Source organism: Aphis gossypii, chromosome 1 (genome assembly GCF_020184175.1).
Source record: "Aphis gossypii isolate Hap1 chromosome 1, ASM2018417v2, whole genome shotgun sequence".
NCBI classification, from domain to species: domain Eukaryota; kingdom Metazoa; phylum Arthropoda; class Insecta; order Hemiptera; family Aphididae; genus Aphis; species Aphis gossypii.
The window spans coordinates 33057721-33129809 of NC_065530.1; the positions used below are offsets into that span (position 1 = coordinate 33057721).

General features: G+C 30.2%; 8 protein-coding genes across 9 annotated transcripts; 2 read left to right on the top strand and 6 right to left on the bottom strand.

Moving 5' to 3' along the window:
• Window positions 1-5200: 5200 nt before the first annotated feature.
• LOC126549686 (uncharacterized) lies at window positions 5201-6856 on the bottom strand. The gene is made up of 6 exons (XM_050199714.1): window positions 6761-6856; window positions 6393-6703; window positions 6027-6336; window positions 5862-5966; window positions 5308-5782; window positions 5201-5245 (listed from the first exon to the last, which is right to left on the bottom strand). The coding sequence occupies exons 1-6, from the start codon at window positions 6840-6842 to the stop codon at window positions 5215-5217; spliced, it is 1314 nt and encodes a 437-aa protein (XP_050055671.1). The 5' UTR covers window positions 6843-6856; the 3' UTR covers window positions 5201-5214.
• Window positions 6857-6907: 51 nt separating this feature from the next.
• LOC126549449 (uncharacterized) lies at window positions 6908-10123 on the bottom strand. The gene is made up of 3 exons (XM_050198597.1): window positions 10108-10123; window positions 9309-9431; window positions 6908-8958 (listed from the first exon to the last, which is right to left on the bottom strand). Exons 1-3 carry the CDS (start codon window positions 10121-10123, stop codon window positions 6908-6910), a joined length of 2190 nt encoding a protein of 729 aa, XP_050054554.1.
• An 11664-nt stretch (window positions 10124-21787) lies between these two features.
• Window positions 21788-22927, top strand: LOC126549450 (uncharacterized). Its single transcript, XM_050198605.1, has 4 exons — window positions 21788-21899; window positions 21956-22198; window positions 22254-22415; window positions 22638-22927. Exons 1-4 carry the CDS (start codon window positions 21788-21790, stop codon window positions 22925-22927), a joined length of 807 nt encoding a protein of 268 aa, XP_050054562.1.
• A 2134-nt stretch (window positions 22928-25061) lies between these two features.
• On the bottom strand, window positions 25062-26506 carry LOC126549451 (uncharacterized). The gene has a single exon (XM_050198606.1). The coding sequence runs from the start codon at window positions 26166-26168 to the stop codon at window positions 25062-25064; it is 1107 nt and encodes a 368-aa protein (XP_050054563.1). The 5' UTR covers window positions 26169-26506.
• Window positions 26507-28221: 1715 nt separating this feature from the next.
• Window positions 28222-29927, bottom strand: LOC126549681 (uncharacterized). The gene has a single exon (XM_050199704.1). The coding sequence runs from the start codon at window positions 29827-29829 to the stop codon at window positions 28222-28224; it is 1608 nt and encodes a 535-aa protein (XP_050055661.1). The 5' UTR covers window positions 29830-29927.
• A 537-nt stretch (window positions 29928-30464) lies between these two features.
• LOC126549452 (uncharacterized) lies at window positions 30465-31411 on the bottom strand. The gene is made up of 4 exons (XM_050198607.1): window positions 31354-31411; window positions 31170-31284; window positions 30872-31083; window positions 30465-30621 (listed from the first exon to the last, which is right to left on the bottom strand). The coding sequence occupies exons 2-4, from the start codon at window positions 31185-31187 to the stop codon at window positions 30465-30467; spliced, it is 387 nt and encodes a 128-aa protein (XP_050054564.1). The 5' UTR covers window positions 31188-31284; window positions 31354-31411.
• A 10589-nt stretch (window positions 31412-42000) lies between these two features.
• On the bottom strand, window positions 42001-43216 carry LOC126549696 (uncharacterized). 2 transcript variants are annotated; one of them, XM_050199761.1, is made up of 3 exons: window positions 42378-43216; window positions 42175-42317; window positions 42001-42095 (listed from the first exon to the last, which is right to left on the bottom strand). In XM_050199761.1, exons 1-3 carry the CDS (start codon window positions 43063-43065, stop codon window positions 42069-42071), a joined length of 858 nt encoding a protein of 285 aa, XP_050055718.1. In that variant the 5' UTR covers window positions 43066-43216; the 3' UTR covers window positions 42001-42068. The 2 variants fall into 2 exon arrangements, with proteins under 2 accessions (XP_050055718.1, XP_050055714.1); XM_050199757.1 differs by having other exon boundaries at window positions 42175-43216.
• A 28168-nt stretch (window positions 43217-71384) lies between these two features.
• Window positions 71385-72008, top strand: LOC126550655 (uncharacterized). The gene has a single exon (XM_050202605.1). It carries the CDS (start codon window positions 71385-71387, stop codon window positions 72006-72008), a length of 624 nt encoding a protein of 207 aa, XP_050058562.1.
• Window positions 72009-72089: the final 81 nt, after the last annotated feature.

Here is a 72089-nt window from a genome sequence, read left to right on the forward strand (position 1 = left end):
ATTAAGTTGCACTCTATTTTTATACAGTTTATTTTCATTATGTTGACTGTATTTTCAGATTCGTGTGTAGTATCAGTAGTATATACAACATTTCTAAATCCTAATAATGTTGCTATACTGTTTTCGATTGAAAAGTCAATCTCATGGCTACAGGATATCATACACTTTAACGTGTTACCATCTGATTTTAATTCGAAAAAAGTTATATAGTCGGGCTTCAACTTGTTTATAACAAACTCTAAATCTTCCAACTCATACGTTCCAGTAGGTAAAATTACGTTTTCAACTTGTCCAATCATATTCCGAAAACCTATGGTATTGCAACCAGGTTTTATGTTTGGAATTGAATTATTTGTTAGCAAGCTCAAAAGACATATTTGTGCTGTATTTTCTACCTCTATGGGCGGAAAAAAATCGCATGACAGTTCACTCGAGTTTCCGTTTAACGTTATCGTGTACATGATAAAAATTGTATACACAAGTGTCCACAGTTTGATGTATTAAATCTCTGCTCTGTGTTATAATTGTAATTAATATCGCATCCTTGAAAATATTTCTGTACTTCTAGCGGAGGTGCTAAATTTCCAAAGCTGTCGTAATATTTTACTTTTTTTCCCATTTTTTTATACACTACCCAATGCGTACCTGTACCGTTTTCAGTGTCCAAGTTAACAATCGCCGATTCAAATCGTTTAGGACGAACGGGCAACTTATCTCTAGTAAACACGCCGATGAAATGTGGTATTTTCAACAAACGTGCGATTTTTATAAGTTCGAAATCGTACAACGCTCTCTTGGGTAACGTAGATATTAGTTTTTTTTCGTCTTTACTCTCCCACCACCATTTTTATATGGTGTGATATACAGACCATCGCCTATTTTGTACGAGTTGCCTTTATATGGCGTCAGGTATAAACCATTTCCCAAATGTGATGGAACGTTCCTCTTAAATTCATTAGCCACCTTAACAACGTTGGCAACTCCACCAGTCAGAGCGCCTAGAGCTGATAAGCCGGCGAAAATCGGAATAAGTGGTAATGCACCACCTTTTTTCGGAATGTTTACTATTCTCGGAACTTTTGTCTTTGTAGATTTAAATGTTTTTCGTGCGACGGCTACACACATTTTTGTTAATTTCATTAAATTTTTTTCACCGAAATTTTTCTTTAAAACGTTTTTAGTCGCTTTAACCGCTGCTTTAAACCCACAATCACAACCACCACCAACTTAACGTTTTTCCATTCATGGCGGAAGTCACACCCCAAGCTACAGCTTTTTCTTTTAAACCAGAATCTTTCGATTTGAACCTTTCCCAGGCTCGCTGTTCTAATATATGATCAGCCTCGTTACGATCGGCGATAGAGTTACTACGTTCGTATGCGATATCGTGGTCTCTACACGCCGCGTCTAACGGGTTTATACCTTTATCACCACGAACTAAACGTTTTTTCAATTTTGTACCAGGTCCACAGTATTGATAACCTACAAAAAAAATTTATTATTATTATTATGATAATATCGGATTAATAAACTTACCAGACACGTGAAGTTCGACCGGTAATTTGTTTATAAGCGTGTTAATAAGCCCGCCACCTTTATTCTTGTTGCTTCTTCGAGCGAGTGACATTGTGTACTGATGACATTCTCATCATAACATAGATATTTATATCAAAATAAAATTCACTAAACAAGAAACCGAGCTTACAGTTGAGAACGTAGATCCACCTACTTCGTTTCAAATCTATAGACACGGTCCGCTTCTACCTAATACGATATGTGCGTTTATTGTAGGTCCGTCTGGCTGTGGAAAAACGAATTTAATGTTTGCATTATTAACTAATATAAATGGAATAAGATTTCACAACGTTTGCATATATTCGAAAACTCTGGATCAACCGAAATATAAAATGTTGAGTAATATCAGATATCGAAGGAGTACAATTATTTACGTTCTACGAAAACGAACAAGTTATTGAACCTGAAAAAGCCCTACCAAAGTCTGTGTATATTCTAGACGATATTTTGAAAGAGGGGCAAGGAGTATGTAGATCAATCTTTGCAAAGGGAAGGCATAACCTTATAGATATGTGCTATATAGCTCAGAGTTATTCAAGAGTACCAAAACAACTTTTACGTGATAACGCTAACCTTATCGTTTTATTTAAACAAGATGAAACTAATTTAAAACATGTTTACATGGAGCATTGCTCTGGTGATATGTCGTATACAGAATTTAAAGATTTCTGTACATCGCGTTGGCGTAAGGGGATGGTTTATCGTAATAAACAAAGAGTGTGAACGCGATAATGGGCGTTATCGTCACGGCTTCGACACGTTTGTTATTATATAAACTTACGTTTTTTAAAAAACATCTCATTCACGATCATGGACGCCAGTGGTGAAGTACTCGAAGAATTGATAAAAGCAAAAGAAAATATTAAACGAAAATATACTGCATTGAAACAAGGAAAAGCCGATATTCAATCGATAGTAACAGAAACATTTAAACCGATTATCGATCCGTTAAACGAAATACAAAAATCTACTTTGGATAAAACTATAGACAACACTGAAGATTTACATTTTTATCAAATAGATGAATTGTTAGATTCATACAGCATAGACAAGACGTATGGTCTTAAATTACAGTCTAATAAAACGGTACGTTTAGGTAAAAAAGAAATCAAACTTGTCGGAAATACGATAATTGTTGATGATACTACATACCCGTTAACACAGGGTCTCTGTAGTTTAATATTTTCAAAAGCCCCGAAACTATATACCGAAAACGATTTAAAAACATGTAAATCTATATTAATTCAAACATCAGCTCATTTAAGGTCAAACAGCAAACAAATTAAAAAAGGCGGTAATAAATACAGAGATATAATCACAACATTATTTCCATCTGGTAGTGGACTATCTGTACAATTACAGAAACATACACTTCAATATTGGAACGATCCGAATGAATTGGTTTCCCGTTTAAAACTACTATTAGCATCAAAAGCTGCTGGCAATACTGGTGTTTCCAACGAAATACTATCAATTTTCGAAGAATTACCGGAAGCTGGTTACATAAAACGTATACCAAATGTCTAAGCGAGATATCGCATTTGAACTACACAAACCTGCTAGAAAAAATTACATAAGACGTATAGTTAATGTATACGGAAAAAATGATCTATGGCAAGCTGATCTGGTTGAAATGATACCATATTCGAAAAAAAATAAAGGTTACAAATATATTCTATGCGTCATAGACTGTTTTACGAAATTTGCATGGGCGATAGCATTAAAATCAAAAACTGCTAAAGAAGTTTCAAATGCAATGTCGAAAATACTACTCAAACGTTCACCAAAACTACTACAGCTTGATAACGGAAAATAATTTTATAATACAACATTCGATAAATTGATGAAAAAGTATAACATACACAAATATTCAACGTATAGCACCATGAAAGCATGTATTGTAGAACGCTTCCAACCGTACATTAAAAGAAAAAATGTTTAGAGAGTTTACTGCACGAGGTTCATACAATTGGATTTCTATTTTACCTTCATTGATTAATGAGTATAATAATACAAAACATTGAACAATAAGGATGACTCCGACGCAAGCTGATTTAGATCCAACATCAGTTTAAATTATTAATAGAAAAAATAGTTTAAAAATTGGTGATTACGTTCGTATAAGTACATATAAAAGTGTATTTACAAAAGGTTATTTACCAAGTTGGTCTGCAGAAATATTAAAAATTATCAAAATTAATCAAACCATGCCTATTACATATCAATTACAAGATTATACAGGAAAACCAATTGCTGGCTGTTTTTACTCTGAGGAAATATGTAAAACAAATTACCCAAACGAATATTTAATCGAAAAAATTATTCGTAGGAAGGGGACACAGATATTTGTAAAATGGCTGGGGTTTGACAATACACATAATAGTTGGAGAAATATAAGTGATACTAGAAAATAACTTTAGTTGAGTTTCTACCATGAACGTGTTCGGTAGTTCTCAGTCTGGTGAAATAAAAAAAAATAATTCAAATCTTGAACATTCGATTAAATCATATTCGGATAAATTAAATAAAATTGAACATTTAATTGAAGAAAATCATACATCTATTCAATTACAAAAAGAACAAACAGAAAAGTTGGAATTAACGTGTTTAGATATAACAGAGCATATGATAAAAGCTGAAGTTACATTACAAACTATTCTAGAAGCTGTAAACGATTTGAAAAAAACATTACCTGCTATACATAGTCAACTCAATACTATTGAAACTTATTTTAAAGACAAGTCATAATGTCTACAGGCATCATTGACATTCAATGCATTCTTGGAGCGGATAACAAATATATGATTAAAGAGATGTCTATTGTAGACACAGAAACATGGGCTACTCAACACTGGATTTTTAAAAATTCAAAATCTAATCAAGATAATAAACGTCGAAAACCTAACAAGTGGCTACAAAATTTTCATCAGCTATCTATAGATTATGGTGATATTGAGTATGAAGAACTTGGCAGAATATTGAATTCGTTAAAGTTTGACTGTATTTACACCAAAGGCGAACAGAAAAAACAACTACTTATAGAGTATATACCACACGTTGCAGTTATCAACATTGAAGACTTGGGTTGTCCTCGACTGGATCAAATATGTGATGAAGAAGAAAATTACCTTGTTGTATCTTTCATAAGGACTTAAATCCTAAATATTGTACATTTTATAAAGTGTTTGCTTTAAGAAAATGGTTTGTAAATAATCATAAAAATTGTAATCATGTTTTTTTATTCAAATAAACAACATTTTTTATTTCAAAATTGAGTTTTATTTCTATACTATACTAACTATCAAAGAAAATGGTTTAAAGTAAAATATACAAGTACAAAAATATGACATAGGAAAAAATTTTATTATGTATACAAAATAATTTATAGAAAAAATATTCACAAAAATTAAACAAGTATAAAAATTATACAGAAATAATTTTTCAATTCAAAATTGAGTTTTAATTCTATACCATACTAACAATCAAAGAAAATGGTTTAAAGTAAAATATACAAGTACAAAAATATGACATAGGAAAAATCTTTATTAGTATACAGAAATAATTTATAGAAAAAATATTTACAAAAATATAAAACATGTATAAAAAATATACATACAGAATAATCTTACAAATATATAACTAACTATCTAGTTCTGCTTCGAGTTCCTCCCTATAAAATTCAAAATTATTAATTAAAAAATAATTAATATATATATATATATATATACTCACTCTATAGAATAGTGTCCATGAGCTAGGGTGTGTACTTTGTCTTCAAGTATAACCCTTTTATCATCAAAACTGTTATAAGTTAATTTATCGGATTTGATGGTCTTTAATTTGTGCTTGAATGAACGGATAGAGACGTTTGACGTTGTTACTTCCAAACTGGTATCACCAAACAAACACCGTTTATGATCTTGAAATGTCATATGGTTTCTAACAACATGTCCACGGATTCCTTTTGCTTTGATTTTCTCCTTATCTTCTAAAATGTAAGCGTAGGATTTTGCACGGAGAGCACAAAACTCTCTCATAATACGTCCATCGGTGTCATCAGAAAATAGCCCAGGAATCTTCTTTCTCTCAGCAATGTAACACGGGTGGTCACGGGGTAGATTTGCAGTGTCCATTCGATTCAACAAGTTGGGATTGTTCAACAGATCATTGTAAAAATCATCAGTTTGAATATAGTATACCAATGAATCTAAAATATAAATAAATTAATAAAAGTATACCAACGAATCTAAAATATAAATTAATAAAGTACTAATAATAATAATTACCTGTATCTGTATACATGAGCTCAATTTTATCATCATAATGTTTCTGCATTACGTTATAGTGATAGTCATACATTAAATACTTGGAAATTTCCAGCACTGCAAAACCTGATAAAAAATTTAAAATATTAATATAACAATAAAAAATTTAAAATAAATGTAAATTACCTATATAAATAGGTTTACAAAAATCAATGATTTTGTTTTCTAATGCAACTGCATTTAGAGTTTCATTGTATGTGGTACAGTGTTTGAATGTTGACTGATTTATCAGTTTTTGTAAACGACGATCACTAGACACCAGTTCCATTTTTATTCTTTTCCGCATAGACTCCATGGTTTTCCCAAAAACCGCATTATTTAAAAGTTTGAAAAAGTCTTTCTCAAAGTCATTTGCTGCTTTTTTTCGCATCTCTGTGTTTAGTGCTATGTATGGAGCCAGCCATGGTGATTGATTAAACTGAACTACTCTATGAACCTATAATAAAAAATAATTATATTATAAATGTAAAATAAAAACATTTATACATTTACTTTTTCAACTATGAGTCCATTGGCTATAGCTTGCTGAAGGTTTCGGTAATGAATAATATAGTTTTTTTTCGACTGAAGTGTTGCCATGAGTTTTTTAACTTTTGAACCAGTTGGGATACCGTTTTGAGGAAGGAAAGGTAAGTTGTTGTGTTTATCATGGAGTTCTTTCGGATAAGTAATGTCAACTTCATATATCCGTCCGATGGGTGATGTATCGTTCAAATCATTCAGCCCTTCTAGTTTAGGTTCAACCCACTTAAAACCACCATAGGGCATGTGTTGTGACATTGCCCAACCGTACAGATTATTACCTAAAAAAATAAATTAATATTAAAAAATAATTAAAATATATGTATATGTATACTTACAATCTTGATAAATTAACCATGATTTGGACTTTGTTGGATCATAATCTAGGGTCTTTTCATTATTAGCTTTAGCATACCTCATACTTGCTTGTGTCAAACCGCTTCGAATTCCTATAATAAATTTATATATATTATACATGTAAATTTTTATATATAATTATTATAATTACCCTTTTCAATCATCAGCAGCATATCATACTCAATGAGTAACTCTAATTTGACTCTGGTATATTTTAACATACAATCAAAGGAGAATCCTGGTGCTGTATAGTAAAAAGATGGGTCCAAACAGTATGTGGTTAAACATAGGTCTCTGAAGTTCTCAAATACGTTAGCCAACAATAAAACATCAATTTTCAGATATAGATCACTGTATTCACCCAAAGTCTTGCATCCAAAGTGACTCCAAACAGTTTTTGCATGTTCATAATCTTCTTCTTGTATATGTGATTCTGTTAGTGTACTGTAGAAATCTGCTTTCTCTGGTAAATGGGTTTGCTCCAGCTTGTTCCAACCATCCGTATACTCATAAGGGTAAACACCTTTACGAGTAACGAGTGGCAAGTCTGCGGCATTAAAATGTTTAGCTGTTTCTCTAAACTTTTCGAACCCTGGTGTTAATAAATTTTCCGAGAGTGTTGATAAACTTGAAGCCATAAATCTTAATGTGTCGATGAACCGTATTGAAAAGTTGTTGGAAACGTGTTTTAAAAATGAGATGAATTTTTCTTCACTGTTTGGTATAACAGAAATTTTTTTCACATCGAGACCGAGTTCAGTTACAATAAAATGTGCATCATAATTCGATAAATTGTGGAAAAAACATGGTACAAAATTTGGTGTTTGAAGCTTGAGGTTGCAGGTATTACACAATGTTTGTCGAAATTTACCCGATAAGTGACAGTGATCAGCAACTTTATGGTTCCCCACAGAGAAACCGTTTTTACATAAATTACATGTCTTACATAAATCATGTGCTTGTTGTTGTTCTGCAGTAAAGGTTATGGGTATGTTGGTTTGTAGTAATTTTTCAATGTTTTCAGCTATTTCAACGATACTCTTCACAAAATGTTCACCCACATTCTGATTATCTTCATCGCCACGAAAAATTATAGGTGAAGTTGGAATATTAAATTGTTCAAGCAGTTCTGCGGGAACGTCGTTATTTGCTTTAACCATAAAACCATAACTCATAGCCTCGTGTTTTTGAATAGCTTTTGTATTGTTCCCACATTTTTCATCGGATTTTCTTAGTAGTGCTTCAAAATCAGCATATATAACTATCGGATGTCGTTGAGTTTTTTTCCATGAGTCGAATTCTAACATCGATCCAGGAGCAGGCATTCGAGGTAAAATTGGTTTATGTGTTCCGCATATTAACTTGTGTTCTTCAAATCGTATGCGCTCATTTAATTCGTATTTATTAATATTTAGAGATTCGAACGATGTAAAGCAACGTTTACAAAATACAGCGCTTGCTTTATGTCGGGTTTTCTGTGATCGTACAAGTCGAGAAAAATTAGAGATGTAGGTAAAATGAGAATTTTCATCATCGGTTATTAGTAACAAGTCGAAATGATCTGTTTTTTCTTCATCTACCACCTTCAATGGAAACACTTCATATTTTGGAAATTTTTGCGGTGGTTGGAAATGTTTTTCGAGTCCGTAAACATTGACAGTTACATTAGGATTATTTTTATCGAAAATGTTAACCTGATGTAATTTTGTCGGGAACGTGATACCGGAAAAATTATATTTTTCTTCGTGAGTTGTATAATTTTCTATACGTTGTTTATTTGAACCTGTTACGTGTTTTGCTAATATAGCCCACTTGAAGCACTGTTGGTCTGAGTTTTGCGGGTTGATTACAGCTTTTTTCTTTTCGATGAAGTCCGGTAACGGAATATAAGATGAAGCGCTCATAGGCGTATATTGATAAACACCTAATAATAATCCGTCAATACACTGTAGCGTATAACCACTTCCCTTGCTAGAATATTCGTCTTGCTCAGCCATTAATTTTATAATACCTTCTTCAACAATTTCCCGTACACCAGTTTCGGAAAAAATTGGTCTAGCTGAGGTCTTAAATGAACGGTTCTCTGTTGAATTATCAACATTCGGATTATTGTATGTAGCTTCCAGCTTTAAATTAAACTTGATTGGATGTTTAGGCGCTTGTGATTTAAGTAACTCGACTAATTCTGATTTAATCGAATTAAAAAATTCAATATAGTTTTGAATGTTTTCGATATTTTTTGCGTAATGCCATACGACTTTTCTATTTTCAGAAGACGACATTTCGATAAAGCCGGGAGACTGTACAAGAAGTAAACATGCTTTTTTAGCTTTGATAGCAGACGTAGTGTTTGCGGAAGAAGCACGTTTCCCGTTATCGGTTGTAGTGTAAGAATCTTTAAAAAATAAAAACCCTAATTAATATCTAAAAATGTGTTGTCGAAAATGTCGCGAGTGATAAAATATATTTAACTAACTTGTATTAGCGTCTAGCATTTCATATGCATCAATGCATCCATTGCAATCATACAAATATCGTCGTCAGATAACATGTTTGAACCACCAGCTGGTATATCTGGAACAGTTATTTGCGGTGCTATCTGTATATCTTCACGTGCGGCGGGTTGACGATGTGCAGGCACATTAATGATACCTTGAAAAAATTATTATAAATTAATATCATGAATGATGAAAAATAATATTATATAAATACATACCATGAAGATTTTTTTTGGTGTCTATTAAGATCTGACTTGTATTTAAATTTTAAATGTCGTAGGGCAAATAGTGCATGGGAATCGAATTCCGAGATGAGTTTTTTTATGAGTCGAGAAATTACGCTTCGCATTAAAAACCGATGGACACTTATCGCATTTAAACATGTTTAAATAAAGTGTTTAAACACTTGGAAAAATTGTTAATACTGTTGTGTGAAAACGCGGAGATAATACGTACCAAATGGTTGTCTAGAACAGACTGAACGTACATCGACGGGTAACGGAGCAAGTGTCTTAGCATTTGCGATGATGAAGATAAATTAAGCCAGGGTTAGGTAAAATATTATTTGGGAATTAGGTATATCACTATAGATTTTTAACTATTTTGGGTATCATTGTATTGAACAGAGCATCGATAAAATTCCTGAAACTGACTTGCACGTGTCGAGAATAGACGAGAATAGGTTGGGACAGGGCATTTTCGATAACAATAGAATACTAATACATCAAATAGTCTCGTAAAACCCAACGACGTATTATTTAATTTGTAACACATTTTATATATGATTTATATTACTCAGTTAAATATAAAAAAACTATAAAGGTACTTACGTGTCATGAGATCCATATTTAAAAGAAAAAAAATGTAAAAAAAATGTATGTAGAAATGTGATGTTGCTTGTTGATCGATAAAAATACAACTAATTTCGAAAACTCTGGTTTTCGAAATCTTTGGATACTGTGCGTTATCGGCTATTATCGAGCATTTGGCCGGACAACTATAATAATAAAATGTGATGTTCACGGAATTGGGATGCGTTCATAATAATTACAACATAATGTATAGGATAAAAATAATAATATATTAATGCCTCTAACAATGACGCTTACGCGGACGTCTCCGCGGGAGCAGCGCCACACAGAATAATAACAACAGTAAATAATAATAATAATATTGATACCAGTATCATGTAAACAACAAAATGATAAATACCGATCGGCACATACGCCACGGTCGTGACGGTCAGTATCGGCGGCGTTGGTGGCGGCAGCTGATACGGCAAAGCTGATAATCACGGACGCGGCGGCACGCGAACACGGCGGGAGATCGGATTACGTAAAGCGCGACTTTACGTAATCATGATATCGAACGGCGGTATTGTGCACTAAAACACGACGCGTTGAATTCGCCGGTCGCGGTGCGGAACACGGCACGTCGGTAAATAACAGATGGCAAAATGCCAACACGAATAACAGGACGCCGTACGATCTGCAAGTGTCACTTTTTGATATGGTCGCGGAAAAAAGGGCGACAAAATTAACGGCCGAACATCGGACGAGACGCACGGGCCGAACGATGGCGAGCGTAGGACTGGCTAATTATGGACGGCGACGACTTTGCCAAGGTCAATGACCGGGCGATGCGCTGTCTCGCGGACCGGTTGTCGCACGGCGTAACAGTAGCGGCTGGAAGGGGCAAGTTCGAACAGATACATTGGACCTAAAAATTGAATTTAGGGTTTATTTTCCCATACATTGATCTGTCTATAGATTTAAAGGAAAGACATTTTAGAAAGAAGGGATTTCTTTTAGTGAGCTGTGTATTCAGACACGAACGTTTTAATTTAAATGTGGGAGAATAGAAGCGTGACAATACGCGGTGACGATCTATGGTGGTCATCGAGGGATGAGGTATTGCAGGTAGATGAAATATACATTTTGTTTTGCTTATACAAATATATTTAGTATAACTACAATATTCTAAATACATCTTATAGAATTATTTCTAAACTCAAATCTAATTTCTGTACAATACTACTATTATTTACATCTATATTAAAATCCGAATTCGTTCTATAATAAAACCTAAAGTATCACTCGGAAACTCGTACCATATTAAAATCATAGTTGCATTTACCATCTATTGTACTTTTAGTCGCCGTCTATATTCTATCGGCTCGATTTCTTCCAGTCTCTTAAGCCAATACAAAAGTTGCTTAAATATATAATATTGAGTATGGAATACTATTGTTTGTAATGCAAACAAGACTCTACATACTTGTTATACTATAATTTTTCAAATGGTAATATGTGATAACAACAGGGATAGATAGCGTTATCTATTGAATATGTGTGTACGGTAAAATAGTTCTGCGCATGATAACTGTTGAATATACATTAATATGTGTGTACGGTAATATAGTATGTGTATGGTAATATAGTACAATAATATGATAACCACGGTGATGGATGTGGGGGCGGCGGGGTTACACGGATACGTATCCGGCGGTGGTGGTGCTGACGAGGCGGTGGCGGGGACGGCGGTGGTAGCGGGGACAGTGGTTGTGGCGTGGACGGGTGCGGTGGTGGGGCGGAGGCGGCGGCGGCGGCGGCGGGTCAGCTACGGCGGCGGGTCAGATGGTCAGCCTGGTCAGACGGGTCAGCGGGTTAGGTTCCAGAACTCTCATTTTACACCTACTCATTATAATAATCTACATATTTCTGTCTTATGAAATAATAATCATAATTTAGGTTTGATTTAGAGTGGTGTGATCTCATTATAATAATCTACATATTTCTGTCTTATGAAATAATAATCATAATTTAGGTTTGATTTAGAGTGGTGTGATTTCATTACAATAATCTACATATTTCTGTCTTATGAAATAAATAATAATAATCATAATTTTGATTTGATTTAAAGCGGTGTGATCTCATTATAATAATTTACATATTTATAAAAATATTTCGCTATCGCAGGCGCTACCCTCTACTATTACTATTATTATTATCGGTCTCAAATAATAAAAAATATAGTCGCACATAATTTACCATCCCTATCAAATAATATAATTTTACCCTTTCCGTTTCAGTGTGCTTCAACTGAAATGTATAAAATAGAACACTCAATACAAAATAGCAAGTCACTTTTAGAGACAGTACGTAAATCCACTCAATAACTACAAGTTATATCTGAATAAAAAAAATAAAAAAATGTCATTTGTTAGCTCATTAAATAGTAGTAACGAAGAATCGATGAACGAAAGTGATGTAAGTACAAAATAATATGTTTTTTATATAATTTATATTTATTAGTTATATTTTGAAGATGACTAAATACAATATTTTTTATTTTGTATAATACTGAACTATGTTGGTTCGGTATTATACTTAAAGATATAAATAAATAGGTGTAGCGTATATATTTTTACTAGATTTTTAGTTACCAAATTTTATTTAATTTCAGAACGATTATAACAATGAGAGTATGAATGATGAGGTTAAATCAGTTAAATCAGTGAAAAAACAAAACATACGTAATAAAAATAAAAAACAAGAAAAATCAAATAAGAACAAAACAATGGCTAAAAAAGTAAGTAAAACAAAACATTTACAATAAAGTAAAAAAACATTTTTATTTATTTATTATTTTTTTTTTTGTTTTGTTTTAGAATATTTCATATTTGGATAATATTGAAAGTTTGCTAAAAAATGAAAAAATTGAAACTGATATCATAAATACTATTTTACGGTAAAAAAGATGATAATTTGATAAATGTTAAATCTCCAACTGACGAAAAAAGTTCCGAGTACTGGACCATCAGCCACTATAAGATCAAAAATATTAAGAATGTTGATAGCAAGAACAGGTAATATAATAATAATATTATTTATATACGGAGAGACCAGGACTATTTTCAGATAAACGCTTTTATAACGAATGTAAACTAGTGAATGGTATTAAATCATTATCCCTACAAAGACGATACACATTGCTGACAACTTATATCCTCTTTATTATTTAATCACCAATATTAAAAAAATGTATTAACATTATTCACTCTGTCCAGCTATCCACTTTACCTAGATCCTAATATAATATACTTGTAATACATTTTTTAATAATCATATTACAGTAAGATTAAAAAATAAATTTATAAGTTTTTTTTTTTTTTTATAGGTGGAAACAAGCTGAATGTAGCCTTAAAGTAACGATAACCGATCAAACAAAAGATCAAGAACTTAAGAATAATTTAGCAGAGGTTGTACAAAAAATATTCACACGCTTTAATATGTCTGATCTAAAAAGGAAGATAAGAAGATCTAAATTATCAAAGACATAATAATGTATTTATTAATGACAGTAGAAAACAATTTGAATATATAATAGCTGGTATTATGTAAAATAAAAAAAATTTCAGTTTAAATATACTTGTGTTATTTTTTTTTTATACCATCACTCACATCTATAATATAAAAATGAATCGCTAAAGTGTTGTAAGCGCATAACTCAACAACGCTTGGACCGATTTCGTTCATTCTTTTTTTGTTTGGGTCGTAATTGCCAGGAGAAGGTTCTTACGGACGAAAAATTTGAGAAAGTTATCGGGTTAGAGAAATATGACGAGGTGGTGATGAAATTACAGAAGCGCCATCTATCCAGCAAATAGTCAACTAAATTATTTTTGGTAGTCAATGGCAACCATTTAAATAAAATAAATCATTTATTTAAAATGTTTTTAAAAATGCATGCAAATAGACATACAAACTTAAATCGTTGTCATAGTAAAAAAGAAATTAAAAATCTTTATACATAAAAATGGAGACAAAAATATATAAAAATTCATCAATTGAGAACAGCTGAATCGATTTCGCTAATTATTTTTTAGGAGTATTTGTTATTGTCTGGAGAAGGTTTTTACGAAAGAAAATTTTTAAAAGTCAACCGAATAAGTAGAAAAAGTGCAAAATCTATTCATTGATGTCTGGGATTTGAACTCGATACCATTGTCTTTATTTACTATATGGTAGACGTAGACATCTAAACATCAGCTCGATGTACAATCAATATAATCTATGGTTTCTATAGTTATTTTAGTTTGGAAATTTGAAATTTGTTGAGTGAATTTTTTTTTAGTTCACAATAATCTATCTATCTTCTATCTTCTATATATATAAAAATAGAGACAAAAATGTATAACATTTCATCAATTGAGAACGGCTGGATCGATTTCGCTCATTCTTATTTTGTTTTGGGTCGTAATTGCCAGGAGAAGGTTCTTACGGACGAAAAATTTGAGAAAGTTATCGGGTTAGAGAAATATGACGAGGTGGTGATGAAATTACAGAAGCGCCATCTATCCAGCAAATAGTCAACTAAATTATTTTTGGTAGTCAATGGCAACCATTTAAATAAAATAAATCATTTATTTAAAATGTTTTTAAAAATGCATGCAAATAGACATACAAACTTAAATCGTTGTCATAGTAAAAAAAGAAATTAAAAATCTTTATACATAAAAATGGAGACAAAAATATATAAAAATTCATCAATTGAGAACAGCTGAATCGATTTCGCTAATTATTTTTTAGGAGTATTTGTTATTGTCTGGAGAAGGTTTTTACGAAAGAAAATTTTTAAAAAGTCAACCGAATAAGTAGAAAAAGTGCAAAATCTATTCATTGATGTCTGGGATTTGAACTCGATACCATTGTCTTTATTTACTATATGGTAGACGTAGACATCTAAACATCAGCTCGATGTACAATCAATATAATCTATGGTTTCTATAGTTATTTTAGTTTGGAAATTTGAAATTGTTGAGTGAATTTTTTTTTAGTTCACAATAATCTATCTATCTTCTATCTTCTATATATATAAAAATAGAGACAAAAATGTATAACATTTCATCAATTGAGAACGGCTGGATCGATTTCGCTCATTCTTATTTGTTTGGGTCGTAATTTCCAGGAGAAGGTTCTTATGTAAGAAAAAGTTAAGAAAATTGCACGGAAAATTAAAAAAAAATACAATGAAAAATAAAAAATACCGATGACTACTATTACTATTATTATTATTATTATTATTATTATATATTATTTTATTTTCGGTAATCATGGTAACAATTTTTTTGTTATTATTATTTATTTTCCCCATTTTTGTAACATTTTTCACTGATGATTCGCTCCTATTGGTCGCAAGAGAAGGTGCTTATGTAGTTATGTAGTACAATTTTAGTAAAATCCACCAGAAAACTTCGGAATTTGGATGTAAAAAAACAACAACTGTCACTGCAGTCCAGCAAGAAAATAAACTATATTGAGGTCACTATTGATTATGATTGAATATAATAATTATAGACCTGTTCTTATATTTTGTTAAAACCAAAACAACAAAAATAAGAATTAGCAAAATAAGTCAATGTCTACAGTAAATTTCAAATTCACAGCAATAAACTAACATAACAAGTTATACCAAGTTTTATTGTTTTACCAACAGGCAACAATATAAAAATTACGAGATGGCACATTATTGTATTTTACCCACCGTAGTAAAATAAAAAAATGATATAACTTTGCAACTTAAGTGTTAGAAATTATAAGCTTACGTACACATCTCGCGGGGTCCGCAATCCACCAAGTGTGGATTGCCTACATGATAATATACTGCTCGCATAATCATAAGAGGGTCTCACGGCAACGGCAAGCAGAATGACTATAATATTATGACTTGAGTAACTCACTGACTAATAAATGTAGAGCCTGAACAATGATAGATCGATGCTTACAATTTACACGGTACATTCGTAAAATCGTACCACAAATTTAGTGTGCAATAAGAAAGCATTTTACAAAATTCGCATATTAAAGTGGTGGTTTCACAAGATTTTTGAGAATCAAAACGGTCAATGAAAATACAAAAGTTTTGAACACCGTTAAACCGAATATTAAATAACAAATTAATCAAAATTCGAATCATATTATATAGAATTGACATTTTTAACGGGCAACGAAGTGCACGGAGCCAGCTAGTTGTATATAAATTAAATATTATATTATATTATATAATATTTTATTTATGTATGTAAAATAAAAACTAATCGTAAATTTATTTTAAAAAGTAGTAATGAAAAAAAAAAATAAATAAAAATAATAATAATATAAATAATTGGTTAACAACTGATTGAAAAAAAAAAATTAGACTACTAAGTCTCGTAATATCATATTTGATAGTGAGTTATAATGATACTGTAATAATTCATACATAAAAGAAATATCGTTAGACTCCATATTTCTATAACTTAAGTCATAATTCTGAATATATTGGTTTGTAAATTCATTCCGACGACAAGAAAAAGGTAACCCATTTACATCTGCCATAATTAGTGAATATGCCGTGTCAAGTCTTTTGATAACTTGACAATTTTTTTTTGTTTTTCAATAATATATAAATGAATACAGTGTTGCAATTGTTTCAAACGGTGTTAATTGATATGTGATAAAGTAATATAATTTTCATTAGAATGTAATATAATTGAAGACTGTTTCACATTAACAGAATAACTTAAATTGTCAGTTATTCTTACACGTTTACATCGAGTTTGCAGATTATTGATAATTGCATTGTAATTATTTTCACACATTAATGTAAGCCATTGTTCAAGATCAAGGTTTAAAATTTTTTTTAGTTATTTTACATTCTAATACTATAACGATTGAAATCTTTTTGTTAACAAGCAATCCAACTGTTACACATTTTTTACCATACGGTCGAATTTCGAATACTGACTTTGAAACAACTGGCGAAATCATATTGTAGCTAGCGGTCTTTAAATTCTTATAGATATTTTTTATTCTAATGAATTACGTTTGTTGAAGTAGTGCTATGATTGTTAGAGTGTTTATCATATTTTTTTTTCCGGCTTTACGATCCATTGAGGATCTTTACCGCCAAAACTATCTCCTCCCATTTCTCTCTATCATGCGCTATAATTTGCCAATTCGTCCTAACTTCTTGTCCTACCGCATTCCATATTTCATTTACGCTGTCTATCCATCTCCTTCAGGGTCTTCCCCTTGGTCTTTTTCCCTGTTGGCATCCAAGTCATTATTTCTTTTATCAGGCATCCTTCCGCACGCCATGCATGTCCAGCCCATTGCATTCTTATACTTTTAACGTATTGTACAATATTTTCTCTTCTGTATAGGTTCACGAGTTGTGCATTCGATCTTAATTCCCATTGTTGTGTTTCGGTATTAAATACTGGACCATGTATTCTTCTTAAGATTAAGATTAAGTATTTATCAAATACTGATGATATTGCTAAATATAACAACATTTTATACTAAAATTATTAAAAAAAAAAATGTAAAAAGTAAATACGCGACCTAATTGAGAAGTGTGGAGGGGGTGAGAAGAATTATTAATTATTAATGATTATATACTTACATTAATTTGCATCAAACCTGAAATTAAACCTTATATTATGTAAACAGAACTCACGACTTATACATTAGGTCACGTATTTACAAGATAAAGGATTGAATAATAACACATTTAAGTTGTTTAATAGAATTCGATAATTTATTCGATACCTATTATATAACATTTTTTTTATTCATAAATCTTAATATACTAACAAGTAGTATCATATGATTCAATTTCACATTTACATTTAGCTTTTCCGCATTTGGTTTTTACATATTCAACAAAGTGATTTCCTTTTGATAATAATACATATACACATTCCGGATTATGTGTCGAGTGTTCAATCCATGGTATATCGTCTTTTTTCCAATCGTGTGTTATGGGCTATGAGATATCTGTAAGATATCTACGAGATTACAAGGCTAAGTTAGTATGACCATGCCTCGTGTCAAGGGTAATGCGGTTGCTACTATGACCATGACACGTGTCGGGATAGTAAGCGCACCAATAATTACAGTGCACTAATGATGCATTTACTCGTGTCTGAATTTGCAACAACTACAAGGACACCTGTGCGACCACACGACGTAAACAAGAGACGCACCACAATATATAAGGGAGCCCGAAGACCAGCAACGGCAGATGTACCAAGCTATCAACAACTGAGCACTTTCACGTCACTCAGCCACTTATTTTATTTGTTACATGTATTTTATTTATATGCAATAAAGACATATTTCGTTATTAAGTTTAACTTTAATTCAAATTAACCATCTGGATTCAAATCTGATACTGGCACGCAACACGTGTAAGACAAGTCCACAGGAAAAACATTCTACAACGTTTTACTCCTCTGTATATGAAACCACAATAAATATTTATTTTGAGGTATTTTTGATGGTAATTTATCATACGTTTTTAATCTGGATGTAAATGTAATGTATTCCGGATATGTTGGGAATGATTTGTTTGTACTAAAGAAACTAATGAAGAAATGTCATTGCTAGTTTTTTGTAAGTTCATGTTTTTAAATGACATTGAAAATCAAAACGTATTACTATAAAAAATATATCATATAATATCATACATCAAAAATATATTATATAATATAATCAGCAGAATATTAAAGAAGTTCACGTTCAAAGCAACAAAGAGAAAGAAGTTTAATCACAGATAAACAGAAACAACCAGTTATTACAAATTTTTTTCCTATTATTGATGGAGTTCAAAAATTACTTAATGAAAATGAAAATCTGAGAACATTATTGCTAGAAAATGACACTTATATTCTTGAAAACTTATCGGCAAAGCAAAATGTGCCCACTATTTTTGATACAAATGGATTACTAAAATGTCTATATAAACAGGGGTAGGACACTTCTGGGCTGCAAGCTGATTATAGGGAATCAACGACTGCAGGTCCGCAGTAGGGCCAAGTATCTGAGAAAATATATAATTGTAACGTTTGTATTTTTGGCAGCACTAATTTATCATGATTTTTACCACGTTTTATTGTTATCGCAATTTGTAACGTTTTTTATTGTTTGTCGTTTGACTCATTGACTAGAGACGTGGTTTTCGTACCGAAAATTGTGCTTTTATTGTTAATTTGTGTCATTCTGTGCTTATACCGAACATTTGTTAGTTAATATTTTGTCCGATTTATATTAATTTAATCATCATGGTTTATGTATGCCTTGTGAAAGGCTGTATAAATTCGATCAAGTATACAACGAAGAAGTGTAAATTATTTAAATTTCCAAAAGACGAATTAATGTAAGTTGAACGTTAACTATTACTAATTATTAGAGTTAGGATGTTGATAACTTTTGCATTTTTTCTTTTGATTCTATAATATCTGAGCTATAAATTTGATTCTTGCTCCCTTGTGGCAGAATATTCTAATTTTATTTTACATTTTTTTATTTTTAACGTAATTTTTCAACATTTTTAAATAATTTTTATATGAAGGGTTATTTTTTGTAGTTTAAGTACAATGTGGGGGCATTTTTCTCAAATTTTAGGTTTTAAAGAAAATTCGTATAACATTAAAAAAAATCATATTAATATTATTGTTGTGGGGTTTGTGGTGTTACACATTGATAAAACAAGTGCTCTTTCAGATATACTCCGATCATATAATGTCGAAAGAGCACTTGTTTTGTCAATGTATAACATTACAAGCCTCACAACAATAATATTAAAATGATTTTTTTTAATGTTATATGTTATACATATTTTCTTTAAAACCTAATATTTAAGAAAAATGACCCTAAATATGAAAAAAGCGGGCAAGTGGGTACCGTTCTGCTGTACATTAGGGGGTGGGGTGGACCTCGGACTAGGGTAGGTTAAATTTGAATGCAATGATAGGTATCATTGTATACGAAAAACGATTCTGAACGAAGATGATTTGTCAGCCTAGGACATAATTTCCAGTGGTTGGTGAAAAAGGTGGTTTATGTTTTAATGGCCTGAATACACCAAAATTTAAGTTCTTTTATAATTATTGTAAGCTAAACTTATGAAAAATCTTGTATTAAATTTTCAACTCTTAGCTACCTGTACAAATATTTTTATGATTTATACCTACAAAATAATTTGCAAATATTCATAATTTTGACGAATTTTCGTCAAAATTTGAACTTCAAATGCTAATAAAAAAAAAATTGTGCCTATGTATTCTTATAATTTTTTAATCACTATAAGAATAACTTATGAGGAACTTTGTATTACATTTTCAAGTATTTTGATAGGACCAAAAAAATTTTATCGACACTTCAAAAAAAAATTTTCAGAAAAATTGAAAATTTCAGTTGTCTATAAATAGCTCAAAAAAACTCAAAATATTTTGAAAATTAAATCATGTAAAGAAAATGACAATCTAAATAACTAGTAAAATTTTCAAGTATCTACGACTTATACTTTTTGAATAATAACAAATATTTAAAATCGTTTGGGATAAATCGTTGTCGTTACGCTATTTCGTAAAAATTTAAAATTCAAACGCACATAAAATTTTTCCTATAATGATGTTATGAGTTTTCTCTATAGCTACTTGAAGGAAAACTTATGGAAAACTTTATATTGTAGACAATTCAGCATGAATAAATAATATTTACCATAATTTTGATATAATTATCCAGTGACTGTTTGACAATGACTAACGAAAATAGCACACGTTTTGTTACAATAAAACAATATTGGTCATGACTCATGACTGAAGACAAAAATGTTTTCATTCCTGTCATTCCTTACAGTGACCTATTCAACACTTACTAATATGGTCTATACAGCATTTTTATTTTTGTTAAATTAATATTTGAAAATATAACTGTATTACAAATTAATATTTACACGTTCACTTATCATTGTATAACATGTCGTTAATTGCATAATATTTAAGTATGAATATACTATGGGTATGCTTGAAAGTTAAAAGTTTTATATAATAATTATTGTACACATTATTATTGTTTTGTAATATATAAATTACTATTTGCCTACAATTTGTCTATTTATTTTATGTACTAAGTCTTTTAGTTAAATATTATAATATAATTTCCTAAATAAATTCCAATATGCATATTACTCAGAATGAAGAATTCTATACACTTTACATGTGTAGCTTAACAATTTCAAATTATTTTAGATTTTGTATTTTGGTAAACATGATTATGTTAAAACTACCTATACTGAAATTAAAGTATCTAAAAATAAATAGGCTTAAGAAATATTATTAATATTAATAGTGTATATTACAATAGAAATAAGTGATCGCAACCATAACTTAGGAGTTATTTCTATCATGATGGCAACATTTTTTTAATAGTGGTACTGTGGTAATTTCATATGATACATATGATAATTGTTTTAATGATAAGAATTTAGATTTTAATTTTAAGGTTATGTAATTTAAGTGAGTTGATGTAAGTCATGCAGCGAGCACATGTTGTGATGGCAAGCGTAATTATTAAATTGTTACCTTTTGTAATAGTAATATTGTATTTTTAATATTTAATAAAAACAAGAAATAACGCAAATATAACATGGCGTAGTCGGTAGGATGTTGTATTTTTCAAGATGATAAACCTATTGCTTATGCGTCGCAAAGCCTTAATGATCATGAATGCCAATGGGCACAAGTGGAAAAAGAGATGTATGCGATTGTGTATGCATGTGAAAGATTTCATGAGTATGTTTATGGTAAAAAAGTAATTATATATACTGATCATAAGCCTTTAATTTCAGTTATGACCAAAGAGTTGAATAAAATTAAAAATAATCGATTGAGAAGAATGAAAACAAGATTAGCAATCTATAATTTAGATGTAAAGTATATTGCAGGTCGTAAAATGGTTGTGGCTGACTGTTTGTCGAGAGATTATATAGTAACAAAAAGTAGTGATGATAGAACTATGGATGATGTAGTACATTCTATTGAAATGAAACAAATAGAATTTAGTGAAGATAAACTTAACCGGTTTCAAAAAAGTACTATCTATGAATGATGAAATCCTTAATGAAGTTTTAAAATATTATTCTGAAGGGTGGCCAACTAATAAGAAAAAAGTGAAAACTGGGGAAATGTCAAATTATTGGTCATTAAGAAATGAAATAGTTGCTGGTGATGGATTATTATATTTTAAAGATAAGCTGATAGTACCTAGAGAACTAAGACAGTTAATCATGAGTTTATTACATGAAACACGTATAGGGATGACTAAAACAGTTAAAAAAGCTAAAACCTAATATTATTGGCAAGGTTTAAATTCTGATATTGAAAATTATATTACTAAGTGTGAATTATGTGCAAGATTTCAAAGAAAACAATCAAAAGAATTGTTGTTAAATCATAATATTCCAAAATGAGCGTTTGAAAAAGTAGATATAGATATAGTTGATTTTGGAGGTGTGTCTTATTTGATTTTAGTTGATTACTACTCAAGATGGTTGGAGGCTGTAGAGATATCTGATAAAACTACTGAAACGATAATAAGTGTGCTCAAAACATTGTTTAGTAGATTTGGTATACCTAAAGAATTTATGTCAGATAATGTTCCTTTCAATAGTTTAATTTTTAAAAAATTTGCTCAAGAATGGGATTCCAAAATAATAACATCTAGAACATCTAGTCCTAACTACCCACAGAGTAATGGCATGGCTGAAAAAAGTGTTGGTATATTTAAATCAATGATGAGGAAATGTAAACAAACTGGTTAAGACATAAATTTATATTTATTAAATTATAGGACAACACCATTAGCAGGACTAAATTACACTCCTTCTGCGTTATTAATGAACAGAAAACTAAAAAGTAAGTTACCAATAAATGAAAAACTTTTAGATCCAAGTATACCTATAAATCCTATAACCAAAATACACAAAAACATAAATTTGATAAAAATATTAATAGAAAAGTTAAAAAATACTCTGAAAATGACAAAGTTTTATGGTTAAAAAATAATCAGTGGGAAAAAGGAATTATTATAGGTATTTGTGATACACCTAGATCATATTTAATTAAAAGTACAAATAATGGTAAGATCTTTAGAAGAACCTCTAAACACCTTAAAAATGATAATACAGTAATTAAGGTTTCTGGAAAATAAATCATAACTAGAAGTGGTAGAGTTGTTAAAAAATCAAATAAATTGTTAGTAGTATAAATATGGGGCGTCTGGCTCCATTTTTCAGCGGAGATGAAAAAAAATTTGAGGGGGTATGGTCCCCTTGCAGTGTAAGAAATTCCGCTGTAAAATGGAGCCAGACGCCCCATGGTTTTTCTAACCATTTCTTAGTATAAATATGGGGCGTCTGGCTCCATTTTTCAGCGGGGATGAAAAAGTTTGAGGAGGTATTGTCCCCTTGCAGTGTAAGAAATTCCCGCTGTAAAATGGAGTCAGACGCCCCATGGTTTTTCTGAAAAAAAAAACCTAGGTAAGTAATTCTCCCTTCCACACGTTATTTGATTTGATTTCACATGCATTTCAATTTTTTTAATATAATCAGTTTAGTATATAACTATACATGTACAAGTAATACACTTAGTTTATAAATATGTGTTGTAACGATCATATATGTGTAAATAACATCTGTGTTTTACGTTTATCAGTTTTTACATTTATTTCTATTCGTTTTTAAAAATTATCATCAGAAATCGTCTATATCAAAAAGATCACGTCGTCATACAATATGAATCCATCAATTGTTGTCGCAAAATCAATATTCAGTATTAGACCTTTTAACAAGAAAAGTGTAACGGTTGGATTTTTGGTTAATAAAACGATTTCTGTTATTGTAATACTAGAATGTAATGTTACTAAAAAATTGTTAACCTTCGATTTACTTCAGTGGTGTACACTAATGTGTGATAGCAATTATAGTTCAATAACTAATAATCTACATACTAATTGTAAACGTGTGAAAATAATTGATAACATATATTATTCAGTCAATTTAAATCAGTTAACTATTTTTTTTTTTTTTTTTTTTATTAATAGCTTTTAGTATGTCACTATAATAGCTCAACAATTATTTAGTAAAACAAGTAATAACTATGACAAAGATATAGTAAAAACAATATAGGTAGTTAAAAAAGAAAAAAGTAACAATTATGATATCTGATTAAATAATAATAGGGGTAGATACTACCTTAAATTACAAAGCCAGCTTCCAATAAAAAATGTATTATTTTTTTTATAACTGTATCGACTTGGGTGTTGAGAATAGAAGGAAGAGGGAGGAATGTTGAAGAACTTAATATAATTGATCAAGGATGTACGTTTAGAATACAATGAAGGACAGTCAAATAGTAAATGGGAGATGTCGCAAATGCTTTCGGTTAAGTGTAGTGTACAGAGGGGAGAGTCATTTAGGCCAAGTTTGTATGCATGATCTGGAAGAAGTGAATGGCCCACGCGAAGTCGGTTAAAACGAACAATGATAGACCTTGGAAGGTCTAAGTTGTAGAACCAAGTTTTTTTATTAGTGATACTGGGGACAATTGATTTATACCTAGAAGCAAAATGAGCAGGCAGGTTATTCCAGTGATTGGACCAGAGGCTGATAATATGACAAAGCAATAAAGGGGAAAAATCGGTCCAAGGCAATTGCGCAAGGGGAGGAAGGATAGTATAGGATGCAACTTTGGCGAGCCCGTCAGCCGTTTCGTTCCCATGTATGCCGATGTGGCTAGGGATCCATAAAAATTGAATATGATGATAGGACTGCTCGAGAGTGTATATGGATGATTTAATTAGAAAAACAAGAGGGGATAATTTAGAATTAAATGGATTAGATGTAAGAGATTGTAAGCAGGACATGGAATCCGAAGCAATTAAATATCTATTAGGGGCTAAATCAGAATGAAAAGAAGAGCTTCGAGAATAGCGTAACATTCAGCAGTGAGAAGAGGACGAGGAGGAGGAAGATTGTTAGAGAAAGAAATATGAAGTTCGGGAATATAGAAGGCATAGCCAGCTGATAAAGGAGACACTGAACCATCGGTGTATATGATGGTGAAGTTGGGGTAATTAAGATTGAGGAAATTGGAAAAAAGTTTATTAACAAAAGAAGGAGACATAGATTTAAGTTCAACGAGTGAAAAATTAGAAAAATTGTCAATTTGGACTAAAGGGGTATAAAGGAGAGAGTCAAAAGGTTGCTCATAGAGTGGAAGTTTATAAGAATTTAAGACAAATTGGTGAAAATTGGAGAGAGAGTTTGCAGCAATTGATAGAACCGGCATTGACTTGGGTGTATAACGCCAAGTGATATATAGAGAATAGAAGGTATCGAATATAATGTGGTTGGAATGAGCTAAAGATTTTAAAATGAATTTTCCTGCAAGCCATCGGCATCTAATATTAAAAGGAGGACAGAAGGTTTCAACTTCTATCGCCCTACCAGGGGTAGACCTAACATATCCCATTATAGTTCTAAGACAGGACGATTGGAGCATATTAATTTTTTTCCAGTTGGAGTAGGCGGCCGAGCCGAAAAGAAAACAACCATAGTCCAAATTAGAACGTATGATAGAGCGATAGATGGATAGCAAGCTAGAAGGATTGGATCCCCACCAGGTATTAGATACAGCCCTGAGGAAGTTTGACCAACGGGATGTGAAGAGAGAAAGTGAAGATATGTGAGGTATCCAACGCAGTTTGGTGTCAAGGGTAATGTCTAAATAAGTTACGGTTGTAGCAAAAGGAATGAGGTAATTGTCTAGGTATGTGTTATGTGGATCAAAATATCTGCGCCGAGTAAAAATAACCGATTTACATTTCTCAGGAGCGATTTCCAGAGATACACCAGATAAAATGGTTTTTATATCTTGAAGAGCAGCATTTAATCGTTCTATGGCGAGAGGTAGAGATTTATTAGAGGAAAAGATGACCATATCATCTGCGTAGATAAGGCAGTTGTGCCCAGACCTTGAGAGATTTTTTGCAACAAGGCTCATGTATATATTAAAAAGAAGAGGACTGAGGCAACTTCCTTGTGGGAGACCTGTGAATGTAGAACGAGAACAAGAAGAACCAAATGAAGAAGAGGAAACGAGATTCCTTTTATTGAAAAGGGAGAGTAATATATTGCCGAATTCCGGAGGGGCATTTAAAGAGATAATATAATCAACGAGAATATGTATATTAACAGAGTCAAACCCGTATGTCTATGAAAGTGGCAACAAAATATTCTTTATTATTGAAGGAATGATAGATGTTACCAATGAAAGTTGAGAGGCATTCTATGGTACCCATGCCTTTCCTAAATGCGAAAAGATTAGGGGGCAGTATAGAATTTGATTCGAGCCATCAATCAAGTCTTGTTTTGAGCATATGCTCAAAAACTTTGCATAGAGAGGAGGATAGTGCAATAGGACGGAATGATGTATTTGAATTCGATTTAGGTATCGGAATGACTCTGTAGAAACTCCATGATGTAGGGAACAGCTGAGTGACTAGCAAATTATTGAATATATCAAGAAGAGAAGCTAACGCAATATCAGGAAGTTGTTTTAGTAGTGCAGGCGAAATGTTGTCGAGTCCCGGGGCAATGGATTTCCGTGAAAATATAGCAAACTTTAATTCGGAGATTGTAAATTTGCTAGAAAGAACATGAGGATGTGACGTATGGGGGTAGTAAGGAGGACTAGCTTCTAATTCGGAGGGAGCGTAACTCGGAGCAATTTTAGCGCAAAATGCGTCAAACCAATCATCGTTATCAAGGCGTTTGGTGGGAGTAACACAATTTTTAAATCTTCTAGCTGTGGCCCAAAGATATTGAACTGAACAGGAGGGGTTTAAATTGGAACAAAACATTTTCCAGCTATTTCTTTTTGCATTTTTAAGAAGACGAGTGGTGTGTGCACAAACGTTGCGGTATTTGAGAAGATCAGATAAACTGCCAGAGCGACGAAAATTTTTAAAGTGTAAGGATCTAGTTTTGACGGCCTCCGAACAAGACGGGTTCCACCACAGGGGAGAGGATGTATGCGATTTAGGATTGATTTTTTTAACTGGTATAGCCAAATTAGCAGCGTTTAATATAATTTCTGTAAAGTTGTTGTAAGAATTAATTAAGGCAGAGTCCTCGGCAGCCGAGGAGATCGCGTCATGGATATTGAGTCTAAAAGAAGACCAATTAGCCTTGTTGAAGTTATAGGGTGTGTGACTAGAGAGAATGTTATTGGGTTGATGGTGAGATCGGGAAAAATTTGAGAGACACCCGTTCGTAGCTGAAATTATAATAGGTATGTGGTCACTACCGTGAGGCTCACCCAGAGTGTGCCAGGATAAGTTCCAATATAGGTTTGGGGAGCAAAAAGATAAATCAAGAGCCGAGTCCGTAGAATTAAGCCGACCAATGTGAGTAGGGCTGCCATCATTGAGTATACAAAGGCCGAGAGAATCTATTGTATTGTAAATAATGTTTCCACGGGGAGACGAAGAATCGGAGCCCCAGGCCGGATGAAAGGAGTTAAAATCGCCGCAGAGAATAGAATTACAGCAAATCAGGCTAAACAGAGATTGCCAAACGATAACAGGTATGTTGGAACTACTAAGGGTGTAGCAGGACCATATCTCTAGGGGAGGAGATGAATCTGATACAATCTCAACGCCTATAATATCCATTTTGTAGTTTATAAGATTGTTCCTAATAATGTTATCTATAGGAATTGGTCTAGATTTCAGGGAATGATGGATTGCTACAGCCACGCCACCAAACCCATCAGGTCGATCAGATCTGTAAATTCTAAAAAAAGGTATATTAATAGAACGGGAGGGATTGAGCCAGGTTTCGGAAAGTATAGCAATAGAGCACCTATGTGTATGAAGGAGGTGCATAAGAGACGGGAGACGTGCTGAAAGACTTCTAACATTCCACTGTAAGATATTCAAGTTGTTGCTAAAAGAGTTATTAATCATGTTGAGAGACATATGAGTTGTATATAGATATTTGTGAGTCTAGAGTAATAATATGTTAGAGTAGTTAAATATTCTAGGTACTTGCGTTTAGGATAAATGTTTAACATTAGGTATAGCTAGTAAGGAAGTTAGAGAAGACTCAATTAGTGATTGAAGGGAAGAGGAGGAGAAAGGAGAGGATAAGGAGGGGGAGTTGATTAAAGTTTCGGATAATTTTATGGATAATGTATATACCCAAGAAAGATCATTTAGATTATTCACTATCGGGTTGTGTTGGTTAGAGATATTATTTAAATAACTGCCATTCGGAGGAGAATATGATGAAACAACGGGTAGGACAACTCTATTATTATTCGACATATTAAGAGGTATTCTTTTGTTTTTTTTAGAATTAAAAAAATGATGACTTTCATTTAAGATAGGAAAGTTCTCCTCATTAAGAGGGCTATCAGTATTTAAATTATTAGATTTTGGAAGCTGGCTATTTACAATATCAGAGTATTTAAAAGCAGACGTACAATATTTATTTTTCTTAAAATCTAAGGCGTCTTTGTAAGAGAGATTCTCTGTAGCCATGATTCTCTTGATGTCCTTTTGAACAGACCATTCCTGGCAACTACGATCAGTGGCAACATGAGGAAGTTTGCAGAAGAGGCATAAGGGGTCCGTGGCGTGGACGGTCGGGCATTCTGTGATAGAATGTTTGGAGCCACCCCAGTGTCCGCATCTTGGATCACTGCGACAGAATTTTTGCGTGTATCCGTAACGTAGACAGCGATTACATTGTACCGGAGAACGGATGCTGGGATTTACATCAAAAATCATATTGTAGATCGAAATGTGTTGAGGTAATTTAGGAGACAAAAATTTAAGTTCAACGATGCGTGTAGCTACGATATTGCCATCCTTTTTAATAGAAATGCGTTTGAAGCTTACAATTGGAAAACTTGATTGAACTCCATCCCGAAAATCGTCCTCGGAGACGTCAGGATCTAGTTTTATTATACCAAAAGAATAGATAAGGTTCGATGGGATACTCGCTGTAAAACCATGTTCATTTAAAGTCTCGGAGATCAAACAAAGATTTCCATTCAAAATCGAATCAAAGCTAATTTTGATTTTTTTTGAGCCGGTAGGCTTGATATTGGTTATACCGGTGAAATTAGTAGAAAAAAATTTTGCTGCCTTTATTGGGTGCCAATTCCCCAAGTTTTTATTTAAATCAATGCATTCGACTAGTATCATGATGGGGCCAATATAGTCAGAAGGGAAGGTCTGTTGTGAGCGTTGAGACAACATAGTTATATCATTGGAAATAACAGTGGAGTGTATAGAAGCGGTTGCAGGTGTAGAGTTTATTTCAGGTACTAAAATCGATGTATGGTCATTAGCATTATCAATAGATAAACCGTCATTAGTGACCGGGTCTAACGACAGATTGTTGTCAATAGGTGCGGAGTCCATATAATTGAAGGTCGAAGGCGACGTATTTAGAACCGGAGTGTTTTCCATAATATGTTGAAGTCCGGGAGACGTGGGTGTAAGTAAATTAGAATTCGACTTACGTGAATTTTTTTTTGATACGACGAGAGTGTAGTTAGAATCCGAGGAACGATTGGTAGGCAGCGTAGGTTTTATTTTGTTCGGGGCGGGTGATTTGTTCGCACGAGAGTCGCCGCCCGAAGACGACGACATAATTAGTAATAAACCGCGCTAACGATATATACAAAACAATAACGGTAACTGCGATAAGAGTAAGCGGAAAGCACAACCGAACACTATGACTGCAGAAACGCGACAGTTAACTATTAAATTGCATGTTAATGATCATTTTATTACCTTATCATATACTGATTTACATCGTTTAAAACAATTACAACAATGTATCGATTCACATATTGTAGAAAAGCAGAAAAAGTTGGTTTCATATAAGTCAACTTTTGATACCGTATATTCATTAATTAGAGCAGACATCAATATTCTACCATCATCTTGTCAGCGAAATGATTTTACTAATCAGTATATTCAAAATTTTGACTTTAGCATGTGTTGTATACAGAACGATGATTCTTGTTTTATATATGAAATACTTCAATTCCACAATAATTCACTATCAGATATGATATTTTATGATTTAATGACGATTTAAAATAAAATTTGTATTGAACTTTATCCAATTATAATTGTTATAATTACTCTAAGAATTGATTTCAATATTATAGTAAAAGAATAAGATTAATTAATTTTATCAATTTTAATAATTTTATTAAATGTCATAATTTATTTATACTACCAATAAAAAATTTTTATAAAATAATATATTTGCATTTTTATTTTTTACTGTTTTTCACAATCTTCCGTTTCGGATCCGATGAACATCGATTTAAAATTGAACGAATAAGTTCATTTATTTTGATCGATATTTCGTTATCAGCAGGAAAGTTATTGCTAGTGTACAACTTTACACTAGCTTCAGAATGTTTCCATCTATTATAAAAAATCATTATTTAATAATATTCGTAATATGTTTTATTATTTAATCATGTTATAGTTAAATATCAACGATAAAATCCTCAATCTTATTATTTTAATTAGAATTTAATAATTTATTTGTGTTGAATAATAATAGGTAACGGTCAAATTAAAAAAATAATCTGGTGATCAATAAATGATTGTATCGCTGTTGTTTAACTATAGTTCATCATTTAATCATTGTTTTTTTTATTATGGTTTTTACCTTTCAAGTGACGGAATGTCCTTTATAACACTAGTTTTATAATGTTGAATGACGTAGTAGTCATCGCATTTTGGCGCTACTGGACACCGAATCGTATACGTGTAATTTCCTTCCGTCAATGTTATTGAGTTAGAAACGTTATCTTCAATATTTCCTTTCGAAATTACACTAGCTAAGGCATCCTTGTACGTCTCTATTGATTCTGTTCGCTGCTATACATTCATATATATTTATATTAAAAATGAAATGTGTGGTGTGTGTGTAATATTTAAAAAAATAATACAATACAAATTATTACCTTTCCAGCCTTAGACATTTTAACTTTTGGTTCAGTATCATTTTTTTCTTTTTTTATTCTGCATTTTTACCGGTTTTAAAGAAGATGATAGTGTTGATAGCATACTACTTTCATTCTATTATTTAATAATAATATATTAATATCATACACACACATACATAAACAAATAGGTATAGGTACTTACATCATCATTTGAAGAGCTTTCGCCTGCAGAAACATTAGTATAGTACGACATATTTTTTTATATATATTAAATATACCTTAAATAAAAATGATAATCAGTATAAGTTTAATTTTTAATATAACAGATTGTTTAAAAAACATTTACCTGATCAAATTGTGTTACTTGGTTTGTTATCGACTTGTAGCAAACGGATATATTACGGTATGAAACGACGAAACATAAAATTTATAGACAATGTTGAGATTTAACACTAACTATAATCAATGTCTACTGATCACTTATATACAGATTTGTAAGGTTGTGGTATCATATGGTGTGATCATAGTTTTACCTAATCTATAAAATAACTGTGGTAGCGTTGTAATATGTGCGTGATCATAGTTTTACCTATTCTATAAAAAAATTACTGTAGTCAAAGTTTAATATAGCGTGATCATATTTTTACCTAATCTATAAAAAATATCTGTGATCAAAGTGAAATATGGCGTGATCACATATCACACCACTGGATCAGACTATAAATCTGGTTCATAATCATTCAATGTTTTTAGACTTATAGTCATTTACAAAGTGCTCTGAGTAGGTTATAGTCTATTATCCTCAGTCTTTCAGTACTTGTGTAAGTCGCTGACTTTATTACAACACTATCATCAAGCAAGGTTTTTGATATTAGTTAAGTTTTATTAATAATTAATCTAAATTAAATACAATATTAATTTGAAGAAACAGTTTGATTCTTAATTCATTTTTAATTGATAAACTAAAACCTACTTATTCAACGCAACAACATGGACCGAGGTATTCATCAAACTATGCAGCAAAACAATAAGTAAGATAAAATACAAATATAATTAATTATAAATAAATATGTTTTAATAATTTACAAAATGTCAGTGAAATAAAAAATCAGATGAATAATGAAATATTTAAAATATAAATTAATACGTACGTATAATATGAAAATATAAATAAAATGAATAAAATATAAAAAAATAAAATTGGTTGAATTCAAATTCAATATTTAATATACAATAATAAAAGTTGTAAAACACGATCAGATTAAAAAAATTTATGATATAAAATCAAAGTTAAAAATTATTATTTTATTTGAATATTGTTTATATCATTATAGATTAATTAAGCTGCTAGTGAATCGGTTAGTCTTAGTGAACAAATATAAAAGATATGATCATATTTATTTATATATTTTTTTAAAAATAATAAGTTATGTGTCTATAAAAATTTATATATTTTGATTATAAATAAATATGTTTTAATAATTTACAAAATTTCAGTGAAATAAAAATCAAAATTAATTATGAAATATTAAAATAAAATGAATAAAATATAAAAAAATAAAATTGGTTGAATTCAAATTCAATATTTAATATATATTATATATATAATAAAAGTTAATAAATATGACTTATTAAAGTATGGCATAGTAAAACACGATCAGATTAAAAAATATAGGATATAAAATCAAAATTGAAAATTATTATTTTATTTGAATATTGTTTATATCATTATAGATTAATTAAGCTGCATGGTGAATCTGCTAGTCTTAGTGAATAAAATATAAAAGATATGATTGTTTTATTTTTTATATATTTTTTAAAAATAATAAGTTATGTGACTATAAAATATTTATATTATTGATTATAAAAAAAATATGTTTTAATATTTTTCAAAATTTCAGTGAAATAAAAATCAGATGAATAATGAAATATTTAATATCAAATAAATTCATATTACGCATAAATAAAAAAAATAAATCAATAAAATATATAAAGTACATTCAATAATCTAAATTTTATATAAAATAAAAAATTATGAAATCAGTATTTTATTTATTAAAATATATTTTAGTAACATAGATAAAATAATACTATGATACTATTATTGATGTTGTTTAATTACAGGCAAAAACCAAAAAAAAAATAATTATAATTGATTTTGAATTCAGCAACTATCAACGTACAGATTTAATACTTATTTCTGCAGCTATATCACAGACTCACGTAAAATCTGAAATTATTCGTCTACGAGGTCGACCTTTAATAATATCACCTGATGGAAGAATAAGATTAATGAATAATTATTCATATACAAAAACTAGAGATTTGCTACTAAAAATTTTTGAAAAGAAATCAGATCAGCTTCAAGTTATATTAAACGAATTACATTTAGCTATGAAATCAAAAACGTCGAACCTAACTACAAGCTTTTTAAAAAACTATCTTGATTTTAATAACCAAAATGCAATTATTTTACTATGGAATGGTAATTCAGATAAAAATATTTTACAAAGATTAGGTTTTAATACAAATATAATGTTGAATATGACTGCATACGATACTGATAATAATAGAGTATTTTATTTAAAATTAATTAATTTTAAAAGTAATGAAATTATATTAAACCATAAATTAGGTTATATAATTAAAAATGGTAGATTTTTATCGTTGAAGGAAACTCATGATTCAATTTGTAATCAAAACCATGATATAACTTATATACACGATGCAGTTAGTGATGTAAAATTAACGAAATGTATTTTCAACTATTTATGTATAAAAAACAATTATCAGTTTATATTAAGTAAAATAATAAAATAATTTAAGTTCTTACATTATACTAATATTGAAAAATTAACCTCATCCGTTAAAAATAATTACAATCGATTTTCATTTTAACAAATATTAACATGTCGATTTAATACTTAATTTCTACAGCTAGGTATTACACAGACTTACATTAAATCTAAAATTAAACGACATTGAGAATGACCTTTCATAATATCACTTGATGGATGAATAAGATTAATGAATATAATATATATATGTATATATATATAAACCAGAGATTTGATACTAAAAAAATTTTGAAAAAAAAAAACAGATCAGCTTAAAGTTATACGAGCCGTTCGCGCCAGCATCTTTTTATCGCGTTATCACGGTTATACGGTTATATCAGTGCAACGCGAGATTTTACCAAGTATGATAATAGATAATCAAAAAATTATTTAATTGTAAAATAATAATATTAGGTACTAGTTATAAAATATTTTATTAGTCTTTTGTAGTAAATATGTACTAATTCATTTAACTTTATCAGTCAAACTTATAACTAAAGTATTTTTAAAGATAATAATAATACCGAACATAGGAGTACATTTAATGTTATTAAAAATAATGGTCGAATCCACTATGCACATTAACAAATTCACTATTGTTGTTTTCAAATCCTAATTTAATGGCATTTGATTCATAAACTGTTGGTTTTTTCAATTCATTTTTTGTTGTCCTCTTTCTTTTTGTAGAATACAAACGGACTTGTGGTTCAATTTTCTTTTGTGTATTAGTGACGTCTAAAAGTTTTAAATTTATATTTTTTTTATTATTATTTAAAATATTTAATACTTCATCCAACTTTTTTTCCACTAGCTTAGCATCCTCATCTGAAATCACTGTGGTACTGGATAGCCCCAAAACTAATTCAGTTTTAGTAGTAATATTTGAATTATTGACAATATTATGATGGGAAGGTGTTAACTCTATTTCCAATAGCTTCTGTTGTTCTTCAATATCCACTAATTGGACATGGTCATTTGTATTACCTTCATAGAATTCCCGTGCGCACGCATGAATGTGTTTGCAAATATTCATTTTAATTACATTATCAGTACAAGAGCAATTGAAAGTGTGAATGCAAATGTTGCACTGTTTACATCTTAGGCATGGATTATTGCAAATTTCCCCAGACTTAATAATATGATACTGTTGATATGGATCGGTTAATGACGATATTATCCATGAGTTTTCATCAATAATACGAATTTGTTCTACTTTAATTTCCTGGCTAGATTTGTGACTTAAGTGTATTTTTTTTACTTTTTCTGTTGAAGCATTTTTTGATACTTTAGTCAGGCGTTTAAAGTAACTGTCTCGAGTTAATTTCATTAAAGCATTTATAGATTTATCAAGGCGTCTAACTTTTTTACCATCTAAATATATGTGTTTAAGTATTTTGTGGAATGACTCTAAATACATATTAGTATTGAGTCCAAGCCTTAAACGATAGCAGTAAGCCCAATTTTCTGGGCGGTTGGAATAAATTCGTTGAAAATATTCCCAAAATGCTATTGTGTCACTATCTTCTGATAGATCTTTCATAAATCTTTGAAGGCAACTTTGAAACTGCTCAACAGGTGTTAATTGAAGTAAAACTCTTAATGATTTGTACACAAAAGCTCTTTTTTCCTGTTTACCACTGATTTTATTTAAATTTTGCCTCCAATTCTTGTCAACGTGCCAAGTACACAAGAGTTTATTAGGTACAGGACTCATAACTTCTGCCCAAGCATTATAAAATGCAGGTGCATCATCAGACATAAAAACCTGTGTTTTGATTACACCTACTTTTTCTTTTAACTTGTTGAAAAATAATTTAAAAATTGGTTCATCCATTCGATTTGAAAAACAATAAGCAGCGGGACATCCACTTCCGAATTCATCAACAGTCATGATTGTGTATAATTGTATGTCATAACCATTCGTACCATGAGTACCATCAATGCAAATTTTTCTAGGCCCAAACTTTTTCAGTTGACGTTGTTGGAAGTTAGTCATTATAATCAAAGCAAAGTCTGCTTTATTCAAGTAAATATCATCTTGATCTTGACCTTTATAATAAATAACTGGACATTCTGTTTCTAGTTTTTGCATATCTTTGACCCATAATTGTACACTTATTGCATCATTATTATGTTTTTTTGTGGCATAGCTAATGTTAAAATCCCGAGTGATATTCTTTAAATCTTGTCGGTCCAAAAGCAAAGTTCTTTGAATAGAGTCAGTAGATGCAGTATCACGAATTGAGTCCAGTATATGATCAAAGCTAACTCCTTCCTTCAACTTTGCTAAAAAAAAGTAAATCAAACAATAAGTTTAACAAAGAAATAAAAATGGTTCAGTTACCTACAAGTTTTTTTAAGACAATAGAGTAATAAATCAATAAATTGGATAAACTGGTATAATTATGTGAATTTGAAATTTTTTATTATTATTATTATTATTATTATTAAATTTTAAATAAAAGATTAATTGTACACATTATAAATACAACAATACAATATCACTTAAATTTATACCTATCTTCCTTAAGCGTAGCTTGTGATGAAGGTAGGGAGTTAATATTATACTTATAAATAATATACAGATTGCTTATGATACAGAATAAACATATTTAGTAATTATATACAAATTATACAAGTTAATTGAAATGAAATTTAGATTAGAACAAAATATAATAATTAATATAAAGCAATAATATTATATAATATTTAATAATAAAAATGATATATAATTTTATTCAATATTTATTATAGACCAATTTTTAATAATATTTTTTGCATATTTAGGTTTTTCGATCATTTTTTTTAAATCTAAGTCTAGAGAGTTATAAAATTTAAATGTACATTGTACATAATATAATTAAATTAAAACATGAAAACATTTTACTTTAAATTTATTATAACAGAAAAAATATAAGTAAGTTTAAATTATATATTTTGTTCAAAACATTAAAGTTTAGTAAGTAAGTACCTGCAATTTGAATTCTTGATTCTATGTCAAGTTTAATTCGACCAAGTTCTTCAACCCCATGTCCACAATGAGTTTTCCAATACTTGACACTTACAGTTTTGTTATCTTGTAGAGTTTCTATAAGAGATGGACAAACTTTACTAATTTTGTTACTTCCTGTAGATTTGATCTGTCGAATATCTTTTCCTTTTTTAATGTAACTATTTGATCGATGACAATAGTAGATATTTTTAGTATTTCCATTGTTTAATGTCCATGACTCTCGATCACGAACATACATGGTCAATGTTTTTTGTTCCATTTCAGATTTCCACTGCTTAAATTCTATAATACACATTAATAAGCATTTATTTTGATTCTAAATAACAAAACATAAAAAAAAAATTACCTGTTTCATCATTGAATTTAATTTCCTCCAATTCAGATTCAATCCCGTGGTTTTCATTTAAATGTTTTCGCAGCTTTACAAGTGTCAGTAACACTTCTTTACAATCCTCAAATGGACAGATTATTCTGGTTTGATTCACTCTTTTTATTATGTTTCCATTTGTATTATGGAATTTGTGTGTGTGTGCAATCAATGATTTATTGCTTGTATATTTTTTATTGCAAATTAAACACGTAAAACTTTTTGTAGGGATTGGATCATGCTTATGAACTTTTCGCTGATGTTCATTCAAATGCTATTTTTTAGCAAAATATTTGTCACAAATCGAACATTTAAACTGTGAATTCATTTTTAAGAATAATTCATAAGACAACTAAATATCAGAATACGTAAAATGTGCTCACAAACAAACTAAACAAACTAATGTAATTCTAGTTCTATTTATATTTTAATTATATTTTAATCAATTAATTTTTTTCTTGAACATTTCAAAGAATGCCGGATCAAATCCAAAATCCAATTTTACTAAACTAAGATGCCTTTTAATAGTTTGTACACAAGGGAGTGGCAAAATTTCATTTTTTAGCATAAATTTATACATTGCAGGACTACGAATCTGCATAAGCAAGCATGTAAGCAACCAATCATTTGAATACCTTCTACTTGTTTTGGAATTAAATTTTCCAATTCGTAAACATTCATTTATTACCATACCTTGTGCAGAATTCAAATTGAGACGTTTTATATGCTGTTGTATAGTTTCTTCTGAAATACTATCAATTTTATACTTGTAGGATTTGACCATTTCTTCAAGTTGATTATTTTTGTGTAATAATCGTATTCTGGACTTTCTAATAGCCTGGCGTGTGCGAATTACTTTTTTTCTCTTTCCGTAACTTAATAATGTAGACAGTGACTTATTTTTACCTTTATCTTTAGATGACCTATAAATTATATCATAAAATGAAAATTATTTTTTATTTATACTATTTTTTCAAAACTTTATTAACATAGGTACCTGGACACTTTTGAAGCAAGTGCTCTACTTAATAAGACACATTTAGAGCATATGCTCTTATTAGGCTCTATAATTTGAAATATACATTCTACACTTTGCCAACAATTTAAAATATTTATGTATCCTTTTTTCATATTATGTACAGCATTGCAGGAAATTACAGGTGAAACACCACGACAAATAGCAATAGAGTGTAAACTATAAACAATAGTTTTTATTGAAAACTTGAAGTCACTTTTTGTGAAGTTTCAAATGGCTTTCCCAATATAAATGTAATAATTTCATTGGAGTTTTTCATTGTTCGAATTTCCTTAACAACTACAGATCTTGGTTCTAAATGACTTGACAGTTCCATTTGAGCAAGTATTTTCATTTCATTTATTTGATATGAAACCCATGATGGATCTGGTAATTCAATTGTCAATAAAGTATCCCAAACATTAAAAATAAGTTGTTCGTCAACACCAGATTCCAATGTTGATGAAATATTAGTAGTGTTTAATTCTATAAACAAAATATACATTTTAAATTTCTTAAATAAGTCTCCAAATTAATTTATTAAATTTATGACGTGTTCATAGGAAATCTTAATTAATTGAATATACATTACCCTGATCACATTTAGATATTTTCACAATAGATGTTGTTGCAACACAACTATCTGTATTTGAATGAACAACTCTTTTTTTGGGACTTTTTCTTTTATTTGTGATTTTTGGTATACACGATAAAGGACATCCAGGAAATATAGATGGAATTGCACCTTTAAGTAATTTTGGTCTTTGTAATGGAATCTAAAGAAAACAAGTCATAAAAGAAATTAAAGGACCTATTTAACTAATATCTCATAAATCTATGAACAAAAACATTTGTTTTTATACATGGAACTATTTCTAATAGTATTCAAAATTAATAGGTACTATATTAAATAAAAACTAATTGTATTAATAAATTAGGCTATTATTAACACTTACAGAGATTTGTGATTCTCCAGCTCCAGATGTCCAAGCCCAAAGTACTTCATTTCTTTTAAAATGTTTTGAACATATATGCGAATTTGGCCCAAGTTCAATTTCTCTTTTTGGTATAGCTCTTCTCCAATCATCAAATAAATTGCCATGAGGAACTTTAAACATTGATATCTAATACATAAATAACATTTATTCTACCTATCTATTATTCTATTGTAATAATAATTAATACAATATATCTTACCTTTTCCTTACAAGAACTATACTCAGATGTACAAAACACTACAAAACATTTCACCATACTTACAACTTTGCCTGATAATATAGAACACTTAATATTTAATATTTTAGTTAAAGTATTATAGTTTAAGCTAAACTTTAACTTTTGCTAAAATATTTTTTTTTTTAATTAAATGGTAATAAAATTATTGTAAATTTAAACTGTACGTAATATTAAATCGTGTTGAATACGTCTTGTAAGTTGTATTTATATAATCGCTAATGCCCCATGACCATGACCGTGAATAAATGGGGCCACTAGATTAAAGCGCGCTCTAGTGGCCAAACATTCTTAATATCACGTTTGATGGGACGGTGTTTTGATATCCGTGCGTATACCTCTATAATCTACCGTGATTAATGTCGAAAACAACATTTAAAGATCGAACTATATACACAAAAAATTTAATGGCTATTCATATGAATAAGGAAAAATTAAATTTGATAAGCCTATTTATGTAGGATTTGCAATATTGGATATTTCAAAGTCGATAATGTATGATTTTCATTATAATGTAATGAAAAATATGTATAGAAATAAAATTAACATTGTGTATTCAGATACTGATTCGTTAGTTTACGAAATAAGAACTTCTAACTTTTTCGATGACATAAAACGAAAATTATTTTCTTACTTTGATACTTCAAATTATCCGAAAAATCACTATAGTTCTAGTGATCGTAGAAAAAATCAACCAGGTTATTTTAAAGACGAATTAAAATCTGAAATCTTATTAGAATTTATTACTTTACGTCCTAAACTCTATGCATATAAAACAAATAAAGATGAAGTAAAAAGAGCTAAGGGTGTTAAAAAATATGTTATTAATAATCACATGAAGTTTGACGAATATTTAAATATATTAAATGCATATATCAATAATTCAGCTAGTCAACAATTATGTAAATCTATGAATTTTATACAATCAAAACACCATTTTGTTTATTCTAAATCTATAGATAAAATTGCTCTTAGTGCGAATGACGATAAAAGGATTATTATGCGTGATGGTATTAATACTATTGCATATGGTCACTATCGTTTAAAAAAATAGTTTATTTTATTTTTTTTAATTATGTAAAATTGATATAGTATTCAATAAAAATAATAATATTAATAAAATAAAATATAGGATAAATACAATTTAAAAAAAAACAAAAAACGTTATTTATTCATTATTTTTATTTTTATTACTAAAATGCATGTTTAAACAATTAGCTAAACAGTATAACATTTAATTTTTCAGAATGAACAAACCTAGAATATTCGTTCAAAACCTATAATTCCAAATTAGAAATCGATATTGAAAATCTGAGTGAACTCTATTTTATTTTAGACAAAGTTTTACATCGATTGCCAGATTAGTAGGGATATGGTAATAAAAAATTAACGGATTTAATTTAATTATAACATTCGGTAATCAATTAAAAAATAAATTAACATAAAAATGAAATAGATCCAAACATTGTAATAATAAAATGGTTTATACAATTAAAATAATAAATATTGATTGATACATTTCGTTTATTTACTATTTTAAAGTATCGTTTACATCAATCCACGAATTATGACTGTTGTTAAAACCTAACCATTTAACATATAATTTGTTTTTATTTTTTTTTATAATACGTTCAATGAGAAAGGTGTCGGGAAAAAATGTTTTTTTTTAATTCTTGTGTATAAAAACAGCCTAATATTATATTATTTGAACTATCTTTTAGTTGATAAGTTAATGGATCTGTATTTAAAATTTTAGAAATAGTGAACACTTCTGTTGACCAATTTGGTGTATAACCTTTACTGAAATTATGTTTATACTTAGATATTCTTACTTTGTCATTAATTTTAAATTTAAGTTTATTTGATGAATTAATTTGTAATGTTTTTCTTTTAATTGTAACCGGGTTGATCCGAGCTTCGTGTGGTGAACATTTTATTGTTGAATGTTTTGTATTATTATAATTATATACTAATTTAAAAATTGAATTTATCCAATTCCATGAACCTGTTGATGTAAAATATTTGTAATTTTATTTTTTATTGTTCTTATAACGCGTTCAACCATACCAGCCTTTATACTGCTGTATGTTGAATAATGTCTAATATGATACTTATTCATTATACTTTGAAATTCATTATTGTAAAATTCTGTTCCGTTATCTGTTTGTAATAATTTTGGTTGATTTTTTTTAATATTTTTATTATACCTTTTGTACACTCCTTTGCTGTTTTATTTTTTAGTGCTTCTACCCACACATACTTGGTAAATGTATCTATAATAATTAAAATGAATTTAAAACCATTATTTTGTCTAGAATGTGGTTGCATGTCTATTAAATCAGCTTGCCAGAGATCATCTTTAAACCGTAGCGTAGTAACGCTTCGTCTAGGAAATATTTTTCTCGCTGGTCCATGTAACTCCTCAGCTAAACTGGTTAAGATTGTCATTATACTATAATATTTCTCTCGCGTAATTCTTCTAAAATTGATATAATTTCATTATTGACACCAGTATTACCAACATTTTGTGATGATGTCAGAAGATTTAATCTAGTTACTAGTTCATTCGGATCGTCATAATAAACTAATTGTGTTTGAGGTATTACATCTTTATATAAACCAGATCCTCTCTTAACCTTTGGGGTTGCAGTACAATTAAACATTTTTTCATTCTTTGGATCTGTAGTCATAGAACTGTTTGCTGTTGGACGAAATTCAAATGGATCATTTGGTATAGTTGTATTATTATGAATATTACTACGTTTAGTGTTAGATCTAGATAAATGATCGGTAATTTGTGCTAAACTTAATCGAGGAGTTCTTGAGTTATTAATTTTATCTATTTCTTCGTTTAATTGCTTTTCCTCATTTTTCATTCTATCGTATAGAGGTTTTACAACATTCGTCCATTTATGAAACTTTGAGGTTTTAGGTTTCCCATCTGCTTTTAAATGAGCTCGTGAAGTTTTTAAAATGTCGTAATAAGATTCCATATCTTGTAGAGTTGTATCTTTTGGTTCTTTCTCACATAGTAAAGACCATAGTCCTTCAGTCCATGGATAGTATTTATTAAATAACTGTAAGTTACCATGACTAAAAGTTACAGAGTAGCCTCCTATTTTATATGAATCACTGGCTTTATCATAATACATACCATATGATTTATCATATCGTTTTGATGTAGGACGTTTATTGAAAAAATTTGAAAATGATGAATTTAATTCGTTATCATTATCATCATCACTAACGTCTGAAGTTTCCGGTTTTATTTCATCAGCCGGTTGTGTATTCTTTTCTGTTTGGTTGCTCAATGGTTCTATTATTGGTTTAAATGCTTCACGAAAATAGTTGTCGGAATCTATGATACCACGTTTCATTTCCATTATTTTTCGTTTTATATTTTTTTTTGAGGTTATTAAATTTTCCAATAAAACTTTTTCTTTAATCATTTCAAATAATAATGTGAATATAACTGTATCGTATGACTATTGACAACACAATGTATATAATTTCAGTTATACTTTATATTTATATTTATACTTACATTTATTTTATTTTAATAAAAGTATGAAAACCACATCTATATCTTCCTTCATTCATTTCCCGAGTTTTATCAATAACCATAAATCCATAATCACTATGATTCCAACATAAATGGGAAATTTTCCGAAATTCAATGAAATCCATATCTGTAGACGAATGATCATTGAATATATGTCGTAAATTTGTATCGTCTTGTTTTAGTATTATTAAAAAATTTGAGTTATCTCTTACTAACTGTTTTGGTATTTTAGAATATGTTTGTGCTAAATAAAATACTGAACTAGCACCTGAATGTCTACAAATTGAGAAGTATTCTCTGATTACTGACTGAGGACCACATATAACGTCATCAAAAATTATAATGGAATTTTTTTTAGTTAAGTTTGGTTTTATAACTTTATCAGCACTTGTAAAAATGAAAAAATTAGCACCTTTTATATCATCTATTATTTTTTTTAACAAAACATATTTTTCTTGATTTGAGGTTTTAGAGTATAGATAAATATTTTCAAATCTTAACCCGTTTTCATGGGTAATTAAATTATACATTATATTTGTTTTTCCTGAACCACTAGGACCAACTAATATAGCACGTATGGTATCAGGTAATAATGATCCATGTTTTGATGGTTTTTTTTCTATCTGAACATCAACATTTGTAATATCTAATTTATCTTTCTGCTCAATCAAGTTCATTTTTTCGTATAAATACTCATGCATTTTTACTTTATAATCAGTTATTAATGATACGTTCAACTCATAAGTGTAAATCAGGTAAGACTGGTAAAGGATTTGTAAACTCACTTATAAATAGTCATCCGTTTGAAGCTCGTATTTCAAACTATTAGTATTGTTGACATGGTGCAAAATTAAAAAAAGTGACTAGATTGTGTTGATAAGGAATAAACCCGTTGGATACTGCATGTTACGATCACGATATTTTGCATGCAACTAGAAAACATTTAGAAGATAGACATAAAGTGTTAGAACTTAGGGCTTGGGAAAGATTTAAAGCAAAAGATACACCTAGAAATAGAAAATCGTTGCGTACACCGTAATAAACGCAATGAAAGCTAAAAGAAAAATAGGAATGGGTTGTAAACGTAAACGAAACGTACTACACAAATAAAAATAAATGGTATAATGTTAGCGAAAAAAAAAAAAACGTTAAAAAAAAAAATGTTGGTAAAAGGTTGATTTTAACACCAGGTCAGACAGGTGGTGCAATTCCTTAATACCTATTTTTGCAAGATTATCAGCACTTGGTAGTTAATGTCTGGAAGTGCCAGTGTGTATAATGCAATACAAAATTCAAAAAGAAAGAAAGGTAATGGATTATATTAAATAATAATGGATCAAGGAAAAAAAACTGATGAATACGCTACCTAACAGACCACTAACTCTAGAGATATTATAAAATATGTTACAAAGTTTAATATCAGTCATTTCCGCGGAGTATTTTCACGTGATAACTTACCTAAAAACCTCTCGCAATCGAATGTGGTATATTAAAACTTAGACGTATCTTCCGGTAATGGAAGTCATTGGGTAGCGTTTTATAAAATTAAAGATAAGGTTGAATATTTTGATAGCTTCGGTGATTTACCTCACCGATTGAACTACAAAAATTTTTTAAGGAAACAAAATTAAATATAATACACAAATTATCAGAATTTAATTCATTTAAATGTGGACATTTATGTCTTAATTTTTTACAATGCAAGAATCAGTTACTTTAAGTTTATCTGGTATGTTGCGTGCCAGTATCAGATTTGAATCCAAATAGTTAATTTGAGTGAAAGTTAAACTTAATAACGTAATATGTTTTATTGCATACAAACAAAATACATGTAACAAATTAAATAAGTGGCTGAGTGACGTGAAAGTGCTCTGTTGTTGATAGCTTTGGTACATCTGCCGTTGCTGGTCTTCGGGCTCCCTTATATATTGTGGTGCGTCTCTTGTTTACGTCGTGTTTTCGCCTTCTGGGTAAAACCAGGTGTCCTTGTTGTTGTTGTTGCAAATTCGGACACGAATTTGAGAATGTGTAATAACATCTCAAATGCATCATTAGTGCACTGTAATTATTGGTGCGCTTACTATCCCGACACGTGTCATGGTCATAGTAGCATCCGCATTACCCTTGACATGAGGCATGGTCATACTAACTTAGCCTTGTAGTCTCGTAGATATCTTATAGATATCTCGTAGCCCATAACACCTCCCCACAAAAAAAAAGGTTTATGTCTGCAAGACAGAAATCTTTACAATTTTCTTAAATGCACTCAGTTACACTTACAAATTCAGTTTACATTGGTAACTTAATAATAATATTAGTTTATCATTTTAAATAAATCAAGAATACAATATAAAGTATGTTAGTACAGTATATATTATTAATATATATATTTAAATATTTGAATCTCCTTCACCTGAATAATACAATTAAAATAATAAAATAAATTTGTGAATAATTAATTAACATTACACACGAACGTTACGTTCTACCCATATACCAAATTAAATAACTGAATAACTGAATCTACACATAGGTATAAAATTAATATTAATATTTTAAAATGCTTTATTAAGTTTTCATATCGTTTTTTTTTTATGATAATATGATTAAATATATTATATTATTGATTATTATTATACTTATTTTTATATTATTTGTTATTATTTATTATTATTTTTTTTTTTTACGAATAATAATGAATTATTAATATTAATATTTTAAAATTAACGTGGTGATGATGGTGCGCTAAATGGTACTTCATCATATATTTCTGAAGCAAAATTTCCCCTTCTTACATTTCGTATTTGTGATCTATAGTTAGCCAATCTTCTTGGTATATCAATTACTTGGCGATTGCTAACGTATCTACATTTTAATAGTATGTATATGGCTATTATTAATATAATAGATAGTATAGCCAAAATTATTGTAACATACAAAAGATTTGAATGTATGAACTGGTGTTTTTGACTTTGTTCTCTAATAACTTCTTCGTCTATCATTTGCTGAATCTCATCAAGTGATTTTGACACACTGTGCAGATCTGTTAATTGTATTTTTGATGTATTATTCCATACATCGCTCAATTTATATTTATGTATATGTTCAGGTATTTTATTAAATATATTTTGTATTTTAGTATTAGGTACAAAATCTTTATAATTTGTACTCGAAATATCCTCTATAGGAGTCAACACTGCGTCACGTGTGAATACTTGACAATTTATGTCTAATATAGTTATTGCACCTGAAACCTCAACTTCTTGAACAAAAGATTCGGGTAAATCTGTGCAACTTATTGTCAAAGTATCATCTCCAGCATGTATCCATGTGTTTTATTAAGAATTCTGTGGTAAATGTTTCTAAGTAATGAAAATTTGTTGATAGTACATCCCGTTTGAGATGCATCCGGTGCTTTAAATATTTGCATTTCACATGGTGTATCATTGTTATCTAACATTGGCTGTGTAGCCTTGCATATTCTGTATATTGTTGTTTCAATGCAATCTTTCATCTCTTTTTCCGTGTAGGTAGTAAATTGTTTTCTATCCTTAGTTATTGCAACGTAAGTATATGTATTTGTGGACATACCATGAGTCAACTCCATCTTCAAAAGATTTATTGGTAAAGGTATTATATTATATAATGAAAGTTCTATGTCGACAACCAATGGTATTCTTGTAATAAATACCAATTGTTCATTTTCATAGTATACGCTTATTTTTGTTATTTTTAAAAATTCACTTAATTCTGACGCTTCTGTTCCCATAGGTATGGCATATTGTTTTTTAATTGTTCGTTCTGCTGTTTTCAATGTTGATGCAAGTTCTTGTGGTGTCATAAGACTTGGATGTATTAACCCCTCTCTTGCAGCTGTTATTATCTGTTCCAACGTTGAGGTTTCATACGCATACTGATTAGTTATTATAGTGTATAGATTATGGACTTCGTCAGCCATTAATAAATCTAATACGTCATCAGTTACATTCTGTAATTGCATCATTCTCTCATGTAATTTTGTTCTTTAGTTGATATTTCTTTATATAGTGCCTCTGTTTGATTTAGTGAACTAGCAATCTTTTTAACTGCTGTTTTCACTACCGTTGTTTGCGATTTCACTATATGTAAAATATTAGCTCCTGTTTCTTCTGTTTGTTTGATTGCTTCTCTAGTTTTCTTTGCACATTTATCATCACATACACCAAATAATGTATACATTGCGTTACCCACAAAGTTTATTAATCCCCTTTTGTTTCGTTTATTTTCTTGATATACATCGGTTTGATTAACTCTACCTCCTAATGACATATACAATCGTTCTTTTTGATTAGTTATTTCATCATATAAATCAGTTATTACTATTTGATATTTCCCACACAAATCTATATGACGTTTGTCAGTGCATATATTTGTTATATTTTTCATTTTCAAACCTAATAAGTCGTACTTTGTATTATATTCCTTAAGTGAAAAATACGTAACCAGTTTATACTCTGCTCCTATCACCTTAGTGGGGCCTAAATTTTCATAATAAAAAACCTTGGATTGTTCATAGGGTACATATGTATAATATTCCGATGAATTTATTTCATTAGCACTGTTAAGTCCAACCATCATCACCAATCTAAAAGTAAAATTATATCTTCATTATAGTACTACTTAATAACATTAGTTATATGGTTTGTTAGTTTATATCATTAATTATTATTTTTTTTTACAAACTCCCTTAATCTATTCATTTATACTATATATTTTAATTAATCATTTGCTTTATCATTATAATACCGTTTTACATTATTTTTATGTACGGTAATGCCTCGTCGGCCACGTTGTATAACTATATTTTCATCTCCTATTACTTCAATTACTTCATATGGTCCTAACCATAGTGAATTAAGTTTGTTTTTATGTGCGTTATCTTTTAAAAGTACTAAATCTTTCACGTGTATATTTACAGGATTCTCATTTTTGTCATATCGGTCCTTACTTTTTACTTTGTGTTCTATTAACTTCTCTCTCGCTAATTTATGCGACACTTGCATACTCTGTTTCAAATCATATAAATAATCATCATAATTATATTGTGGCTCTGGCTCGGATTTTAATTTAATTGGTATTTCTAACGTACGCCCATACACTAACGCGTATGGTTGAAAATTAGTTGATGTATGTACCGTTGAATTATACAAAAAATGCATATGGTAACAAATGATCCCAATTATTTAAATTCTTATCCACATAATGTCTTAAGTACTCGGCCAAAGTTCTATGTGATCTTTCGAGACCTCCATTTGTCTGTGGTCTAAAAGGACTAGTATTAACTTTATTTATTTTTAACAGTTTGCAAACTTCCGTAAATGTTTTGCTAAGGAAATCCGTTCCCTGATCTGTCAATATCGTTCCCGGTATTCCATGTACACACACGAAATGTATAACAAAAGCTTCCGCGACCGTGTTTGCCTGATGATTAGGTATTGGTACTCCTAGCGTGTATTTAGATAAGTCATCTTGCATTGTTAAAATATAATTATTACTAGACAAGGTCGTTGGTAATGGACCTACAATATCTAAAAATATTTTTTCAAATGGTTTTGAACTTGTTGATGTAATAGCCATTGGTTGCTTTACATGCCGATTTGAAATTTTATTTACTTGACACGATGTACAATTTTTTACGTACTTTTTAACATCATCTTTCATACCCTTCCATCTAAATTGCTTCTGTATGCGTTTAATAGTTTTATTAACACCTAAATGACCTCCTAGTTTAGAATCGTGAAACTGCTTTAATATAGTTACTTTCTCTTCTTCCGTATATTCTACGTTCGCACATACCATAATTTCGATCTTAGTATTACGAAATATGTATCTTAACATTGACCTTACTTTTTCCCACTGTAGATCATCATTCATACCTAGTTTATTCATTGCTATTTTATCTAAATTATTTTCCTCACAAAACTGTTTCAAGTTCACTAACGCTATATACATATTCTCGTACGTTGACCTCTGACGATCTTTATTTTTCGTTACTAGAAATATTATATACCGGTCATTCTGTACTACATACGGCGTATCGCCTATCACTTTACTAACTGGTAAAAATGAAGTAATTCCAAACTTACGTTTTATTTCGTAATTTATTCCTGATGTTAAATTATATTGTTTCGCTATTTCTGTCACTATATGATACTCTACTGGCGACTCCAAAAGTGTACCTATAGCTTCTTTTACATTGCTATTAGTAATTAACTGTGTTTCCATTTTCCCAAGAAATTCCTCGTACGACTCGTTTTTAATTTCTTGTATCGAATACATACGACTTAACGCATCTACGTTAGAATTTTGCACCCCAGGTTTATATCGTATCTCATAATCATATTCTTCAAGTTGTATTCGCCAACGTGCTAACTTCGATAATGGATTTTTTAAGTTGAAAAGCCACGTCAAAGGGCGATGATCACTAAGTATTATAAATTTCCTTCCATATAAATATGGTCTAAACTGTTTTACCCCCAAAATTATAGCTAGACATTCTAACTCGGTTGTGGAATAATTATTTTCACTTTTATTCAACGTCCGTGACGCATAAGAGATTGGTAAGTCTTGACCTATTTCTCCCTGAGATAATATTGCCCCTAGTGCTTTATTACTCGCGTCCGTAGTTAATATGAAAGTCTTAGTGAAGTCTGGATATTTAAGTATTGGTTCAGAACATAAAGCTGATTTCAATTTATCGAATGATTTTTGACATTCATCACTCCATAAAAATTTAATGTCTTTCTTTAAAAGATTGTTAAAGGTTTCGCAATTGCACTATATGAATTTATAAATTTCCTATAATACCCACTTAAGCCTAAAAATGATTTTATATCTTTTACATTAGTTGGTTTTGGAAATTCTAACACAGATTTCACTTTTTTTTCATCAGGTTTAATTCCATTTTCTGATATTACGTGTCCCAATATACACATTCACGTTTTAAAAATTCACATTTATCTGGTTGTAACTTCAAATTGTTAATTTGTAATCGCTCAAATACTTCTACTAACTTCTCATTATGATCATACAAATTTTTCCCGTAAACAATTATGTCGTCTAAATAAACTAAACATTTTATTCCTATTAAACCAGCTAAAGCTGAGTTCATAACTCTTTGAAAAGTTCCAGGACTAGTTTTCATGCCTTGAATCATGCGTTTAAAATGCCAATGACCTTGATTGGTTGAAAAGGCTGTTAATTCTCGTGATTCTTTTTCTAATTTGATTTGATAAAACCCACTAGAAAGATCGAGAACAGAAAATAATTGACATTGTCCTAACTGGTCCAATATTTCTGTAATATTAGGCAGAGGATGGAATTCATTTATGGTGACTTCATTTAATGCTCTAAAGTCTACCACTATTCTAAACTTTTGTTTACCTGAATTGTCAATTTTCTTTCGCACTAGTAAAAGAGGAGAGTTCCAAGGACTCCTTGAACTTTCAATAATATCGTTATCCTCAAGTTTCTTAATTTGCGTATTTATCTCATCTTGTTGTGCATGAGGAAGTCTATAAGGTCTTCGGTATATAGGCGGTTGGTCGTTTTTTAATCTTATTATATGAGTTCCCGCGTTGGTGAAGGTTAGCATGTCCCCTTCCATATGAAATATGTTATTATACTTCTCGCATATTTTATAAATAGATTTTTTCTCATTCTCATCCATATGATCAGTTCTTATTATTTGTCTCAAACGCGTTATACGTTCATTATAACTATTTTTTGTTTCTACCGTATATATCTCATATTCACTATCATAATTTATCTTATTTATATCGGTTACGTCTATGTCTTTTATCTCCTCAGATATATTCAACATACTAACTATTGCTTTCCCTTTATTCACAGTAGACCGTACTACTGCAATATACGTCATTTGTAATTTGTTGTTTGTGTATGTATATACTTTTACTTTCCACGACTGGATCAGCTATTGCTATTTCTACGACGGTTTCCGTACGTGGTTGCAATTTAAAAACAACAGAACCGCAATGTTCTTCGTGCAAGGTTGCTTCATCATCTTGAATAATTAACCTATTTTTGGCTACGTCCACCATTACTTTGTTTTTTAGTAAAAATTCATGTCCTAATATACCGTCCTTGGGTATAGGAAATAACATTCCCACTACATAAAATTCTATGTCTATATTCTTGTTATTTATTATAACTGGTATTTTTATCTTGCCTATTGTTTGTATTAACTCCTTATGAATGCCTCTTAAATTAATTTTTTGTGTTTCATCTATATTTAATTGTCCTTGTAAACAATTTATTTTAAGTATATTCACCTGACTACCTGTATCTATTAATAAATTTAACTCGTTTGTTTTGCTCGCAGGTGATATACATGTTATGTGATTGTTTTCTAAAGCAGCGACGATGTGGTAACATTGTGCATTTCCTCCGCGATTTTTGGTTTATCGAACGAGTACCACGGTCCTCGCCCGACACGTTCACGTTTCCCGAATTGTGGTTCCTACTTTCATTATTACGTTTTTTATAACATGCACTTATATCATGGCCACTTCGTTTACAATATGCACATGTGGTTGCGCGTGCGTTATAATTTGTTGGTGGTTGAGTAAAACTATTCCGATTAGATGGACGATTATTATTACTTGCAGGTTTATTTCTACATTGAGCTGCATAGTGATTACCATTACAGTTATAGCATTTAATAGGTGGTCTATTAAAATTATTTTGCTGAGTGTAATTATTTGTCCGTCCTTGATAACTCGGTTTACTAAAGTTATTTGGTTGGAAATTCCTATTACGACTATTCGTATTATTTTCTTGTATTATTCTCACGTTGGAAATTATTATTATTTTGTCGTGAAGCATTATAATTGCCTTTATTAAAATCGTTCCTGTATCCGTTATTTTCTCTTTCTGAATTATATTCTACTTCTTCTGCTTTTGCCAATTGCTTAGCTACCTCTAATGTTTTAGGATTTCGTGCCTTTACAATTGTTCTTATAGGACTTATTAATCCTTTTATAAAAATATTCAGTGTTTGTTCTTTTAAAGTTTCGTGAATTACTTTTGCTTCTGATTCTTCTTTATTAAGTGTACACGCATTACATAATTTATAATACAATTTTTCTACTCTATGACAATAATCATTGACGTCTTCACCATGACGCATCTTAATGGAATTTAATTGTATCTGCAAACTTGAAGCAGTTGTCGTATCTTCAAAAGCATCCGATAAATAACTCTTAATGTATACCCATTTAGCAACATTTTTATATTTTATCATTTCTAATGCTCTACCGGATAACCTAGTTGTTATATATTTAACTAAAGTCGGTGCGCATTTTTCTTCAACTAAATTTACTGCCATATCACATGCATTCATGAACGGATAGATATCGTCTTCTCCCGTACACATAGGTATAAGCTTAAATGCTTCCTCTAATTTTATGGTAACCATTTTCTTTACACGCGGTTTTCTCCCGAACGTTAACTCAATATGTTCAAAATCGTCCGTAACCTTGCTACGTGTAACCTTTTTATTGTCTAAACTTAAACTTCTCTCTAAGCTGTGTTTTATTTTCGCGCTCTGGCGTTCACTTTGGTTTCTAAATAAACTAGGGCGTTCTTTCGGGCTTTCACTAGGGCTAGGGCTTCTACTAGGGCTTCCCAAATCAATCAACTGTTGGGTTTTATTTAATACTTCTAAACTCAAATCTGGAGTTTCTAAAGACGTCTTATTCGATGGATTAGCTACTTCCAAAGGAGATGTACCTGTGTTCTCCATAAATTGCTTTCACACTCATTTGATACGTTTTACAAACAACTATAATAATATAACTCAATAATAAATCTCAATAATATATGCCCTTTAATAATTCTCAATAATTCAACAATATGCCCTCAATATAATTCTCAATAATAATCTCAATAATTCAACAATATGCCCTCAAAATAATATAATAATTCAATAATAACTCAAATAACTCAATATGCCCTCAATAATAATATAATAACTCAATTTCTCAATAATAATTCAAATAAATCAATTGCCCTTTAATAATCAAAAAAAAAAAAAAAAAAAAATCCTAAATAGTTTTTTTACGACCTACTTAAATATATTCAGTTACTTAAATGATATTTCTTAGGTTTTATATTTTTGAACATATATCCGTGTAATAATTTAATTAACTATTCACTCACAATAATGCGACGTTCGTTGATGTTGTCATCCTGTCTGATACTTTCTGCAACGTTGAATTGAATGGTCTTCTCTTCTGAAGTTATCAACGAGGTAGACTGCGCAATCTTCCTTGTTGATGGTAGCCTTTGACGGTTTGCCTCCTTGAAAAGTGAATCCTACCGACTGCGCCAAATTGTTGCGTGCCAGTATCAGATTTGAATCCAAATAGTTAATTTGAATGAAAGTTAAACTTAATAACGTAATATGTTTTATTGCATACAAACAAAATACATGTAACAAATTAAATAAGTGGCTGAGTGACGTGAAAGTGCTCTGTTGTTGATAGCTTTGGTACATCTGCCGTTGCTGGTCTTCGGGCTCCCTTATATATTGTGGTGCGTCTCTTGTTTACGTCGTGTTTTCGCCTTCTGGGTAAAACCAGGTGTCCTTGTTGTTGTTGTTGCAAATTCGGACACGAATTTGAGAATGTGTAATAACATCTCAAATGCATCATTAGTGCACTGTAATTATTGGTGCGCTTACTATCCCGACACGTGTCATGGTCATAGTAGCATCCGCATTACCCTTGACATGAGGCATGGTCATACTAACTTAGCCTTGTAGTCTCGTAGATATCTTATAGATATCTCGTAGCCCTAACAGGTATATAAACCACATTATCTGTCATTATTGTCCACCAATTGATGTATACGATGACTCGGAATTGCTTTGTTAAATTTTTGAAAACTTATAATAATTTGCAAACATAAACGAAATAATAACAACTTCAAATATATTAGAAAACCCCGATCGTTTACAAATAATATAAATTTCCAATCTGTTCAATCACACTGAAAAAGGGGTTTTTACGATATTAAGGATATTAAAAATCAAATTTTGACCCAAATAGATGACTTTAATAATGATAACGATTACTTTAGAATAAAATCGACAGAGAAAATGACTTTTGATATCGGGATTGATCAAATAGATTTTAGAACAACCATATTCAGTAATGGTATAATACGTTTTAACGTAAAGAACAGTATAGGACCTTTATTGGGGTTTGAAAAAAAAAGTTATGAACCACACAATATGCACATTGAGGGTCATCGATCACAGAAAGTGACAAATTTAATCAGTGTTAACTCAATAAAATAATGTGTAATATAGCTCAAGGTTCATTCAACAACCACATGTCAAGTCATTCAATTTATGAGTTTTCCCCTAGTGAGAACATAGGGTCTAAGCTGATTCAAACACCAAAAAACCTAATATATTACAAATTAAATAAAACAAATATCGATTCAATAACTATACAATTAGTTGATCAAGATCATAATCCGATAAAAAATTTAGGTGAGAAATTAATAATCAATCTACATATTAAACGTTACGGATCTTAATATGGGATTAAAATTTAATATAAGCCCATTACATAAAATAAATCTTGTTAGTCAAAAGACTAAAGCGGTACCGGTAACATCGAATAAAGTAAAAAAAATAACAACGAAAAATAAAACAATTTTAAAGGCTTTAGGTTATAAATTAAAGCAGAATGCCTGAAAGTGATATTTTAGATATAAGTTCGCCGTTTGAAACCGATTCTAAAATTACGAAAATCGAATATCATTCAATACACCGTTACAACTTCATTTAATAATAGCGATGAAATACGTATATCAATTCAACAAACAGATGTTTATCCATATCTGAATGAAAGCTTTATATATTTAGAAGGTCAAGTATCAGATGCTGGAAAAGTAAAACTTACTAATAACGGTTTTTCCTATCTCTTTGATCAAATACGACTTGAAATCAATGGAATAGAAGTAGATAGAACACGTGTACTTGGTATTACCAGTTCGTTAAAAGGTTATCTATCAGGTACACCTGATAATTATAATTGTTATGAAAATGCTGGTTGGATTTTAAAAATAGTTCAAACCCAGCAAATAATAATGGAGAATTTAGTGCATGCATTCCGTTGAAATATTGGTTAGGTCTATTTGAAGACTTTAAAAAGATATTAGTTAATTCTAGATTAGAACTAATATTAACTCGATGTCATAACGATTTAAACGCTCTAAAGGTAATAACTAGTGCAAGTACAAATTCTGGAAAAGTTGATTTGAATAAAATAGTTTGGAAGGTTCCACATATTACTGTTGATGATGAAGAAAGGTTAAAATTATTAAAACTTATTGAAAAAGAAAAAAGTTTGTTATCCCGTTCAGATCTTTTGAAACTTTTGAATATCCTGAACTCGGAACCACAAAAAAAGTAGTGTGGAACTTGAAGACAGCATCAAAATTAGAAAAACCACGATTTATCATAATTGGATTACAAAAAGGACGTAAAAATTCGTTAGAAAAAGATTGTAGTATATTTGATCACTGTAATATAACAAACGTTAAAGTATTTCTTAACTCAATAGCTTATCCATATGATAATTTGAATTTAGATTTTACGAAAAATAATTTCACCTTATTATATGATATGTATATATCGTTTCAAGAATCGTACTATGAAAAAAATATACGAAACCCCTTATTAAGTCCCTCTACTTTTCTATCGAACGCACCAATTGTAGTTATCGATACTTCAAAACAGAACGATTCGGCTACAGCATCATCAGTAGATGTGCAATTGGAAATTGAAGCATTGGAATCTCTTACAGGTAACTGCTTATGGTTTATTAATTCATGATCGCATTGTTGAATATGTACCTTTTACTAGAGAAGTAAGAAAACTAGTGTGAATAATATTAAAAAACTGATTTATTTAAAATACTTGATGTTAAATACTATTAATTAATTTAAAATAAATAAACAAAATGATAATATAAAAAAAATGATTTTATTTATTTCAGAAATTTAAATGAAAATGATTCGTTTAACTAATAACTAATCATGTTTTATATTCAGTAAAAGTAATAGGGAGATTTTTTATACTGAAAGAAGGACATTCCGCTTTAAACATTTTTGTGTCCCTATAAAAATGGAGCCAAATGCCTCATGGTTTCCCTGAAAAACGTGCGTGGGGCGACTGACTCCATTTAACAGCGGGAATTTCTTACACTGCAAGGGGACAATACCTCCTCAAACTTTTTTCATCTCCGCTGAAAAATGGAGCCAGACGCCCCATATTTATACTAAGAAATGGTTAGAAAAACCATGGGGCGTCTGGCTCCATTTTACAGCGGGAATTTCTTACACTGCAAGGGGACCATACCCCCTCAAACTTTTTTCATCTCCGCTGAAAAATGGAGCCAGACGCCCCATATTTATACTACTATTGTTAAATTAGGTCACATAAGTAAATATTATATTAAATTTTTTTTTGGTTGATATGCAAACTGTAACTTGCTAAGAATTATGTTATTAAATTGTAATTTTTTTTTATTTATTATTTTCTTGTTGATTATAAGTATATTGTTATAAAAAGTATGTTGTACTATTAATTATATAATTATATAATTATAAAAAAAAAAAAAAAAGGAAGATGTCATATGATACATATGATAATTGTTTTAATGATAAGAATTTAGATTTTTTATATTTTTCTTAACTTCACAAGAGTACAAGACTCGTAATTTAACAGTAACAATCAGTGTTATATATTAGATATTATATTATATTTTGATTTTCATTTAATTTTTGCTATTTTAGAATAGTGGATTCGTAATGTTTTATATTTATTTTCATTTCACAAGACTTATATAACAGTTATATAACAATTAGTATTATATATTGTTATATTATATTTTTATTTTTTTTTCATTTTTATTGTTTAAGAATAGGAAATTCTTAATTTTTTATAATTAATATTATATATTATTATATAAGTACTGTAGTAAACCGACGTTTTTAGTATAAAAACGTAGTTCTAAAGTCCAGTGGCCTAGAACTATATCACGCCACCGAGTCGGACCACTGATGCCGTTTCCTGATTGGATTAAACACATCACGCCACTTCATAGACGTAGATCATCCTATTCTCCATCACGGCATGTTCCATATAAATATGAGTCCTCATCATAGATTTAATTAGAGTTAGTTAAGAGTCAGTTAGACTTAGTCAGTGTTGTCACTTGCTCTCCGGTAGTTAAGTACTTGTGCTTACGCTAACGAAAGCCTTTTCATTTATTGTTTTAACAAGTTAATAAACGTATCAATTATCTTATTAATTTATTGTTAACTTATATACCTCATATCTCCAACCTAGGAGGGTATTGCATTCGTCGTAAAAGAAACGTGCAGTAACTATCACTGGTTACTACATAAAATTTGGTGTCAGGTGTGGGGTCATACTTCATCAAACGAACATTTTTTGAGTCAAATCAAAAAATAAGTACTTTGAGACCCACCGACGAAACCACGTTCACGACAGGAAGGAGAACAGAGAGCATTCAAGCAAACGGTCTAGTCCAGGGAGGACAGAAATCAAATTCCAGAAGGACGGAAGTCAACTTTTCAAATGATCCACGGTTAAAGATGCAAGCTCTGTAAGTCATTTGAATAATATATTGTTATAGTATATTGTATGTCTGACAGAGATATCACAAATTGGCAAGTAGTATCATATAATCCGGAAACATTTAAAATAAAAATGGTTAACCCAGAAAAATTAAATTTACAAGGGGCAACCGCATTGGTTCCTGCTTTTTCGGGAGGAACAGATTCCGATTTAATTTCTTTCGTGGCTAAATGCGAGTTCATTTTTAATAATATTTCCGATGCTATTAAACCTAATATATTAGAAGCGATACTGGCACAATTAACGGGTAAAGCATTATCGGCCGTGAGGTATAAAAAAATTACTACCTGGGATGAATTAAAAAAATTATTTAAAACCGTTTTTGGGTCGACACATTCAGTGTCTTACTTCCATATAAATATGAGTCCTCATCATAGATTTAATTAGAGTTAGTTAAGAGTCAGTTAGACTTAGTCAGTGTTGTCACTTGCTCTCCGGTAGTTAAGTACTTGTGCTTACGCTAACGAAAGCCTTTTCATTTATTGTTTTAACAAGTTAATAAACGTCTTAATTATCTTATTAACCTATTGTTTAACTTATATACCTCATCTCTCCAACTTACGACGGAACGTGCAAGAAAGTAAAAGAAGCTTGCAGCAACCATCACTGGCATAGGCGCCGACTACATGGGGGCTCGGGGGCCGCAGCCCCCATTGAAAAGATGGAGTTAGGGCTCAGCCCCCATTGAAAAGATTGAAATTTGAATTTCCCAAATCATGTTTACAGAATAATATATCCGAGATTCGAGAACATTGTTAATAATAAAATTACATATTATAATGATGATATGAATATTGTAACATTGTGACAGTGGCTGCACTGACTACAGCTTATCATAATTTTTAGTTCTTGTGATACAGACTTTTTTTATCAAAATGATGTTGTTTTGGCAAATTTCAGTTAAAAGTTTAAAATTGTGTGTAGTTTTTTAATTTTTTTATTTGTAATAAATTGTTTTAAAATGAAAAAACAAAATTCATTATTAAACTATTTTGGTAAGAATCTTCATCTTTCACTAATTATGATAAGGACGACTAAGATGGAAATCTTGAAGATGGTGCATCAATAAGAATGAACAGAATGAAGTAATTATAATTAATTACAAAAATAATTACTATATTGAATAGAAATTATTGTTCTTTATTTTTTATTTTATTTGTGCTTTGTATAGATACTTTTTGGCAATATGTATTCCTACAAGTAGAAAAATTAAAAAAAACATTAAAACTATTAAATATAAATTTTAGCCAGAATCTGAGAATCAAGCACAATCGTTAAAAAACACTGGTAGACAATTTCAACCAAAATGGATTGATAATTATTCTTGGATAACTTATAACTCTGCATTGGACAAAGTATTTGTGTTTTGAGTGTAAAAGCGCGTGGATAACAATTCAAAAGAAGCATTCGCTGTTAATGGTTTTAATAATTGAAAAAAAAGTTTGGAAAGATTTAAAATACATGAGAGTAATTACTATAAAACACAAGAATATTACCTACCTATAGATATATTATATATTATATTGTATATGTGTTGTGTGTTTTTATAGGTATTCAATAATTGTATTTGTGCATAATGTTGAAAATTAATAAGTACTTATTTTATATTTTGTTACAAGTAATTTATCTGTTACTAATATTATAGAATACATCCTTAATAATTTATAATACTATTTATAGTAAATATTTTTACTGTATTTCATAAATGTTTTTGAATATGGTTTTTCAGTGTTAAAAAAGTAATTATAACAATTTATTTTCGTTGTATCCTAACTTTGCATGCTGATTTCTTTAAGTGTTATTAGTTAGTAATTACAAATTAAATTAAAATAATGTTCATATGTTTTTAACATTGAATTTTTTAATTTTAACCATCGAATTTTTTACTTTAATAAATATTTAATGAATGAATTTCATGTTTATATTATTAATAATAGGGATAGTGGGGCTACAACTTGACGCGGTCCCCGCGTAACAGCCGTTGAATCCAAACGGCATTCACGCGGAAATCCGCCAATTACTTCTCTTACCAACCGCCAGGTAACAACGGACGACACCGATGCGCGATAACAGCTCGCGGACAGATCGAACCGGACCCAAGATAGCCAGTCTTGTGATCCGCGTCTGAGCATCCACATACCCCGATTCGCCTCTCTTAGTTTTTTTTTCATTTCACATTTGACTCCGACCACCATACCGGCACTATTGTTTTTTTTTGCTTTTTTTTGGTATTACCCTACGTGGTTTTATTTTTTGTTTGTGTTTTGTTTTGTCTATTTTGTGAAATCATTAACATTCACTCCTCCCTCAAATAAACACACCCATACCGCCGACAACTAGTGTTCATTCTTTGCATCAACCCTCATCTTCTCACTCCTTGACGCCGTGACGACCAGGTCCGCGTCAAATAACCAGTACCGAAATAAGTATATATTATTAAAATAAATTACATTTTTATTAAATAATTTGGGCTTATTTTATTTTATTTTTGAAGTAATAGACATAGACTTGTTTTTATTTTGTAGCTGGTTTGTTCCATCGTGCTGCAGTTTCATCTAACTTGATGCAAAACAAGGTGTTAATGTATATAATTCCTTGAGTGTAGCTAAAGTTAAAGAAATGAAAGAATCTAACTGCTTTGATTAAAATATTAAGCTCATTACTATACCTAACAAGACAGGGATTGGCGATTCGGGGGGCATACTGATGAGAATTCAATATTCAACAACTATTATTACTTCGATCAGGTGATAGTACTGAATTAAATAACTGGCTATCTCGAAACAAATTATAAATGGCTTTCACATGATATTCAGAATGAAATAATTTCATTGTTATCTCGATATTTACAAATAACTTGATTAAGAATCAAAGAATCTGAATTTTTTTCAATAGTTATCGATGAACTACTGACAACTCAGGTAAAGAACAAGTTTCAATGTTTTCGAACTGTAGATAATAACCCGAATGTTGATGAGATATTTATGGGATTTTTTGAAACTGCAATAACTGATGCCAAAACGTGTTCGAATTGGTAACTGATGTATTATCAAAATTAACTTTAAATATTTCTAATTGCCGTGGACAATGTTATGATGGTGCCGCAAATGTTAGTGGTCATAAAGTGGTCTTCAGAAGAGATAAATGATCTTGAACCTCGAGCTTTGTATGTACATTGTACTGCACATACATTAAATTTGGTTGTACAAGATGCTATGATGAATGTTGAGAGATCAAGAGATTTTTTATTCTTGGTTAGATCAATTATAGTATTTGTTCGAAACTCACCTAAAAGGCAAGCCATATTTAATTCACTTCAAGTTGAACATGAATTAACTTCTAGATCTTTACGTCCATTTTGTCCTACCCGTTGTGTTTTTGCGCATAGTTTCATTAAAAACTGTATTAATTAATTATACAGTTTTTGATAAATTTTTAAGTGACATATCAAAGAAAAAAAATGAAAATGGTGCTAAAGCAAGTGGATATTTTAAACAAATAATGAAATTCGATTTTTTATTTTTGTTAAATATTATGATTAGTATTTTTAATAAAATAGAAATTCTTAACGCAGAATTACAAAAAATTTCATTTTGCTTTCAAGAAGCTCAACACAAAATTAATACTGTTATAGAATCTATACAAGAACAGCGGAATTCTGGCTTTGATTATATCTGGAATGAATCAAATTCTAAATCAAAAGAGCTGAGTTTGAAAGAACACAACACACCAAGAGTAAAAAAAGCCCCAAAACGTTACACAGAAGGAGTTGAATCATACACTTACACTTTTCCAACTATTAAAGATCAATATAGGACTTTATTTTATGAAATTGTTGATATTACTTTATTTTCATTAAATGTGCGATTTCAGAAAAATTATTATTGAACATCTTTCATCATTAGAAAAGTATATAGTTGGTAAAAATATAGATACTGATATTATTGATTTTTATGGAACAGATTTTGACAAAAATAAATTAAAACTACATAGAGATATGTTCTTAGATATAGCTCAGTCTAGAAAAATTCCTATTGATAATTCTCAAGCTGTAATTACACTTTTAAAAAATGATAAATCACTTCGTGACCTATTACCAGAATTCAATAAACTGGTAAGAATTTTACTAATTATCCCAGTATCTTCTTGTACAGCTGAAAGGTCATTTTCCGCATTTCGAAGACTAAAAACATTTTTACGATCGACCATGGGACAATCACGTTTACATGACATTTCTATGATCCATATTCAAAAGACGAAGACATCGACGAAGAATATAGATATAGTAGTCCACTTCCCGCGTCTCTACTTTTTAACCACATATTTAATTATTTTGAAGAGCAAAAGTTAAGGCTAATATGTAGCAAATTCGGCCCCCATTGGCATTTACAAAACCTGGCGCCTATGATCACTGGTTGCTACAGTACTATTATTTTATATATTTTATAAAATACATAATTATATTATATTGTTACTATTATTATTATTATTATTATTAATTATATTATTATTATTTACTACTCAAAGTAAATTAAAGTAAACTTCATTATGTATTTATGTTCCATCTGTTTATTAAAATGTCTTACAATTAATCAATTTATTTTGCATTTAAAAATATATTACGGTAGCCAATCAGTATACACATGTAGACAAGATGGTTGTATAACAGATGTTCGAGGGTCTGATAAATTTAGAAAACATTTAATGAAATGTCATACTTTTCCAGTAACTACCGACCACGTTAACTAGTTTTTTTGGTATTACTAATAATATGTTAGTTCCATTTGGTGACCAATTTTTATAAAATAACATATCGTTTTTTATTAGGAATTGCCTAGTTTTCCTTTTGTATTTAGAATTATTGTCTCCATTTATTGCAGATATGATGCCTTTGCAAAATTCGTCATTTAATTGATTTTCTTTGATTTTTTCTATATTTATTGTGTCGAAATTTATTTCTTCGTTTTCTTTGGTTTCGAAAATATTTTTTACCTGTAACGTGTCTACCGGATATCGTGATAAACAGTCAGCGGCTGTGTTCCAAAGGCCGGGGCGATGTTTAATTTCAATATCAAATTCTAATAATTTAAAAATGAATTTTGTTATACGGGATGATGGATTTTTCATCGTTTGGTAATATTGTAAACTTGAATGGTCACTAAATACTGTTACTTTTCTGCCTAATAAATATTCCTTAAAGTAGTTTACTGCGAATACAACTGCTGACATTTCTAAATCTGTGGTAGTAAAATTTCTTTCTCCCCCTTTTAATTTTCTTGAAGCAAATGCTATAGGGTGTCGTTTTCCATTGTTGTCGTTTTGTTCTAAAATTCCCGAGAGCCCTTCAAGTGATGCGTCCGTGGTTACAAAAACTTTTTGTCCGTCCTCAAAATGTGCTAGTACGGGTGCTGTTATGATGGCGTTTTTTAATACATTAAACGCGTTATCTTGGGAGCTACTCCAATGAAATTTATTTTCCTTCTTGTGTTAATCAGTTAGGGGTGTTGCGATTTTTGCAAAATTTTTAATGTATTTCCGGTAATAGCTTGTTAATCCAATGAATGCTCTTACGTCTTTGATTTTTGTTGGTATCGGGAAATGTGTTATCGCCTTTATATTTTTTCTCCAGCGGTGTAAGTCCTTTATCGGATATTTTATGACCTAATAATTCTTTCTATTTCTGTACCTAATATTACACATTTTCTAGTTTTTTAACTTTAAACCTGCTTCGTCCAGTCTTTTAAATATTGCCTCTAGTCTGCTTAAAGCTTCCTCGAAATCATTGCCGAAGCAACATATGTCGTCCAAGTACGCTATCATTGTTCTATATAAAAAGTCACTGAATAAATTATTGATAACTCTTTGAAAAATTGGACCTGAGTTTTTGAAACCTTGAGGTATTCGTTTAAAATTATATAGTCCGAAATCCGTTATAAAGGCCGTTTTATTTTGGTCTTCCTTTTTTACTGGTATTTGAAAATATCCCTGGCAGAGGTCCATAGTACTGTAATATTTTGCACCTTCCAGGCTTCTAAATAGGTCTTGTGATCTAGGTATAGGGTGTTTGTCACTAATAGTCTCGTTATTTAATTTCCTATAGTCCACTAAAAATCTGTATTCACCTTTCTCCTTTTTGGATATTAAAAATACTGGTGCAGCATAATTGCTTCGACTTGGCTAGACGATGCCCGCCTCTATCATTTTATTAATTACTGTTTTTAATTTTTCTCTTTGGATTGGGGGTGTCTATATGGAGGCTGGAATATAGGTTTGTCAGATTTTAATTTTATCTCGCATGGTTCCACGTTTGCACATCCTATGTTTAATGGGTCGGATGTAAATAAATGTCTAAACTTATTTACTAATTTTGTTGCCTTTTTGCGTTGATCGTTATTTAGTTCCTTAGAAATGTTTATTATTGTACCTTGATCGTCCTTTATGTCGTATTCTTTAGTCGTGGTTTCATTGTTTAGGTTAATTTCCTTTGATTCGTGTTTATTATGTAATATGTTTAATTCATAAATAGTCGCTATTGTCATTCCTTTTGAAATATTACTGTATACGTTGGAATGATTGTATAAAATTACTTCGTCAGATTTGTCTATTATCTGGGTTTGTAGTGTCAAATGTTTCTCTCTGTGTAAGCGTTCTGTGGGCATTATAGCATACTGGTTTTGTATGTTTTCGCTTGTTGTGTATATTTTTAATTTTACCTTTGATTTTGGTGCAATAGTAATATTGTCATCGGATTTAATTTTTACCTTATGTTTGTTATTTAATGTATTACTTGTGAAGCTTCTTGTCGTATGGAGATTTATATTGTGATTTTCATTATGTTTGTACCATATTTCGTCCATTTTTATAATATTATTTCCAATTTGTATATTTTTATTTTTAAAATCGATTTTTAAGTTATATTTAATGTTAAAATCGTTTCCTAATAGAATTATGCAATTTAGTCCTTTAATAACGTACACTTTAATTTGATATCGGAGTGAGTTGATTGTAATAATTAATTTAGTCGTACCAATTTGTATTAGTTCATTATTATCTGCGCCCGTTATTATTATTTGTTCTTTGGGATTGATGTGTTGTTTATTTTTTATTAGGGAATAATCTATGCATGATAGATTTGAGCCTGTATCTATTATTGCATTTTTTTCGTTACCGTCTAGTTCTATTTTTATTGATAACACTCTCTGTTTTCGTTCTGTATCTGAATCTATGCTTATATTATTTGTATTGATTTTATTTTCATTTTTGTGTTGAATTAGCTGGTCTTTTGTTTCTATGATTTTTTCGTCTTCTTGTATAGGCCGGTTCCGATATTCTCTTACATAGTTTCCGCATATTTCACAAAACATAATGTTTCCTCCTTCACTCCAAAACTGTTCCTTGTCATCATGGTCATCTCGTATATCCTGAGACGTGGACAAATATTCGCAGTTCTGGCAAAATTGTGAATACCATATAGTTGACGTGTCGTTTTTTAAATTGTTGTCACTATTGTTTTTTGTAATGGGATTTTGTTGTGATAATTTTAAGTGATCGTAACATTCGTGTAAGAAATTATCTACATTTTTTTCTATGGTATTAAAATCCGGAAAGACCGTATTTATTATTGTGTTATCGAATTGACGCGGGTTATATGTTTCTGTGATTTTTCCTGGTGTCCAATGACAATTTTTATTGAATATCCCTATGTTTTTCCTATTTAATTTCCAGTAAATTATAGCATTTGTGTATTCTGAATTTTCATGTATTATATATAGGTTGAAATTAAATTGATCACATATAAACGCTAGATCGTCATCTTTGAGATAGTAACCCGATTTGCAATTAGGAATTCCGAGCATGTTTAGTATTTCTACCGTCTTTCTATATATGCCATGTTGTTTTAAGCATATACGTAGTGCATGTGCACCACAGTCACCGTCTGCGGGTACGTTTTCAGATTTTATAAATGAACCTGCAATTTGTTCGATTTCAGCCTTTAATTTATTGTTGATTATGTTATTGAAGTTTTTCCCTAACGTGAAGTCATTGGTTTATGGGTCATTGTTCTGTAAGTATTTATTTTGTTTTTTGTCGTAATTCCCTGGTAATAGGCATATTAAAATTTTTATTTGTGAGTCTTGAAAAATAAATTTTATCATGGTAGAAATAACCTTCCAATCTTTTTTATCTTGTCTAGTGCAAATTTTTGGTAGTGCTAAAGTAGTAATATTATTTTCTATGCAAAATTCTCTAGTATTAATTAGTGTGTTAAAAATGTTAGAATACGCTGATTTATCGTAATACTTATTTTTTGTTATGAGGTATAGAATCCATTGTCTTCCGTTTTTCAAGTAAGCAATTTCGGTAGTCTTTTTCTGTTGGGCTATTAAATTTTTCACGTTATTGAATTTATTTCTAAATTGTAATGCGATTCCTTTTGACATGGTAAGGCATTGGCTTATGCAATGACCGATTGCGATATCATTAGGTAATGGAAAAATATCTACTATTTGTTCACTATAATCGCATAGGAAGTTGGTTCTATTATTATTGCTGAGTAGGAATTTTTGAAATTCATTTAGTGGGTTCAAACTACTTATTCTTACGATGTTTTCTATAATTTTTTCGTCTTCGTTGTATACTTCTTTATTTATTAATTTATTTGAATTTAATGATTTGTACCAATTTTCTACGTATTGTATATAATTATTTTTTTCAGTTTGCCTATCTTTATTAAATTTTGAGGTGTCGGGATTAGTATTAATATTATTTGTTTCCCGAGTTAGATATTCCGATTTTTCATTTAACTCGGGTACTATTCGTTTTTTGAAAAATGGCAGTCATTTGCATAGTGTCCTTTTTTGTTGCATTTGTAACATGTTATATTATATTTCTCCGGCGTTGTAGATCTCGAGTATCTTTCTCTACTGTTTTCCCTACTGTATTGTTTGGTATTTGAATTATTTCCACGATCTTTGCTTCTATTTTTAGACCTGTCGTAAGAGTTTTTCCTCTCTCTTGAATAAGACCTATCCCTCTCTCGACTGTTCTCTCTGTATCCTTTATTATCGTATGTATCTTTACTATTATCTCTGTATCTATTATTGTTATACCTATCAGGGTAAGGACTATTTTCTCTATAATTGTTCCAACCTTCATAAATTGATTTGCCTGAATATGGACTTTTATCTCTGTTGCGTGATCTATTTTCAAAATTTACTGTCTTGTCATATTTTTTCAAATTACTCATTTCAATGCATAATTTATCAATTTTATTCTTATAATAACTGTCTATTTCTTCTAATTTTGTATTTAAACGTTTAATTTCTTGGTTACTGTCTCTAGTTTCGGTATTCAATTGCATAACTTGTTTGTTTAATATTGCCGTATATTCGTTAAGTCCTGAGGTTCTTGAATTAATTCTAAATTGCATTAGTTCGTATTTTTTCAAATTTTCTTTTAACTTTTTTAAATTACTGTTATCGTGAAGCGAAATTGCGTGTAATATAGGTTCTCTTATGCCTTTAAGTATATAAACACAAATATCTTCCTCGTTCATATCTTTGTCTACTTGACTACATAAGTATTCTATTTCTGTAACAAAACTAGAAATTGACTCTAAATCGTTTTGTTTCCTATTTTCTAATTTGTCCTTTAAAATTATGGAGTATCCTATAGGTTGAAATTCGTTAATAAATTCACTTTTTAAATTTTTCCATGACCAGTTCCGTCCTTTGTTTTCCAAGTTTTGTAGAAATTTATTAGCTGTGTCTTTTAAAAATATTGATAAAAATTTTATTTTTTCATTGTCGTCCCAATTGTTTATTCGTGCTGCTTTTTCATATTGTAAAATAAATGTTTTAATGTCCCCTTGTCCGGAAAAGCTGTCTGGTTTAATTATCATTTTTTCCATTTTGTGTTTTGAATTTTTATTTACTATATGTAGTTTTTCGGGTGTGTTTTCTATTACATATTTTGAGTTACTAAAAAATGTAGTATTTAAATTTGATTCTGTTTTATTTGCACTTTCAATATCTTCGTATATATGTTCTCTTTTTGTTGTTTCGGTATGATCTAAGTTTATTAAGTTGTTATATTTGTTATCAGGGTCTTGTTCTAAATTATTTTGATATAAATTATTACTAGTGTTTAAACATTTATCTGCCTGAGTTATTAATTTATTTGCGTTATTTCCTAATATGTTAGATATTTTTAAAAGGTCGTTAGCAGTTGTTTTTGATTTATTATTAGCGCTATTACTTGTTTCCGGACTTGAATCACTTAAATTGCTTTTTATAAGTAATTCATTAATATCAATTCTATCTGTTATTGAATTTTTTTGAACTTGGTGTTTTTGTGGCTCGCTTAAGGTTTCTTCTATGTCGTCTAATTCTATTATCCCCTTATAATATTTAGATATTCTAGCCCTTAGGTTATCTACGGTTCCTACACTTTTTAATTGTTTAGATTTGCATGCTTCAATGAGATTTGGTTTCTTTTGTAAAAAGATATCTGTTAATTTTGTAATTTTTTTCCCCAAAAGCTATAAGATGTTCGTCATTCATATCATAATAAAATTAATTTACTTAATTTATACTTAAAACTAACTATTTAATTTTATTTTATTTAAATTTAAATTTTTGCGGTCATCTGTTATGAAAAAAAAAATCCTGTCTAAAGAAAAATAATGTCTAAAAAAAAATCCTGTCTAAAAAAAAATAATAAAAAAAAATCCTAGTCTACAATCCTAATATTAATATCTATGTATATTACAAATAGTTGCTCACCTTGACGTATACGTCGTATTGACTGTAGACGGTTCGCAAAGTTGTACTCACGTAGCATAAGCGTTGTCTTGTCGGCAAGACAAAAATCGAGCGTGTATTTGTTACCCACACGGTATACGTACAAACACACAAAATTGCGTTCTGGGTATCTACCGAAACGTACACAATTGTCGTACTTCACTTGTACCAAAAAAAAATTGGGTGTGAATCCAGACCACACGTGAAATTGTTGTACTTCTCGTACATATACACTTCGAAAAAATAAACGTGCCAAGGTTGAGGTACCAGGGCACACGCACAAAAAAAAAATTGTCTCCGACCGTGGATAAAAACCCCGTTGGGCGCCACTTTGTGGTATACCGGTATTTCAGTATACGCGGTATAACCAACTAGGTAAGTTTTACCCCCGTATTCTCTAGTTAATGACACTCTCTAAAATGAATTAGAATGGCACTGTTAACTAGGGAGGTACGATGGGTTTGTGGTAAATCAACTATGCCTTACCCTCGTACTCTTTAGTTAATGACACTCTCTAAAATGAATTAGAATGGCACTGTTAACTAGGGAGGTACGATGGGTTTGCGGTAAATCAACTATGCCTTACCCTCGTACTCTTTAGTTAATGACACTCTCTAAAATGAATTAGAATGGCACTGTTAACTAACGAGGTACGATGGTGTGCGCTTGTCGATTCTTCGCTCCTTTATAGTGGAAATGACTCGAAGATTACTTATACCCGTGGTACGTATATCTCGGCGCTGTTTCCTATATAAAGGTAGGAACGCAAGGAAGACTTAAATGATATCCAACTCTGGTTGTCCTGGTCGGAAACACTTTTTTATTAAACTCAAAAACATAAAATAAACAATCAAAAATTCTATTAATTTAGTCCGTACTATAACCGCCGTTTCACATGTGCGATCGTCGTACCTACACTCTCGCCGACTCACTCAGCGACAGCGGGACTCCCGTTGCCCGTGCGTTCGGCGGTCTTATATACAAAATTTGTCTTGTCGCCTCAGCACATTTTGCTTCACCGGCTTCTCCCGTGTTTTATTTAAAAATATTTTTCTTTATACATATTAAGTAATAATTTGGACGACTGTCTACAATATACGACAGTAAATATAACATACATAACAATGTAATGTTATATAAATGAATTTATTTTCAGAAAAGATTATGTATGTCATCATAGTAATTTTAAAAAAGTTGATGCTGTTCTAAATAAAAGAGGAAAATCAAAAAACTTATCCTGTACAGCAAAAATAACCATATAAGTTAAAAAGTGTACAGAAAACACTAAAAAAAAGGATAAATATATTAAAGTAAGAAAATAATTAAGAAGATTAGTATTATTATAATTATAAAGAATTATTTATTGTAAGAATATGAATAATTAATGCTTATATACATTTTGTTTTTTGATTGTTTGTTGAATATTTAGAAGAATTTAGTTGCTGAAATTTCTATTGATATGAAACCCATGGTCACCAAACTAACAATTTCAGCGAAGTATGTGTCAGGATATATAAAGATATAGTTTTATCCAGAAATAAAGCGTATAATGTGGTTTCGTTAGTGGATTTCACAAGTACTGTAATGGAGCATTATTATATTCGTAGAATAAGAAAATTTTGTAATAGTCGTTGCGATGTATCACGTTTATTTTTATTATCATTACAAAAAAAAGTTAATTATTTAACAATTGACTGCTAAAAGTACATAAATGATTATACACTACTTACCTATAACTTTTTAAATTAAAACCCATTTAATTATATTAGCTAAATTAACACTCAACAATCCGTAAAAATAGGTATAGTATTAGAAAATCAAACCAGACATAAAATGTTACATTGTAACAAATGTTATTTTTACTTACATAATAACTTCGCATTAATAAATCACACTATTAAGTGTTATAATGACAATTATCTATTTATTAAAATGTAAATCAGGTATGTAATTTTAATTTAGGTATTCGTTTATTTTATATTTTTAGTTTTTAAATTAAATAAATAATCATTTTGTGAATTTTATGATTATATAATAAATTATTATAGGTACCTACCTACTAAGTGTAATTATGTTGACTATTTCTTGTACTATTAAAAATACTTTAAATATACATAACACAAGTTAACTTAATTACATAAAAACCATATTATTATATTAGATAAATTAACATTCAACAATCCGGATTAATAGGTGTAACGATCATAGAATGGTCGAGAATCTTCGTAGCGGATAGGCAACATAAAATGCATATACGCGCGAGGGTTCTCGAACATTCCATAAAAAGAAAATTCTAAGCACACTAGATCACTCTATATATATAGTGGTGCAACAACGCCGCAACCGAACCAGTTGTATGTATACCGTGCTACACGTAGTGTCACTAGCGTAAATAAGTGTAAAATAAACTTTCATTTTTTGTAAGTTAATAAATAGTGTTCTCATTAGATTTTGTTTAAATCTAAAACACTAAAGTGGTGACCTCGACAAGCGAAAAATTGAAGACGAAAGAAAACAGGAGACGACAAAACGAAACAGTCATAATCGGCGTAAAAACTACCACCATTTTGGAAATGCGATCCAGCTGCCTGGTTCAAAAGAGCTGAAGCTCAATTCCGACTAGCACATATAAGTAAGTCTTAAACCAAATTCGACCATATTCTAACCATGCTTGACGAAGACATAATTGGAAAAGTAAGTGACATTTTAGACATAGATAATACCGAAAACGCTTATCAAAATTTAAAAGAAAGGCTTATCAACACATATGGTAGGACTGACGAAGAAAAATTTCGCGAGTTAATTTCTGGAATTTCGTTAGGCGACGAAAAACCTTCATTAATGTTATCAAAAATTAAATCATTAGCAGGCAACAACTGTCCACCTCACTTATTAAAACAAATGTGGTTACAACGCCTACCTAATCAAGCCCAAATAGTACTAGCAGTAGCTCCAAAAACATCTACGGTCGACGAACTAGCAGAAATGGCCGATCGGGTAGTAGACGTCTCACTAAATACAGTGAACCAAATACAAGAACAATACAAACCAAACAGTATAGAAGACAAAATAGCTGACCTCCAACAACAAATCAAGCAATTACAATTACAGCGAGGACGAACTTACACAAGCAACAAACCGGGGAGCCACTCACGTTCAAAATCACGATCCCGTTTTAATGCAGATGGACCACTATGCTACTACCATTATAAATTTCGTAGTAAAGCACAAAAATGTCTTAAACCATGTAAATGGACCTTACAAAAACCATCAGACAAGACGGAAAACTAGAAACGCCCTCCGTGCCTGCAATTGAGACACGGAGGGGCTCTTGCTGTTTAGAAGTTATAGATCAAAAACCCAATCAACAAT

Coding starts and splice junctions, on each gene's coding strand:
- LOC126549686 (XM_050199714.1), bottom strand. CDS start 6,842: ATGAGGTATGCTAAAGCTAATAATGAAAAGACCCTAGATTATGATCCA. Junction 6,337..6,392: donor ATGGACTCATAGTTGAAAAA/GTAAATGTATAA, acceptor TTTTTATTATAG/GTTCATAGAGTAGTTCAGTT. Junction 5,967..6,026: donor TTGTAAACCTATTTATATAG/GTAATTTACATT, acceptor ATTTTTTATCAG/GTTTTGCAGTGCTGGAAATT.
- LOC126549449 (XM_050198597.1), bottom strand. Junction 8,959..9,308: donor GTTATCTGACGACGATATTT/GTATGATTGCAA, acceptor AATCAGAATTAG/TCGAGTTACTTAAATCACAA.
- LOC126549450 (XM_050198605.1), top strand. CDS start 21,788: ATGATAAACCTATTGCTTATGCGTCGCAAAGCCTTAATGATCATGAAT. Junction 22,199..22,253: donor ACTTAACCGGTTTCAAAAAA/GTACTATCTATG, acceptor ATTATTCTGAAG/GGTGGCCAACTAATAAGAAA. Junction 22,416..22,637: donor GAGTTTATTACATGAAACAC/GTATAGGGATGA, acceptor ATTTGATTTTAG/TTGATTACTACTCAAGATGG.
- LOC126549451 (XM_050198606.1), bottom strand. CDS start 26,168: ATGAGCCTTGTTGCAAAAAATCTCTCAAGGTCTGGGCACAACTGCCTT.
- LOC126549681 (XM_050199704.1), bottom strand. CDS start 29,829: ATGTCGTCGTCTTCGGGCGGCGACTCTCGTGCGAACAAATCACCCGCC.
- LOC126549452 (XM_050198607.1), bottom strand. Junction 30,622..30,871: donor GACATTCCGTCACTTGAAAG/GTAAAAACCATA, acceptor TTTTTATAATAG/ATGGAAACATTCTGAAGCTA.
- LOC126549696 (XM_050199757.1), bottom strand. CDS start 43,065: ATGATTAAAGAAAAAGTTTTATTGGAAAATTTAATAACCTCAAAAAAA. Junction 42,096..42,174: donor ATGACGATCCGAATGAACTA/GTAACTAGATTA, acceptor TATCAATTTTAG/AAGAATTACGCGAGAGAAAT.
- LOC126550655 (XM_050202605.1), top strand. CDS start 71,385: ATGCTTGACGAAGACATAATTGGAAAAGTAAGTGACATTTTAGACATA.